This window comes from Plecotus auritus (genome assembly GCF_963455305.1).
Source record: "Plecotus auritus genome assembly, chromosome: 7".
NCBI lineage: Eukaryota > Metazoa > Chordata > Mammalia > Chiroptera > Vespertilionidae > Plecotus > Plecotus auritus.
Window position 1 is genome coordinate 66,948,217 of NC_137774.1, and position 70,850 is coordinate 67,019,066.

At 48.0% G+C, this 70,850-nt stretch overlaps 3 protein-coding genes across 4 annotated transcripts; 2 read left to right on the forward strand and 1 right to left on the reverse strand.

Moving 5' to 3' along the window:
• The first annotated feature begins 2,637 nt into the window (after positions 1-2,637).
• On the forward strand, positions 2,638-22,196 carry QPRT (quinolinate phosphoribosyltransferase). 2 transcript variants are annotated; one of them, XM_080679207.1, is made up of 4 exons: positions 2,638-2,858; positions 20,083-20,618; positions 21,372-21,503; positions 21,574-22,196. In XM_080679207.1, the coding sequence occupies exons 1-4, from the start codon at positions 2,846-2,848 to the stop codon at positions 21,790-21,792; spliced, it is 900 nt and encodes a 299-aa protein (XP_080535333.1). In that variant the 5' UTR covers positions 2,638-2,845; the 3' UTR covers positions 21,793-22,196. The 2 variants fall into 2 exon arrangements, with proteins under 2 accessions (XP_080535333.1, XP_080535334.1); XM_080679208.1 differs by having other exon boundaries at positions 2,733-2,858; positions 20,083-20,267; positions 21,574-22,185.
• An 11,355-nt stretch (positions 22,197-33,551) lies between these two features.
• On the reverse strand, positions 33,552-35,872 carry LOC308255395 (transmembrane protein C16orf54). The gene is made up of 2 exons (XM_080682768.1): positions 35,797-35,872; positions 33,552-35,411 (listed from the first exon to the last, which is right to left on the reverse strand). Exon 2 carries the CDS (start codon positions 35,409-35,411, stop codon positions 34,737-34,739), a length of 675 nt encoding a protein of 224 aa, XP_080538894.1. The 5' UTR covers positions 35,797-35,872; the 3' UTR covers positions 33,552-34,736.
• Positions 35,873-64,875: 29,003 nt separating this feature from the next.
• ZG16 (zymogen granule protein 16) lies at positions 64,876-66,557 on the forward strand (the record flags this gene model as incomplete). Its single annotated transcript, XM_080679684.1, has 3 exons — positions 64,876-64,930; positions 65,096-65,228; positions 66,148-66,557. 3 exons carry the CDS (start codon positions 64,876-64,878, stop codon positions 66,461-66,463), a joined length of 504 nt encoding a protein of 167 aa, XP_080535810.1. The 3' UTR covers positions 66,464-66,557.
• Between the last annotated feature and the right edge of the window lie 4,293 nt (positions 66,558-70,850).

Below are 70,850 nucleotides of genomic sequence, written 5' to 3' on the forward strand. Positions count from 1 at the left end.
GAGAGGAGAGGAGAGGGAGAGAGAGCTAGAAACATCAATGCCTCCTGCGTGCCTCCTACAGGGGATCAAGCCCACAACCCAGGCATGTGCCCTTGACCAGAAAAGAAACCACAAGCCAGCGCTCTATCCACTGAGCCGAACTGGCTAGGGCTCACTGGTTGGTTCTTGCATGTGCCCTGCCCTGAGATGGAACCCATAACCGTGACATAGCAGGACGACACTCTAGCCAACTGAGCTACCCTCTCAGGGCAAGAGTCATCTGATTTTATTCATTTATTTTTTGAAGTATTTTTGTTTGTTTGTTAATCCTCACCTAAAGACAGTTTCCCATTGATTTTTAGAGAGAGTGGAAGGGAGGGAGAGAAACAGAGAGAGAAACATCACCTACATAAGAGAGACATGTTGATTGGTTACCTCCGCGCATGCCCCAATGGGGCAGCTAGGGATCCAGGATGGAGCCTACAACTAAGGTACGTGCCCTTCACCGGAATCCAACCTGCAGTCTACAGGCTGACGCTGTATCCATTGAGCCAAACCGGCTAGGACTGAAGTATTTTTTTAAATACTAGTATATTGATTTCAGAGAGAAGAAGGGAGAGGGAGAAAGAGATAGAAAAACCAAAGATGAGAATCATCGATCATCTGCCTACTGTGCGCCCTCCACTGGAGATTGAGCCCGCAACCCAGGCCTGTAGCCTGACTGGGAATCCAACTCTGACCTCCTGGTTCATAGATTGATGCTTAACCTCTGAGCTACACCGGCTGGGCCAAGAGTCATTTAATTTTAGATAGCAATTTAAATAATGGTACCGATGAATAAATGTATTAACTATAGCATTTACTGTGTAGAAAGAGAAAAGAAGACAATCTTAGAGTGTTAGTCAGGGCAAGCTAACTGCTGTAACTACCAATCCCCAAACTCAGAAGTTTTGTGTTTGCTTATGTAACAGTTCAATACTGGCATCTGGAGGGTGACCTTCCATAAGGCCATTCAGCGGCCCAGGCTCCTTCCGTGTTGTGGCTCCATCATTCTTGGCGAGGAGAGAGAGGAGGGCCATGGGAAGCTTTCACTTTTTCTCACCCTCCATGGGACAGAGTTAGTCATGTGGTGGCCTCAGTGTAACAGAGGCTGAGAAATGTAGTTTAGTTGTGTGCCCAGGAGGAGGACCCACAAGGGACAGCATAGAGCCCAGCCGGGTGTGGCTCAGTGGTTGAGCTTTGACCCAGGAAGCAAGAGGTCATCCGTTAGATTCCCGGTCAGGGCACATGCCCGGGTTGCAGGCTCAGTCCCCAGTGTGGGGCATGCAGGAGGCAGCCATCAATGATACTCTCATCATTGATGTTTCTATCTCTCCCTTCCTCTCTGAAATCAATAAAAAAAATATTTTTTAAAAAGAAATGAGCTCTGACCGGTTTGGCTCAGCGAATAGAGCATCAGCCTGCGGACTGAAGGGTCCCAGGTTCGATTCCAGTCAAGGGCATGTACCTTGGTTGCAGGCACATCCCCAGTAGGGGGTGTGCAAGAGGCAGCTGATCGATGTTTCTCTCTCATCGATGTTTCTAACTCTCTATCCCTCTCCCTTCCTCTCTGTAAAAAATCAATAAAATAGCCAAAACCGGTTTGGCTCAATGGATAGAGCGTCAGCCTGCGGACTGAAAAGTCCCAGGTTCGATTCCGGTCAAGGGCACGTAACTTGGTTGCGGGCACATCCCCAGTGGGGGGTGTGCAAGAGGCAGCTGATCGATGTTTCTAACTCTCTGTCCCTCTTCCTTCCTCTCTGTAGAAAATCAATAAAATATATTTTTTAAAAAAATCAATAAAATATATTTTAAAAAAAAAGAAATGAAATCTCTTTTAAAAAAATTATAGAGACAGCACAGAGCCTTTAAGGGAGAAACCAGGAGAAAATGACATCGAGGGAGAAGATAGTTTGGAGAAGGGCTGACAAGAACAGTCCTGGGCACGAGAGAGGCAAGCAAGGTGCTGAGGTACAAAATGGAACCTGGGGGTGAGGCCTCCTTTGGTTTTGCGCCCCAAGACTCTCGCTTGTCTCCCGAGCCCCATCCTGGCAGGGTCTTGTCTGCAGAGGAAGCGACAGGAGAGGCTGGGAAGATGCCTGTGGCTTGGCATCGGTGCCCCCCGCCACCAAGCCCGCAGTTTCCCATGAAGAAATGGAAGCGGGCTGTGCTTGGACGGAACATGCCTGGAGTCGCAGTACAGGTTAGGGGCAGCTCCCCCCTTTTCCCTCTCAGAGGTGGAGCTCTGATCTGTCCACGACCTTAAAGGACCTCGGGAAGAGGGACGGGAAGGGAAATGGACATTTGTCGAGTTTTTACTCTGTGTCGCTGGCAGTTTCCTCACTTGATTCTCAGTTGAACCCACCAGGTAAGTATTACCCCATTTTACAGCAGAGTAAACTGAGGTGTAGAAAAAGGTAAAAAGGCACTTGGGATAAAAAAGGGTGAAATTAGGATCTGAACGCACTAAGCCCGGTTCTCCTAGGTACCATCAAAGAGGCTCGCCAGCCCTCACCCGGAGCACATGCTGACATCCGCGGCCTCGCACCCTGGGGCGCGCTGGGTGTGTGGAGAGAACAAGGCCTTTGGCTCCGAGGGGAGGACTTCTGAGTTATGCAAAGGAGAGCTCCCCTCAGAGTCTGGAAAGCAGACGAGATACTACACGCCAGGGGTCCTGAAGGCCGAGAGAGAGCGAGGACAAGAGGGAGCCCCAGGGAACTGGGAAGGGCTGATTGGGGCCCTCCTCCCCCTCCCCCGGCAGCTCCACCCCCAGCCTCAGAGCTCTCTGAACTTTGGATCTGAGCAGCTGAGCCAGCTCCAAGCTGTCATGGATCCCGAAGGTAAAGAAGCCCCCAGACCTCTCTCCCCTGCGTCCTGCGCCACCATCTCCCCCACCCTCTGCCCCTCTCCCCCTCCCAACTTATCTCAGTCCCTGATCGCTCCACCCCCACCAGAGACCGAGTCTCCTTTGGTCCATGGAGTGTCTTAACCTCCCCCGAATCCCTCCAACCTCTCTGGATCCCAAACGTTCCTTTCTGTTGGCCAGAGGCCTCCTCTCACCCTGCTTTCTCCGCTTCGTTGGGTCTCAAGGAGCTCTGGCGAAGAAAGGGGCTTCAGCCCCAGAAAAGGTGGGGGTGGCCTCAGGGGCCGTCTCCTGGGGGCTCTCGGACAGGTGGTGGGAGGCAGGGGAGGGGCTAGCTCTGGACTCTGCCCCTGGCTACAGCTGGAGAGGCCTGGAGCCAAGTCCTGTCCCATCCATCGGCCGCGGGTGGGGGAGGGGCTTGACTGCAGTGATCCCCTGCGGTGGGTGGGGGTGATGCCGCTAAATGCTGAATGAAGGGCGGGGGTTAGGGGGCCGGTTCTCGGGTCAGAAGGCTGCTGTTTGAAGCCAGGCCCCACGAGAAACAGGCTGTGACCTTGGGCCAGTCCCCTGACCTCTCAGCGCCTCCTTTCCTTGCATCTATAAGACAACAGTACACGTTTGTAAGGAGGACAGATGGCGGGTGCATGGAAGGGGCCCATCTGCGCGCTCTCTGAATCTCCACTGGGCTTCTTCCCCGCTCTGCCCTCCGCCCTGGTTGGCGGCTTCTGCTGGCCCTGCGTGCCCAGCCCCCTTGTGGTCGTGAAAGCAGCTCTTCTGGCCCCAAACAGCTCTTGGTGTAGAAAGGACCTCAGAGCAGAGCCTGGGTTCAAGTCCCATTCTACCAGCTGCCAGCTGTGTGACCTCGGGCACCGTGCTTAGCCTCGCTGTGCCCTGCTCATCATAAAGTGAAATCAGCGCCTTCCCGTGGGCTGTGGTGCGGATTGGGTGTGAGGCCTGCGCAGAGGCAGCCCTCGGTGGCCGTAGGCTGCTGATGCTGGTCCCTCATACCTGTCTCTGCAGCCCTGAGCCTCCTCAGCCTCCGCTGCATTTTTGGAAGCCCTGTATGTCCGCCTCCATCTGGACGTCTCCCTGCCATGCCAGCTCCATTGCTGCTCATGCCTCAACCCTCCTGCTTAGACTGGAAACCTCAGGGTCAGCTTTTACTGCTCACTGTCCTCGCACCCCAATACCCAGACAGTTGCCGTGTCCTGTGCACTTACCTCTGTGGTGTCACCTGCGCCTTTTCCCATTCTATTCCCCCCCTGGGCGTGGCCCGGTGGAGGCTTCCTGTCTCGCTGCCTTCACACATGTGACCACCCCTGACGTCTAACTCCAAAGGGCTGGCGCTGGGGTCACTGAGCCAAGGGAATTAAGCCAGGAGGGAGCAGACAAGTCAAGGGGGTGAGGCAAAGGCTGGAGAACAGGGCGGGGTGGAGTGGCGAGAACAGAGTTGGACAGAAGCAGATGGCAGGCTGGTGGGCAAAGGTGGAGGGGTCAGACTTGGCCGAGGTGCGAGCGGGCGGCCCAGCCCCAAGCCTGTGGATGCGGGTGCAGGTAGTGTGCCCTTTGCTCACAGCTCAGGAGGGTGCCCTCCTTACACTCCACCTGGCTCACTGCTTCTTGACCAGCATTGCAACAGCCTCCCACTTATCTCCTTCAGGAACCATAGGCACCATTACAACAGTTAAACTTCCAAGAGCGTTTTTAAAAAATATATTTTATTGATTTTTTACAGAGAGGAAGGGAGAGGGAGAACGAGTTAGAAACATAGATGAGAGAGAAACATCAATCAGCTGCCTCCCGCACACACCCTACTGGGTATGTGCCCGCAACCAAGGTACATGCCCTTGACCAGAATCGAACCTGGGACCTTTGAGTCCGCAGGCTGATGCTCTAGCCACTGAGCCAAACCAATTAGAGCACCAAGAGCATTTTTTTTTTTAAATATATATTTTATTGATTTTTTACAGAGAGGAAGGAAGAGGGATAGAGAGTTAGAAACATCGATGAGAGAGAAACATCAATCAGCTGCCTCCTGCACACTCCCCACTGGGAATTTGCCCGCAACCAAGGTACATGCCCTTGACCGGAATCGAACCTGGGACCCTTCAGTCCGCAGGCCGACGCTCTATCCACTGAGCCAAACCAGTCAGGGCAACCAAGAGCATTTTTGATGCTGTGACTTCTGATCAAAAGTTTTAGTGATTTCCCATGGCCTATTGAGCAAAACCCAAACTCCTTCCTGTTACTCCAGGCCTGCTCAGTCTGGCCCAGCCTACCACGCGGCCCTCTCTCTTGCTACCCTCTAATTGCTCTGAAATTCTGTAGATTATTGCACCATTTGTATACTGGGTAATCACATTTGGCCCTACGTGGAGGTGGTTTCTCTTCTCTAGAGAGAAAGGGGGAAAGAAAAGAGCATTGATCTAGAAGCTGCGGTGCAAACCAGCTTCTGTCTCCACCTGGTGTTTGCCAAATGGGTCACCAAAGCTGCCAGTGAGACAGCGGGGCGTGAGAGCACCCGGTCAGGCCTTGGCTCAGGCACTGAATGTGAATCACCGTATTCCCTCCTCTTTCAGCTCTGTGACTTCCTCGTGAAGTGACTCAGAGAGGTTAGCAAACTGCCTGACATTGCCCCACATGTGGTGGTGGAGCTCGGTTCAAACCCAGGCGTTTCTGACTCCCAGTCCAGGCTCTTGCTCCAACACCAGGGACAGAGCCCTGGAACCCTGATTGTGGCTTACGGAGCTCTGAATATTGATATAATAAACATATACCAAATTAAAATATGACGTACTGCTAGATTAAATGGCAGTATGGTGAGTGAAAGGTTCAAGTCGGTGGTGCGCGGGCAGGCTAAATAGCCATCTCAGATGGTGAATAAAGGAAAATTGAATTTATTTAACACGTTAAGCGCCCAGCCTGTTTTGTGTTCTGGACGGAGAGTATAGTGTTAGTCACCGGTGACTGACTGGGCAGTTAACGTGTTAAGGAAAAGGGATGGGGAATGAAGAGAGGGCTACACAGCACTGAGCCAAAGGGTGTTGGGCCCAGGATGGCAGCAAAAACACACTTAGGACAGTGAAACAAGGAAGGGCCTAGGACAGTGCCAGGGCCAGCCTGACAGGTTGAACTGAGCTGAGGTAGGGAGGTGGGAATTGAGAAAAGAAAGAAAGACAGGAAAGCGGGATCGGGAGGACTACAGGTCATCGAGAGACTGCAGCAAGTTTATTAACTGCATAATGCTTTTTATACACAAAACACTGAATAGGAGGTCTGTCAAGAGGAATATATTCTTTGTTCCTCTTAATCTCTAAGGGAGAGACAGAGCAGAAGGACAAATTCTCAGTACAGCAAATCTCAGTAAATAGTTACAGACTTCTTGGTAAGCTATGAAAGGTTGCTCTCATTCTACTGATAACCGCCATCCAAACAAGCCTGGGAAAACTGTGTGGGTAGGGGACAGCCTTGCTAGTCCCTTCAGGTGCAAGGACCTTGTCAGCTTACACGTGGTCTCCAACAGATCCCCCTTCTTTGTTTTTTAGGCGGAGTTCATGTAGTCTTATTTGTAGGGATCGGATGCTAGATCCGATGGTTCGGAAGCAAACTGGAAGCAAACAGACAATAGTTGATATCTGGATGGTGGACAAATGGTGGCACTTGTAGGTCCGACCCTCTCTGGTTTGGTCCTGGGTAACCTGCAGTGATGCGCAGCTGCTGACTGCTAGCATGGCAAGGCGTCGTCAGCATCTTCTATTTCTGGACTGTTTCTCCTCTTGTCTTCGTGGTTGGAGCAGACCTGTCAATTCCTCTCTGTTGCAGGAATCCACATAGTCTTGGAGTTGTTTTCTGAAAATATACAAACATATTCTCGACCAAAAGTTAATAAAGGAATCTTTTCTATAAATTTTACTTGGGATCCTTTTTATTTTTGCCCAAACAATTTTCCTTTGGCCTGTTTTGACACCATGTATGTTTTTCATTGGTGTCTTGCTGTTAGCATTACAAATGAAAATTAATTTTTTAAAGTAAAAATTTTCTAGATGTAATTTACTTACAGGATATTTTTCCTTACATGATATTCTTCCAGTATCCCCCCTTTTTTTTTGATTAATGGAGGGTTTTTGTTACTTTAAATTCCGTCTTAAAATTTTGCTATTGAATTTTAAGAAATATTTTGCCCTCCTTAGAGGTTAAAACCTTTATAACATTTAAAATATAGTTATTAATTTTTATTTGATAAGAATTTCTATGTAATTTCAAGTATATTAGATCTGTTAAATTTAAAAAGTTTTCCTTTAAGAAGAGAGAATAAATTTCTTTTATTACTCCGGGCCCTTGGAGCTTTCTAAGAATTATCTCTGTTAAAACCTTGAAATTTTAACATGGAAAAAACTATCAAATCTATATCTATATCTATATCTATATCTACATCTATATCTATATATGATTTAAAGATTATAATACCTTTTATAATTATTTTAAGATATTAATTAGATTTTAAACTAGTTTTTGTATAGAAAAATTTTGGTTGGGATTACAGAATTAATCCTCTTTTTTAATTAGACTAATAAGTAACTTATTTTAAATTTTTAATTATTATTAGAGAAAACATAATATTTTATTTTCTTAATAATTTTTTATACTTTAGATATTTAATTACTATAACTATATAATTTTTCCTAATTTAATTTGCACTTTGAACTTTTAAAGCTGGCAAATTAAACAGTAGTTCCTAGATTAATAATATTTTTATTTTCTTAATTAATTAATAGCTTTAATTCTGTCATCTAGGTTTTTTATGAGGAAATAAACTCAGATTATTAAACAAGTTTTTATCTTTTGATTAACAGGCCTAGCCTAGCCGCTTGACCTTTTAAAACGGCTATGATTTTTCTTTGCCTGGGGAAATTGAGTAGCAAGTCTGCAAGTATTCAAATGTAAAAATTGTCCTTAAAGAATGACTACTGGCAGGAACTGGTCTACCTGTCCTGCCGGGGGAAGGGCGTCTACCCTTCCTCTATTTACAAAAGGTATAGCCAGCCCTCACCTGGGCTATTTAGATTTTTATAATTAATATATTATCTATATTTTAACAATTTCTTTGAGATTCTAGAGTTAATTATAATTATTTTAAAGTATTTACTATGGATAAATTCTATAACAGAGACAAATTTACTTATTTTCTTGAAGGCCTTAAAAGTTAACTTTTTAACAAGGTTTATTAGCATTTTAAAAACTCTTTATTATGGAAATGCAAATCCTGCTGCTAGAACCTAGCCTGTGTCTTCTCCTTTTGGTTCCTTTATGCCATCTTTACTTTTTCATGGCGAGAAAGGAAACTTTAAATTAGCATACTGGGAGAGTGGGCTTCTATATTGGCTCTCCACGTGTCTCCCTTCCTCCACATCCTGCTTACTTCAGGAGAAGTTTAGTAACAGATCTGGCCGAATTTCTTTTCATGCTTAAAAGATAGACAGATCTTAAATTTTTTCTTTCTTTTTCTCTTTCCAAAGTAATAACTAATACCCAATTTGGCCAAGATTTGTATTTCCCTCTGAGTTCTTCTATAATTTTTAAATGAAACCTTAAGTAATCTTATTGCTGGAGAGCAGATAGCTCTGCCCTCTCCTGCCACCTTTGAATTTCTCTGTACCAGAGGCGGTTTTAGCAGTGGAGTTTCACTTATTACAGATTTTAAATTCCAAATACAAACTAAGATTTTAATTTGAATAAGAAACCACATTATTTTATGATCGCATAGATTTCAACATTTGCCTATAGAGGGCATTTTCCCTAGACTCTAGCTGTCCCATGCTTTACTCCCGACTATCAAAAAATTGCTCCTCCCTTACCTTAACGAGTGCACTCTTTATCCGGAGGAGTTCCTCACCGTCTGCTTCCCAAGTCCTCAGGTCCCTGTTCGGGCGCCAATTGCCAGGGCCAGCCTGACAGGTTGAACTGAGCTGAGGTAGGGAGGTGGGAATTGAGAAAAGAAAGAAAGACAGGAAAGCGGGATCGGGAGGACTACAGGTCATCGAGAGACTGCAGCAAGTTTATTAACTGCGTAATGCTTTTTATACACAAAACACTGAATAGGAGGTCTGTCAAGAGGAATGTATTCTTTGTTCCTCTTTTTTTTTTTTTTTTTTTTATATATATTTTATTGATTTTTTTACAGAGAGGAAGGGAGAGGGATAGAGAGTTAGAAACATCGATGAGAGAGAAACATCGATCAGCTGCCTCCTGCATGCCCCCCACTGGGGATGTGCCCGCAACCAAGGCACATGCCCTTGACCGGAATCGAACCTGGGACCCTTCAGTCTGCAGGCCGACGCTCTATCCACCGAGCCAAACCGGCCAGGGCTTCTTTGTTCCTCTTAATCTCTAAGGGAGAGACAGAGCAGAAGGACAAATTCTCAGTACAGCAAATCTCAGTAAATAGTTACAGACTTCTTGGTAAGCTATGAAAGGTTGCTCTCATTCTACTGATAACCGCCATCCAAACAAGCCTGGGAAAACTGTGTGGGTAGGGGACAGCCTTGCTAGTCCCTTCAGGTGCAAGGACCTTGTCAGCTTACACCCGGTCTCCAACAGGACAGTTTGCCAACCACTGGGATAGGGGCTTAATCACAAGGAACAACAACAGCCTGTAATTATTGAAATCGAGAGTCTAGGTCAGTGGTCGGCAAACTCATTAGTCAACAGAGCGGCAAACCACAGCTCGCGAGCCACAGTTTGCCGACCACTGGCCTAGGAGAAGTAACAGGAGCGCCCAGGCTGGGCTGCTTTGGCTCACTGGGAGGTCAGAGAAAAGGGGGCCTTGGAGACAGGTTCATGGGTTAGCCCGGGACGAGCTGCCACTGCCCATTGCTCCCCTGGTTGCAAGTCTCATGGGGTCCCTGAGAGGTTGGGGGATCCGTGCCTTTGGGGGAATGGCATGGGAGTGCTCCTTGGAGGGAGAGCAGGCACTGGGTCCTTTGTCCTGAGCATATTTATCACTTTCTTGCAGGTGGAAATCTTAGGGAAGGTCCAGGGGAGGGTCGTAATAGAATATTCATCAGCTTCCCAGCTGTGCTCTTTCAGGGTCACGGTCTCCACTGATTGGTTGGTGCCAGAGCAGGGGTCATTAGTCAATGCAGCTGGTGCCCAGGCAGCCTGGCATCACTTGTCTGGTTTTGCTGCTTTTCTGGGCCTGGAGCTGAAACACAACTGAGGCCTAGATGTTATCTTAGGGAGGAAAAGGTCAGGGGGTCTAACCTGCATGACCAATGATAAGCTAGGGGAGGGCAGGTTACCTGGGGCGAGGTCCTTGTTTTCCCAGTTTTGCCCCTTGCTGGGCACCCAGAGTTTTCTGCCCTGGTGAGTTTCTGTACCTGCCCATCGTCCTTGCTCTGCTCAGGTCTGTCTGTCAGTGAGGTGGGGTAAGTGAGGGGACTCGAGCCCGCCTGCCTTGGGCGGATGTTCCTGATAGCACACTTCCCAGCTGTGTGAACTTTGGGCTAGTTACTTGCCCTTGCTGTGCCTCAGTTTCCTGATCTGTAAAATGGGGATAATAATAGTATTCCCATAGGGTTGTTGTGAGGATTAAATGTGTTAATATATATGAAATGCTTGACATAGTGCCTGGGAAGGACAGTAAAAGTGTTGACTGTTATTACTATACATTATGTCATTCCGGAATTGATTATAGACCAGTGGTAGTAGGCCCCAGAGTTTAAGAAAAATTTATGAAGGCAAAAACTTTAAAATTGACAACTTCTATCTACATGAATTTCCCCCTGTGAATCGGGGAAACCATCATCACCTGGTTTTAGCTGGAAGACTTTGTCAGCCTCTTGTAACACCACCTTTGCTGCAAACACAGGCCACATCGTTCCCCATACAATTCGGAACATAGACTTGTTATATTCATTTTCGGCCCATTGGCACAGCCTCCCTTATGCCCACCACCAGTCACAAGGAAGGGAAGGTGAGGGATGGCAGTTCTGATTCTGGCGAGGAGCCACTGTCTAGTCAGGGCAACCTGGAAGCACAGACAAGACCAGCAAAATGCCAGTGAGGAAAAGCTCCACGTATCATGCCAGAACCCACGTTTATCTGCACCCTTTCCTGTGAAGTGTAGAGAAAGATGCAGGAAATACCCCTCAGAAACAGACACCAATGTTTTTAAAACTTCAGTTCTCTTTTTTAAATTATTATTTTTAAAATTGATTTTATTTTTAATTTTTTTTATTTTTAAATATATTTTATTGATTTTTCACAGAGAGGAAGGGAGAGGGATAGAGTCAGAAACATCGATGAGAGAGAAACATCGATCAGCTGCCTCCTGCACACTCCCCACTGGGGATGTGCCCGCAACCCAGGTACATGCCCATGACCGGAATCGAACCCGGGACCCTTCAGTCTGCAGGCCGACGCTCCATCCACTGAGCCAAACTGGTCAGGGCTTAAAATTGATTTTAGAGAGAGGAAGGGAGGGAGGGAGAGAAGAGGGGGCGGGGAGAGAAATATCGATAGGCTGCCAGTCCCCTAAGCCCCCACCCCCGCCCTCCCCGCAGGTGCCCAGACCAGGGACCACGCCGCCCCTTGATGCAGGGAGGACCCTCCAAGCACCTGAGCCACAGGGGCGGGGCCAGAGATGCCAGTTTTAATAAAACTCTGGAAAACCAATTAAAAAGGTATCACGTTGAGCCCTAGCTGGTTTGGCTCAGTGGATAGAGTGTCGGCCTGCAGACTGAAGGGTCCCAGGTTTGATTCCGGTCAAGGGCATGTACCTTGGTTGTGGGCACATCCCCAGTAGGGGGTGTGCAGGAGGCAGCTGATCGATGTTTCTCTCTCATCGATGTTTCTAACTCTCTATCCCTCTCCCTTGCTCTCTGTAAAAAAGCAATAAAATATATTAAAAAAAAAAACTTTAAAAATAAATAAATAAATAAATAAATAAATAAATAAATAAATAAATAAAAAGGTATCACGTTGAGAGAGCAAAAATGAAACAATACTCTGAAGGTCAGGCATCTTGAGAGAACTCTTAGCACCACCGCGAGGGCAGAGAGCAGGGCGGGCCTTGGGGGGTGGAGGAGCGGGGGTGGGGGCTGGGGGGCGAGCAGCGTCCCCGTCCCCTGCCAGCTGCTGCGGCTGTGGGCTTCTTTTACTCACAGCTGCGCATTCATAGAGCCTGCATTTGCAAAGGAATCCCTTTTGTTGGAAACGCATGGGAGTCAGGGCCTGAAGGAAACTCTTGCCAGGCGTGTTTATTTCTCACAAATGGAACGTGGAGCCGGGCATCTGCCTCTGCAGCAGGCGGTCAGAAGAACTGATCTTGGAGGAAGGGGCGGGCGGGAAACCCCAGGGCTTAGAGAAGGAAGGGCTGGTGCACCTGGTCGTTTCCAGCTCTGCCCTTTAGTAACTGCCTCCTTGTTTCTGAGCCTCATTCTCCATCTATGAATACGGTGATCTCCACCTTGAAAAACCGCGAGCAGGACTTGTGACAGCGCGTAGCAAGTGCTGGCACCTAGCAGGCACCATGGGTGGCAGCTCTCCTTCTCGTCCTGCGGGTCAGGATCTCCCATCTCTGCCGCGAGTTAGAATTATGTCACCACATTCCAGACCCGTTACATCAGATTTTCTGGGGTTGGGGTCCAGCATCTTGCAAAGCTCCCCAGACAGTTCCATTGTGGAGCCTGGGTTTTGAACCACTGCTCTGCCCCGCTTGACCCTGTCTCAAATGAGGGGTCTCTCTCTCTCTCCAACTTTTTTATTATAATGTCAAACATTCACATGAATAGACAGAAAAATCTGATGAACCCTCATGTACCCATCATCCAGCCTCAACAACCATCAGCTTGTGGCCAGTGCAGTCCCATCTACACACCCCTTCTACTTTCTGCCTTCCAGGTCACCTTAAAGCAAAACCAGCTCTCTGACTGACCAGCGTGGCTCACTGGTTGAGCATCGACCTATGAACCAGGAGGTCATGGCTCCATTCCTGCTCAGGGCACAGGCCCGGGTTGTTAACATTAAATTATCTTAATGTTATCAATAAAATATATATATATATATATATATATATATATATATATATATACACATATATATATATATAATCAGCTCTTAAACATTAACTTCTCAGCATGTATTTTCTAAAATATAATGAATGACTTTTCTTTTTTTAAAAAAATATTTTTATTAATTTCAGAGAGGGAGGGAGAGACAGAAACATCAATGATGAGAGAGAATTATTGATTGGCTGCTTCCTGCATGCCCTCTACTGGGGATCAAGCCCAGAAACCCGACATGTGCCCTGAGGGAACAGTGACCTTCCGGCCCACAGGTTGAAGCTTAACCATTGAGCAACACTGGCTGGGCTTTAAATGGATATATATGTGTGTTTTTATTGATTTTGGAGAGAGTGGAAGGGCGAGGAATAGAGAGAAACATCGATTGGATGCCTCCTGCATGCTCCCCCCCCCCCATGGGGATCAAGCCCCACAACCTGGGCATGTGCCCTGACCAAGAATTGATCTGGTGACCTCTTGGTACATGGGTCAATGCTCAACCACCAAGCCACACCAGCCAGGCATGACTTCTTTTTATTACAATCACAATGCAATTATCACAACTAAAATTTAAAAATTCTCTTAATGTTATCAAATATCCAGACAGTGTTCAGATTTTCAATTGTTTCATAAATGTCCTAATTTAGTTTCAATTTGTATGTTTGAATTCAGTTACAAATAAGATCAATACACTGTGATTGATTAGTATGTGTTTTAAGATTATTTAATCTCTTCTTTCCTTGCAATGCATTTGCTGAAGAAATTGGGTTATCCTCTGGTAGGGTTGTCTCTGGTCTGAATCTTGCTGGTGGCAACCCTGTGGGACACTTTCATATGTTCCTCTGTCCAGTGGTTGCACCTAGAAGTCTGATCTGTCTTGCGGAGAGCTCTGCCTGGGTGGCGGTGTGCTGTCCCTCGGGAGCTCTATGTTGGCTTTTGGTGCTCAGTTCCTGGCAGCACCGGTTCTCAGGGGTTGCAGAATGGTTCCTGCTTCCCGCAGAGCATGGGTTCTTATTTGGTTAAGCAGACAACTCAGTGATGTTTATAACTTGGCCAAGTTGTACAGCCATCGCCAGCATTTCCGCCATCCCCGAAGATCTCATGTCGCTGAGTGCATTCCCAGCTCCAGTGCATTCCAGTCCCATCCTCCACCCCACCCTCCTCCTCCCTGAACATCTCTGGGTGCCAGTTTTCAGCTGCCAGGACAGGAACGAGGCTTCTGAAGCCGTCCCTCTCTCCATTTGCCTCCTCCGGCCATTTCATCTACACGGAGGCATGCAGTGTGTGGTCTGTGTGCATATCAGTTTTTACCCTCATGTGCATCTGGGTCACAGGGGAGCGCTTCTAAACCTGCCTGGGAACCACCCCCAAAGATTCGGATGCAGGTGGTCTGCAATGGGCCTGCGAGGCCACGGGTCTGGGAAGCCCCCAGGTGACCCCAGTGGGCAGCGGTGGAGGCCCTGCTTCCTCAGCCTCTGTGAAGGGGTGTCCACACCCACTGCCTGCTCTCCTCACCTCCACACACGCTTGACCACGACCACATGGTTCCTGCCCAACCACACGGAACCAAAACTCTGCAAAGGCCTTCCCGCTGCTGAGCCCACCCCACTCAGCCTTCCTTCTTCTGTTCACACCCTACTTCTCCCCACCCCTCTCTTGTTAATCCTCACCTGAGGATATTTTTTCCATTGCTTTTCAGAGAGATTGGAAGGAGAGAGAGAGAGAGAGAGAGAGAGAGAGAGAGAGAGAGAGAGTTAAGACCCAGCAACTGGCTGCCTTCTGCATGCACCCTGACTGAGGGTGTGGGCTGACACTCTAACCACTGAGAACATGGCCAGGGCCACACCCTGCTTCTTGAAATCCAGGCACCCCTCCCAGGGCCTCCTCTTCTTCTCTGACCAGGTGCTCTTACCCTCCCCCGCACCCACCCTGCTCAGTCGCCAACCATGTACACTGGCGGCTCCAAAGTTCCCATTCCTCATCCCCGTAGCTCTTCTGAGCTCCAGAACCGCTCTCCTACCCACCATCGGGGACAGCCATACACATTTCCTGCTGGCATCTCAACCTTGGCATCTGCAAAACCAAAGTCATTCTCGCGTCTCTCCCCCGCCCCGCCCGCAACTCTGCTGCTTATAGGCCGGTCACCAGGGCGGCAATGCTTGTTTCTGTACTTGCAGAGGGATGCTGTGGGGTGGTGAGGCCCAGTGAGAGCAGAGGGCTGTGGGCCCTGGCGGCCACACACAGGCAGAGCTGGCTGCTGTCTTCCGCGGTCCCATCCTCCACCCCACCCTGCTCCTCCCTGAACAGCTCTGGGTGCCAGTTTTCAGCTGCCAGGACAGGAACGAGGCTTCTATCTTATTAGCTGCTCATCCTGCACATCCCACCTCAGGAACAGCGCCCACCTTCGCCCCTGCCTGCTAGTCCCGCGGTGACAGCCAGATTCATCTTGTCTGGCCCATTGCTTCAGCCTCCTTTGCCCCCAACCCACCTCCAGTTGATGGCTGAGGTGACCTTCTAGAAAAAGTCACAACCATGTCATTCCCTTGCTTACAATTCTGTTATGGCTCCTGCCATCTATCCAGACTCCAGTTAGTTTAGTCCTTTTTCTCTCTGGCCTCAACTCCCACCATTTCTCCTGCAAACCCTACTCAGCCGTCCTTCCCGTCTTTCTCTATTTTCTTGCTTCTGAGCCTTGAACACCTGCGCTTTCAGCCTGAACTATCTTGCCCTCCCTCCTCACCACCCGACACCTCTGCTTGGCAAACATTACTCATCCTTCAAGGCCACTAGAACTACCGTCCCATCCGCAGGGACACTTAGTCATTTCTGCCTCCCCACTCCTACCACCCTTGGTAAATGCTTCAGTCATTCCTTCAGCAAACACGTCTACCATGTGCCAGACAGTGTTCCCGAGCACTTTGCAAATATTAACTCACTTAATTGTTATAACCACTCTATGAGGGGGTTATTAGCGCCATCGCTCTTACGGATGAGGAGCCTAAGGCCCCAGAGAGGGTGGGCCACTTGCCCCCTATCACTTAGCTGAAGGAGGCAGAGCCCGCCCTGAAGCCCAGGCCGTGAGGCTCCAGAGCCTGGACTCTGATTCATTCCACCGTGTGGCCTCTCTGCTTGGATGAGTGTCATTGAACACTTAGTATTAAGCTAAGTGACAGAAAACTCCCAATGTCGGGCTGTGTTTGCCCAATCAAAGCAGCGCATTCATCTGGTTCGCTGTGCCAGGCATTTGCGACACAGCCAGAAACTCTGGAAAGACATACCTTTGCCCCCAGAGAGGAAACAAGGTTAGAGTGAGGTGATAGGGAAGGAACAAGGAGCGGAGTGAGCATGTGGCCTGATTCCGGGGTCTGAGAGCCCCCTGCAGAGGAGTGATAGGACCTGAAAGAGGAGTGAGAGGTGGAAGGGGAGTTGAAGGGGGAGGGTAACAGAAGGGGCTTCCAGGCAGAGGCACAACCTGGAATAGCATAGGCTAAGGCCTGAAAGCTAAGAGAAACAGCTGCCCACTCTGTCATCTCCAGTTAGTACCTGGCACTGACCAGTTGCTCAATAAAGATTTGTCAAAAGAATATATTAAAAATGCAAAGAAGTCAAGAAAGCTAAAGATGATACAATGAAAGTGGGGAGTTTTTAAAAATATGTATGTTTTTATTGATTTTAGAAAGAGAGGAAGGGAGAGCCAGAGAGAGATAAACATAGATTGGCTGCCTCCATGTGCCCTGACAAAGAATAGAACCCGTGACCTCTTGGTGCATGGGACAATGGTCAACCAACTGAGCCACACCGGCCAGGGTGGGTTTTTTTATTGTTAATCCTCACCTGAGGATATTTTTCCCATTGATTTTTATTTTTATTTATTTATTTTTTATTAATTTTAGAGAGAGAGATAGAAACATCAATGATGAGAGAGAATCATTGATCGGCTGCCTCCTGCACACCCCCCACTGGGGATCAAGCCCACAACCCGGGTATGGCCCTTGACTGGAATCGAACCTGGGACCCTTCAGTCCACAGACCAATGTTCTATCCACTAAGCCAAACCGGCTAGGGCTCCCATTGATTTTTAAAGAGAGTAGGAGGGAGGGAGGGGGGGAGGGAAGGAGAGAGAGAGAAAAACATTGATGTGAGAGACACATCGATTGGTAACCTCCCTGCATGTGCCCCAATCAGGGCCGGGGATCAAACCTGCAACCCAAGTACGTGCCCTTGACCAGTAATTGAACCGCTGACCCTTCAGTGCATGGACCAGCGCTCCAACCATTGAGCCACACCGGCCAGGGTGAAAGTGGGGTTTTAAACAGGCGAGTGATCCACTCAAATTTAGTTGTTTATTGTTTTACTTTAAAGTCAGGTTTAATGAGGTATAATTATGGACAGTAAAATTTTCCCTTTTCTCTGTGAAGTTCTATGCGGCTAATGAAGGCATCAGTCATGTAGCCACCATCGCAGACAAGATCTAGAATAGTTCAATCACATCCAAAACTCCTTGGTGCTGCCCCTTCCTGGCCAGCCCCTCCCCACCCGGAGGCAAACATCCGTCTCCTCTCTGTGGTTATGGGTTTGCCATTTCCAGAATGTCATATGGATGACTCAGGTAGAATGCAGCCCTTAGAATTGGCCTCTCTACTTAGAACTACACACTTGAGATGTGCCCCTGTTGCGTGTCTCCGTGGCTGGTTCCCTTCTCATTGCTGAATAGAGTTCCACCATATAGATGAATCAGTTTGTGCAGATGCACCATTTGTTTAGCTGATACTCGCCAGCTGAAGAATTCATATTCGCTTTAAAAAGCAAATATCACTGCACTGAGTCCAGTGGAATGCTGGCCCTGCCTCTCTGCTGTTTGTCCCAGGCCTTTGCCTGGTGGCACTGGTGCCAACACAGGAGATGGGGACTGTGTTGTTGTCCCTTGTACTGACTTTGTTCCCAGCACCCAGCCAGGGCACAGCTGGCTCTGAGTGAGGCATGGAAGCCACTTGGCACAGCCGTGGGAGAGAATGTGGGGAAGGAGGCCTAGGTTCAATTACAGGCCAGTGGCTGAGGGTAGGGGTGAGGGGTGAAGATCAGGTACGTGGCTTTGGGGAAGAAGAGCCCACTTCTGAGAGTAGAGCAAGCCAGAGTGTATGGCGTTACTTCAACTTGGAGCAAAAGTGCGGTAACAAAACCCAACCCAACCCATCCCAATCCAACACCCTCACAGGCTATCATCCAGTTGTCTTCCCTTCTCCTGAGCTTCTTTGAGGCTGCAGATCTTCTCTTGGCCAACAGAGGGGGATGATGCCCCATGCCTGAGCCTCCTCTGCTCTCATCCCATTCATTCAACAAGCGGGAGGGCACAGCAGGAAGGACCTTACAGACCAACCACCGTGTCCATAACTATTATTTTACAGGCAAAGGACTCAGCCACTCCTGAAGCTATGTCCCACAGAGAGGGAGCTCAAACCCAGTTTCCCCGTGTACAGCCTCCTTGTACAGCTTCCATCTCTAGAAAAATGACAGTTTATTGAAACATCAGGTGTGGGAGGGGTCTCCAAGCCAGAGGGCGAAGTCAGAGGGACAGCCGCCACGACCACAATGCCTGGCTGGTCTGACTCCGCTGCCACTTTGTGTGGACCTCAGCCTATTTGCCTTTCCTCTCTGTTCCTGTCTCCACCTAGAAAAAGCTGAACTTCCAGCTTTAAACATTGTGCTGGGAGAAGCCTGGATGAAAGACACACAGCTCATCTTTTACTGGGGGCTTCCAGGGGACTGGAAGGCAGCAGGTGACTGAGATGCTGTTCACTCCGCTCCTGGCTGGTCCATAGCTGCTGATCCAGCACTAAGGGTGCCAGAAAAGATACAGGACATGGTCAACATGTGCATTTCAGATAACGAACAGATATATTTAAAAAATTTTAACCTACATACTTCAGAGAGAAAGAGAGAGAGAGAGAGAGAGAAACATCGATGTACTGCGCCACCCATTTATGCATTCTTTGGCTGACTCTGACATGTGCCCTGACCAGGGACTGAACCGAAACCTTGGCTCACTGGGACAATGCTCTAACCAACTGAGCTACCCGGCCAGGGCACCAACAGATACTTTAAAGTAAATGTATGTTCTAAATATCACCTAGGATATATTTATACTAAAACATCTTTGATTGATGTTTGTCAGAAATTTAAATTTAACTAGGTGATGTGTATTTAATTTGCTCAATCCTGCCACCCTGACCAGTCCACAGGGTCCTCCCAGCCCCTCTCCCAGGACCCCCAGATCTTCACCCTGGTTGGCGAGTGCCCAATTTTGCTGGTTGTTAAATAGAATTGACCCTTGAACAACACAGTTTTGAACTGCACGGCCCCCTTACATGCATTTTTTTTTTTTCTGATAAAGTACTGTTTTTGAGCCATGGTTGGGATGCATGGATCTGTAGTGTTTTATACAGGTGACTTGAGCATCTGTGAATGTTGGTATCAGTGGGAGGGGGAGGGTCCCGGAAGCAATCCCCCATCCATACTGAGGGATAACTGAAGTTTTGGGGAGTCAAAGGCTATATGGGAGCCCTGGCAGGTGTGGCTCAGTTGATTGGGCATCATCCCGTGCACCATAAGGTTGCTGGTTCAATTCCTGGTCCGGGCACATGCCAGGGTTTCGGCCTTGATTCCTGGGTAGGGGGCGTGCAAGGACACAGTCCATCCATGTTCTGCTCTCACATTGATGTTTCTCTTCCTCTCTCTCTAAAAATCAATAAAAATATTATTTATTTATTTAAAAAGGTGTTTTTTTATTGATTTCAGAGAAGAAGGCAGAGGAAGAGAGAGGTAGAAACATCAATGATGAGAGAGAATCATTCATTGGCTGCCTCTTGCACGCCCACACTGGGGATCGAGCCTGCAACCCGGGCATGTGCCCTGGCGGGGAATCAAACCATGACCTCCTGGTTCATAGGTCAGAGCTCAATCACTGAGTCACGCAGGCTGAGCAATAAAAACATTTTTTAAAAAAGCTACATAGGAATGTTCAATTGCTCGGGGGTTGCTGTCCCTCACCCCTGCATTGCTCAAGAGTCCATGTGTTTTGATAATCACCCTTGGCCATAGGAGAGGCAGCCAAACTACAACGCTGTTCTCTTTCCCTCCCAGGCTTGGCGCTCCTGCTGCCCCCTGCCACGCTGGCCTCCCTGGCCGACAGCTGGCTCCGCGAGGACTGCCCGGGCTTTAACCACGCGGCCGTGGCCACAGGGGCAGCCCCCTCGCAGGCGGCGCTGTGGGCCAAGTCCCCGGGCATCCTGGCTGGGAGGCCTTTCTTCGATGCCGTCTTTGCCCAGGTCAACTGCCAGGTCTCCTGGCTCCTCCCTGAGGGATCCAAGCTGGTGCCTGTGGCCAAGGTGGCCGAGGTCCGCGGCCCCGCGCACGGCCTCCTGCTGGGGGAGCGGCCGGCCCTGAATGCGCTGGCCCGCTGCAGCGGGGTGGCCAGCGCGGCGGCTGCGGCCGTGGCGGCCGCCAGGAGCGCGGGCTGGGCCGGGCAGGTGGCAGGCACGCGGAAGACCACGCCCGGCTTCCGGCTGGCGGAGAAGTACGGGCTCCTCGTGGGCGGGGCCGCCTCTCACCGCTACGACCTGGGCGGGCTGGTGATGGTGAAGGACAACCACGTGGTGGCCGCCGGCGGAGTGGGGAAGGTGACGTCACAGCCCGCCCTGCCGGGCCCTCCCCTCGCAGCCCTTCCCCGCAGGCGGGAGGGGATGAGACCCTGCACCCCGCAGGCGCTCCCTCTGTAAAGGAGGGCTTGCATGTGCTTCTCTACAAGCGTCCGGCTTGGCAGGATGTTCAAGAGCAAAGGACCAGTGTGGGGAGCCAGTGTACATGGCTCTCCAACCTTGGGTCCCTGACCCCATCTCCCACTTGTGAAAGGTTCTTTTTTTCTTATTTTTATCCTCACCCGAGGATATTTTTCCATTGATTTTCAGGGAGAGTGGGAAAGAGAGGGAAAGACAGAGAGAAAGAAACATCGATGTGAGAAAAACACATCCAGGGCCCCGGAGCAACCAAGACAACGTGCCTTGAACCGGAATCGAACCGATTCCTGAACCAGAATGGAACCTGCGACCCTTTGGTCCTCAGGCCGAGGTTCTAGCCACTGAGCAAACCCACCAGGGCTATGGCAAGGTTCTTAAAGAGCCCTTCCAGTTTAATGCTCTGAGTCAAATGGAACTCATCCAAATGCCAAATATTGCTGATATTTGGGCTTTTTTTTTTTTGGACCCACAAGAGTGACCATTTCATGTGGTTTCGCCTAATACGAAAGAAACCATCCCGATGCCCTGTTTCCTCATTAACCCCAAGCTTGCTGTCCACCTGGGACCTTTGCCTGCCAGTCCCAGCCCCGTGTGCCCCTAACACCACCCCCTGTCACTCTCACCCTGGCCTGGCAGGCGGTGAGGCGGGCCCATCAGGTGGCCAACTTCACCCTGAAGGTGGAGGTGGAGTGCAGCAGCCTGCAGGAGGCTCTGGAGGCGGCAGAGGCAGGAGCAGACCTCGTGTTGCTGGACAACTTCAGGCCGGAGGTGAGTGGGGTCGGCTTCTGGGAAGGGCCACGTTAGGGGCTGTCACCTCCCCTCGGCTTGTGTCCCGCAGGAGCTGCACCCCACGGCTGAAGCACTGAAGGCCCGGTTCCCGCGTGTGGGCGTGGAGGCCAGCGGGGGCATCACGCTGGGCAATCTGCCTCAGTTCTGTGGGCCGCACATCGATGTCATCTCTTTGGGGATGCTGACCCAGGCGGCCCCAGCTCTGGATTTCTCCCTAAAGCTGTTTGCCGAGGGGGCCACTCCAGTGCCCCATGCCCGCCGGTCCTAACACCGAAGAGGATGACACTGGCAGTGGGATAACATGGTTTCTTGGGACTTTACCTCTGCTCACCTCAGTTTCCTAATCTGTAAAATGGGTCTAATAAATGACCAACCTTGTACATTTCTTTGGGCAGTAGTTAACACATGGTAAGCGCTCAGGAAATACTAGAAATTGCCAGAGTTGTCTTCTCTGCTATGCACTTTTTTCACACACTGCCTCGCCAGTCAAGTTGTGTCTCTAATCAGCAGTGTCTGATGGCCACTGTCAACCAGGCACCGGCCATCCCGTAGCTGTTGGGGCCTGTACATGCAGGTTATAGATAAAACTTGATCATCTCTGTTGAAATAAGTCCCAAAGAGCCCTTTCTACAGAATAAAGGAGAAGTGGTGAGTGGTAACCAAGCATTGGTCATAGTTTGAGCGACACTGTTCTTTCTGAGTGACAGTATGTGTTTTGCAATGAATGACGTCTTAGTTCGAGGACATGTGGCATCGGGCATGATGTTTGGCTGGAACATTCCACTTGGTTGATGCTCTAGTTGTAGGTTACTGTCTTTGCCTTTCATCTCTGGCTGCTTTTGCCGCCTCTTTGGTGGAGGTGAGAACCTGTCCATTCCTCGCTTCCTGGGTCCCCAGCAGACTTCACCGTGCATCTTCCCCAAGGTGAAGGCTCTGCGTGGTGCGATCCGCCTTTCCGGGCCTGGTTCCATGGGCCGTCAGCTGGGAGAGGTCGGTCGGTCGGTAGAGCAATGGAGCCGGGGCAAAGGTGTGCTGAGGGCGTGAGGGATGGGGCGGGGTGTGTACATGTTCAGAGGGCTCGTTTCCTTCCATGCACAGTCAGGACCAGGGGTCTAAGCAGGGAGTCTGAATCCTGCTCCCCAAACACACACCTGAGGTCTCGCTCACCTGTGCGGCCGCCCCTCCCCAAGCCCCAGCCCAGGCTCATCTCTCTCAAACCTTCTGGGTGGCTCTGTGAGGAACCGGGACACGAGGGCTCCCTAGGATGAAGGTGGCCCCTGAGGTGACTCCTCCCAGAGGGTTCCAGTCTGGACCCCCTCTCCTCTCCCAGAACCCACTCTCTTCGCCCTTTGCCAGGAGAGAAAACCGCTCTCATCCCAAAGGCTCCTTTCCTAGGGGACTCTGTAGGCCCACTCTGCCTGTGTGGAGGTACCCTTCCCTGAGCCCCTTCTCCCACCCCAGAAGCGGCCTGGGAAGGGGCAGATCAGGAAAACAATGAGCTCATCTGCGATGCAAAAGCCCCAGGCTCCTCAGACCTGCCGTGAGCAGGCTCAGCCCAGGGAAGACTCACCCAGCAGAGACTCCGGCCAGAGTGGACGCTGCCTTTGGTAACACCCTGAACGGAAGGAAGGGGCCCTTTTCCCAGGACACAGCTCAGAGGTGCCACCTGGAGCCCCTCCTGTCCTCTATCACACACTGCGCCTCTCAATCCTTCTGTCCTTCCCCAGGGAAAACGTGAAAGCTCAGCGAGGCCACCGCCCCCTCCAGGCAGCTGAGACCTCCGATCTCCAGCTCAGACCTGATTGAAGCAGGAGAATGGAACCCCCTAGAACCAGGGGCACTTCAGGGTGTCAGGACAGGGAAGTTGGGGCCCCTGGATGAGCTGGGAACTGGAGGGCAAAGCAGGTGGGACCCAGGAGGGAATTGGCCTGAGAGGAGCAGAGGGGAGAAGTGTGCCAGGAGTCGCACTCAAGTGCCCCCAGGACCCAGGCTGACGGAATAAGTGGTGGTGGTGGTGGTGGTGTGTGTGTGTGTGTGTGTGTGTGTCTCGGGGGCAGGGGGGAGGGTTGGAATGAGACAAAGGGGAGTGAAGAATGAAATCTACCAGGCGGAGTCTCCAGCTCTCCCTGCACCCAGGGTGACTGGATCCTGGGCAGGCGGGAAGCACAGCGGCCTGCTCGCAGCGGAGGGGGAGGCCTGGGCAAAGGCTCCGAGGCAGCGAAGACTTGGATTGTTTGGTGGAAGATTAGAAGCTGGGATCACAAGAGGTGAGATGGCTAGGAGTTGGGCAGGGCCCAGACCACAAAATGGGAGGTCAGAGGACTTGGACTCTGTCCCGAGAGCAATCAGCGGGGAGCTGGAAGGGGAGCTGAGCATATTGGCAGTTAGGTGCGACTCCTGCTGTTAGATCTATTTGAGGAACGGGAGTGGCTGAGGGACCCGGAGGCTGCAGCAGCCACTCCCAGGGCTTGACCTCCAAGGGCTTGACCTTGGGTGCGGCTGTGGGGGTGCGGAAGGAATGCAGGGGGAGGAAACAGCAGCTGCAAAGGCTCAGTGCGCTTAGAGCCTCTTGGATGGGCACAGCAGGAAGAGTTGGGGGTGGGGGGCGCGGATGGCAAAGAGGAATCTCACCCTCAGCTGGTATTGCCCTGTCTATCTGGCTGCACTTCCTCCTTGCCTGGCCAGCCTGATTTCAGGTCTGGGTTTGGATGATTTCCTCCGGCCGGCCCCACACCCAGCATAGACTGCGTCAGTAACACTGGCTGGTGAGCAAGAAGGGAGCACGCACTGACCGGGTGCCCTTGCTCAGCACATTGGGTCCCCATTGGGAAACCGAGGCTTTACGAAGTTAAGAGAGCTGTTCAGGGTCAGACATCAGTAAAGTGGTGGGGCAGGGTTTGAGCACCTACTATGTGCCAGGCAATATTCTAGACACAGAATATACAACAATGAGTAAACAGACAAAAATCTCTGTCCTCTGGAGTTTATATTCTAGTGTGGAGGAGGGTGGGAAGAATAGACAATGAAAAAAAATACCTGAAAATACTAAGTGTCAAATCTACTTATGGCCACCAGAGGGCACTGTAATTCTACCATCTTCCATTCTCTGCTTCCATCTTCTATTCTCCCTTTCCAGGTTCCAAAGATAATAACCAAGGAGGCTATGAATACTAAGTGTAGCATCTGCTCAAGAATGAAAGCTGAGCCCTAACCAGTTTGGCTCAGCGGATAGAGCGTTGGCCTGCAGACTGAAAGGTCCCAGGTTCGATCTGGTCAAGGGCATGTACCTTGGTTGTGGGAACATCCCCAGTTGGGGGTGTGCAGGAGGCAGTTGATCGATAGAGATGTTTCTAATTCTCTATCCCACTCCCTTCCTCTCTGTAAAAAATCAATAAAATATCTTTAAAAAAAAAAAGAATGAAAGCTGGGGGGGCGGGTGTGCGCGCAGTAGTTCCTTCTTTACCTGCTTTTCCAGGTTAATCCCCTTATCAGATCCCTATCCAATTGCCCAAGTTATCTCAGTGACTTTTCAAGGCCTTGTATTCCAGAGATCACCAAGACACATATTCACTCACCAACCCGTCGTCCTCTCTGCTTACCCACCTTGTCACCCCTCCTCCACCCACCCTCCTGGCCACCCTCTTACCCACCCACTCAACTTCTATCTTAATTCTCAGCTACCCAGCACCCCATCCACCCACCCTCCTTCCATGTATCCATCCCTTGCCACACCTCCACCCCCCACCAACTGGGGCATTCAGTCTCTAGAGGGTACGGGAAGGCAAGAGGTCAAACCAGACTGACCGTCAGTGAACTCAGCGGGCATGAGTTTTAGAATGCCAAGGCCAGTGAAAGCTGAAAGCATTAAAAAATGGCAAGACATTATCAGCCAACCAAACTGTATCTGAAAGCAATTAAACTGAATCTTTAAAAAATCCCCCTGTGGTATTATGTGGTGTAGACACATGTGTTAAGTCATCAATAGCCCTACAAGGGAACCTGGTAGGTAAAATTCCATAAATGTTTCACCACCTTCGTACTTGGTTCCAGTCACTTCCTAAGTAAGATCATTTTGGCAGTTACTCAGTAACAATTAAGACTTGCTTTCTGGGGCCCTAAGTAGCTCAGCGTGTAAGACCAAACTACAAAGTGCTGAAGAAAAGCTGACCGCCAGGTTGTGGGTAACGCCTCTAGCAGTCTCGTGGTGCTTAGGAGGTCTGCCCCAGATCTGTGGCTTTCTTCACTTCGGCTCTGGAGTGCTCTTAAGAGCACTAGATGGGGCACAACACACCCGGAACATGGTAGGGGCAGAGATCCTTTGCCCATCTCCAGTTCAGTGGGTCCCTGGGTAACCTTCCCTCTTTCTGAGCTCAGAGATTCAGAGGCCTTACCACCAGCAAAGGGCTGTCCACAGTCTCTGGCTTCCTGAGACTTGGCTGCCTTTTGACCAAAAGCAAGCATCTTTGTTGCTTTATTTGTTTGCTTTGTATGTCGAACACAAATTCAAGCCTAAACTCTACCTTGAGATTTTTAAAAAACTTTATTGTTGAAAGTATTACAAATATCCCCCGTCTCACTCCCGGCCCTTCCCCGGGTCTTCCCCGGAGATTGAAATATCTCATTACATTCAAACACATTAGATTTTCTAGTGGCTTCATTTCTTAGAGACACCTCTCTGCAGCCTTCCGACCTGCCTGCACCTGGAGTGGCTGTTCCGCAGGCCTGCTGCAGAGGGGTCTCCTGAGGCTCCCTTCACCGCCCACTGGGACTTCCTTCACATCTTTTTTTTTTTTTTTAATATATTTTTATTGATTTCAGAGAGGAAGGGAGAGAGAGATAGAAACATCAATGATGAGAGCAAATCATTGATGGGCTGCCTCCTGCACGTTCCCCACTGGGGATTGAGCCTGCAACCCAGAGATGTGCCCTTGACTGGAATTGAACCCGGACCCTTCAGTCTGCAGGCTGACACTCAATCCACTGAGCCACACCAGCTAGGGCCTTCACCTCTTTCTTGAGTCAATCCCTAGTTTCCTGGATGCGTGTCTTCTCTGTCTTGCTTTAGCCCTTGCTTTGGTTGGTATATTCTCTAGAACTTGATAAGTAAAGTACATCTTTGAGAGTTTGCTAGTGGAAAAATGTCTATTTTACTTTCACACTTTATAGTTGGATAGAGAATCAAGATGGAAAGTCATTTGTCCTCAGTGTTTTGAATGCACAGCTGCCCCCTCCGGCTGCCGTTGTCAGCACTGGGAACCCAGGTCCATGCTGGTTTACGACGGTCAGAAAACCTTTCGTCTGTGGAAGCAGGCGGCCTCTTCCCTGGCCCCGTGTTCTAAAAGTCTTGGTCTGGACCCGTTTCATCCACTGTGTTGGGCCCATCAATCTGAAAGGCCAACCCCTAAGTGTTTTTTCTCTTTTACCGTAGAATGTGTGTGAAAAGAACTGAACTATCACCTCGGTCAAGAAATAAAAGATTGCCAGCTTCCCAGAGCCCAGCCCCCAGCCCAGGCTGGTCTCTGCTCCGGAGGTCATGACCATTTTGATGGCTGTGGTCACCATCATCTTGACTTTCTCTGTAGTTTTTCTCCCATGTGTAACCCTCTAGGCCACCCAGTTGAGTTCTGCCAGCGTAGGACTTCATAAAAATGGACTGCATCCCAGTGACCACCTTCGCCATTTCTAAGTGTGCCGTTCAGTAGTGTTAAGTGTAACCCATCTCCAGAACTCCTCCATCTTCCCAAACGGAAACTCTATGCCCCGCCCCCAGCCCCTGGCAGCCACCACGCTCTGTCTCTATGAATTTGACTTTTCTAGATTCCTCATGTGAGTGGAATCATACAGTCTTTGTCTTTTTGACACTAACTTATTTCACTTAGCACAATGTCTTCAAGTTCTATCCATATTGTAGCATGTGATAGGATTTTCTTTCTCTTTAAGGCTGAATAACATTCTATTGTGTCTATGTATACACCACATTTTGCTTATCCACTCATCTGTGATGGCCACTTGTATTGCTTCCACCTCTTGGTCAGTGTGAATAGTGCTTCTATGCACATGGGTGTGCTTTGAGACCCTGCTCTCAATTCTTTTGGGTATATACCCAGGGGTGGGGTTGCTAAATCATATGGTATTTTTTTTTTAATATTTTCAGTAACCTCCATACTACTTTTCCATAGTGGTTGTGCCATTCTACATTCCCACCAACAGGGCACAGGTTCCAATTTCTCTGCATCTCACCGACACTTGTTTTCTTCTTTCATTTGTTAGCGGCCATCTTAATGGGTGTGAGGTAGTATCCTGTGGTTTTGATTTGCATTTCTCTGATGATCAGTGATGGTGAGCTATCTCTGGATACTTGTTTTTTTCTGGCTACTTTTAGAAGTTTTGTCTTATCATTGGCTTTGAGCACATTGATTATGATGTGCCTTGGTGTAGTTTCTTGTGTGTGAGATTTGTTGAGTTTCTTGGATTTACAATTTTAATCAAATTTGGAAATTGTTCCTCCATTGGTTCTTAAAATACTTTTCCTGTGCCCCATGTCTCTCCTTCAACTACAATTACTCACATATTCGGCTGCATGAGTTGTTCCACAACTCACTAATGTGCTTTTAATTTTTTTTAAATTCACTTTTCTCTGTTATATTTTAGGTAGTTTCTTTTTTTCTTTTTCTTTTTCTCTTATTCATGTTTAGGTAGTTTCTATTGCTATGTCACAACATTAATTTTTTTCTACAATGTCTAATCTGTTATTACTAGTGTATTTTCCACCTCTGGTATCGTAATTTTCATTTCTAGAAGTCTGACATATCTTTTGTATATCTCCATGTCTCTACCTAACTTTTTAAACATATGGGAGACAGAATGGCTATTTTAATGTTCTCATTCTAACATTTGTGTCAGTTCTGGGTTGGTTTCAGTTGATGAATTATTATCCTCAGTATGGGTTATGGTTGCTACCTCCTTGCATGTGCTGTAATCTTGGATTGCTTGCCTGACGTTGTGGATTTTACCTTGTGGAATGCCAGGTGCTTTTGTAATCTGTATGATTCGTTAGGCAGGTTCTGAGTCGTGTTCAGTCTCTGGGTTAATTAATTATTCGCCAGTACTAAGCCAAGGCCTCCCTGAGGACGCTGCCCAGTGTCCTTGACATGTCCAGTCTGGCTGGTGGGAAGGCCCTGGCCTCGTGTGAACCCTGGGCATGCTGCTCCCGCTGGTTCTCCAGGTGGCTCGTCCCTGGCCTTGGGTGGTCTCCTCACACGCCAGTGCTGACCCATTCTCTGCTGAATACTCAAGGGGACCTCTCTACAGATCTTGGGGTTCTCTCCAGGCAGCTCACTCTTCTCTGCGTTCTGCTCTGCCGCCTCTAGCTGCTGTGGTCCCCCTGGACTCAGCTCCAGGAGTCCTCTGGGTCCCGCTTCAGTCCCCGGCTCTGCCTGCAGTTTGGGAACTCTCAAAGCAGGAAGCTGGCCCTCCGAAAAGGACCAGCCGTGATCGCTTTCCGTTCTCTCGGGCTTTCCTTGCTTTCCTTGCGTGGCGTCCAGTGTTTTGAAAACTGTTACTTCCTGTATTTTGTTGGTTTGGTGGTGGCGGTGGTGGTGGTGGTTGGTGGTGGTTTCAAGCGGACGGTAAGCTTGGTGTGAAGCGGGAGTCTCCACGGTGGTGTTGCTAAGGCTCGCCCGGCCTTCTGGTGCGCAGCCAGTAGGGGCCACTGCGCAGACCTCTCTGCTCTGCTTGCAATGTTTTCTTCTATCAAACACAGTCTGGTTATTCCTCCCCGGTGTTTTCCCTGGGACTCCCATTAGATGAACATTGAATGGAATGATCCTTCATCTCTTTTCTTTCATATTCCCCAGGTCTTCGTCATTTTGCTCTACATCCTGAAAAACGTTTAAACCCTTTCCTCCCCTGCTTTCCTTTAACTTTCTAATTTGGGAATCGTATTTGTAATTTCCAGAACGTTTTCTTTCCCTCCAGCTGCAGTGTGTTCCTAGAAGCCTCTGCTTGTGTGTGGGTGCACGATCTGACTTCTCGTTCCTCCAGGGCCAGCTGGCTGTCTCTTCATCTTATTCCTTTTTGGTGTCACTGGTTCCCCGGCCGGCCTCTCCCTGGAACAGGCTCACGCTCTGTGGGCAGGTGTGTTAAGTCATTAAAACATGTCACTTAGAGCAGAGGTTCCTGTCCCCCGCCCACCCCCCCAGGCGACATTGGTGATGTCTGGAGACGTTTGTGGTTGTCACAACTAGGGGATGCTACTGGCCCCTCGTGGATAGAGGCCAGAGGTGAAGCTCACTGTCCTACAGTGCACAGGGAAGTCTCCCACAGGGAAGAGTTATTGTTGGCCCAAACAGCAATAGCATGAAGGTGGGGAAAGCCCTGACTTAAGGCCTTCTGGGAGCAGGCTGCCCCGCCTCGAACCACCAAAGGCCAAGACAATGAGCACTTGTTCAAGGCTGTGTAGAAGGGACCTCCAGCCTATGGTCCACGAGCCACATGTGGTCCATAGACTTGCTTCATTTGGCTTTTATGGGTCAATACATTATCAATATTTACAAATATTTTGGTTGATTTTACCCCAAGCTCCAGATTTTTAGCTTCTGGCGCAAAGTCAGAAGGATGGGCATGATTGGTGGCACCGAGTGGCAGCTGTACCCAGAGACAGACATGCGGTCTCTTCTCACCTCCGTCCCCTGGTTCACATCACTCACCTGCGGCTCTGGCTTGGCCTCTTCATACATGTGAATTCATGACCCCTGCACTTTTTGGGGGGGAGGGGAATGCCGATTTTGCCCTGGGGACAAACACTGACTCCCCAGGGATGGCCATGCACTGGTTAGAGACCACCTTTTGTTACTCATCTTGTTTTCTCTCCCACGGGTACTCTTACTTTAGAATAACAGGAGAATATCGATGGGAGGACCGCATGAGGGTAACAGAAGCCATGGTGTCATGAGGCTGCCAGGAAGAGTGTCGAAGGAGAGCAAAGCCGCCAGGGCTGACCCCTGAGGAAGGCAGCCAGCAGAGGCGGAAAGGGTGGCCAGAGAGGGAAGTCGGGTGTGTGCGGAGTCACAGCGGCAAGGGGAGAGCATGTGTCAGTGGAATCTGATGCCTAATGCTGCTGACAGGAGGCTGAACGGAGGCCCTGATTAAAGCATGCAGGCTCTGCGTTTGTGAAAGCGGTTTCTGTAGAACGCGGAGAGTGCCCAGAGCTGCGGCGGGCTGCACAGTGAGGGGAGAAGGGAAGCGTGGACTGCTGGGACAGACAGCTCTTTCCACAAGTTTGTCTGTGAAGGAGGTGAGAGGTCGTGTTAATGTGGTGAAGGATGGAGAATTAGTTGTTTGGTTGTTGTTTTTTTGTTCGTTAATCCTCACCCGAGGTTATTTTTTCCATTGATTTTTAGAGAGAGTGGAAAGGACGGAGGGAGGGGAGGGGAAGGAGAGGGTTAGAGAGAGAGAGAGAAAGAGAGGAGAGAGAGAGAGAGAGAGAGAGAGAGAGAGAGAGAGAGAGAGAGAGAGAGAGAGAGAGATGTGAGAGAGACACATCGATTGGTTGCCTCCCAAACACGCTGGGAATCGAACCTGCAACCCAGGTACATGCCTTTGACCAGGAATCGAACCCGTGACCTTTCAGTCTGAGGGTGAACACCCTAACCACTGAGAAAAACAGGCCAGGACTATTTTGTTTTCTTTAATCCTCATCCGAGGATATGTTTCCATTGGTTTCAGAGAGAGCGGGAGGGAGAGAGAGAGAGAGGGACAGAGAGAGAGAGGGGCATTGATGTGAGAAACACATCACTTGGTTGCCTCCCGCATGCGCCCTGACCCAGTATCAAACCCGCATCCCAGGTATGTGCACTAACTGGGAATCAAACCTGCAGCCTTTTGGGGTATGGAGGATGCTCCAACCAAGGGAAGTTAGCTTGCTGTTTTAAGTGGGGGAGATTCGGACTTGTTTATAGAGGAAATAGTCTGGTTTTGTTGTGATATTGTGAATGTTATAACCGGACAAGCACATTCCCACCAGGAAACAGCTAGAAATGCTGCATAAAATCAAACAAACATCCTTTAAATGTGCAGCTGGGTTTTAAGGAAGGAAGGGGAACCCCCAGGGGCCGCACACAAGGAGGAAGTGAAAAGCCAGAGCTGTGTGATGAAGGGGTTGGGCCTTACATTCACCTCGAGACTGGAGACTGGAGACAGGCCTTGCCTGGGGCATTGAGAAGAGCAGGTTAGAAAAACATCTTCCCACCAGCCCAGGGAGCAAACAGAACCTTGTCTGCCTCTCCCTGAGACCTGGGGGCAGTAGGAAGTCTCCCCTGAGATTTCATAACCAAAGGTTCCCCTCACTTGAATTTGGGGCTCATGTTTACACCATCGTCTCAGAAGCTCAAATAAAATTAATGAAGAATGTGGTCCAGCGTTGGTAATAGCCCTGAAGCATCCTGGGCAGGAGCAAACACAGAATCTCTATAGACACCCCTTCAAACTGATCGCATGGATTCCCACTAACAAGGCCCTGCTGAAGCCGAGTTCACAGCCCCAACTAGAAAGCCCAAGAGGAAACCACCTGTCATGAGTGAGAGGAGCCCTGAGAACCCCGGGCAACAGGACCTTACAGCAAGGATGCTTCAAATGCCTAAAGACACAAGGGAAGGACTGAACATGGGAAAGTCATACGGGGGTGTTAAAAAGGAGAGGGGGAGGTCTAAAATACAGAGAAAGGAGCAAGGTTTATAAAACTGGTGCATGTCTTAGTCCACCCACTCACTCATTCTCTTTTCCTGGGCTCCTGTTATGTTCTAGACCAGGTTCTGGGTCGGGGAATATAAAGGCAACTTTGGGGATAGCTCTGCCTCAGGAGGATCACGTTCCCCCATGCGTCACCCATCTTTCATTCTATACCATCCTGAGATGCTGTAGCTAGAAAAGTCCCAACAGAGCATCTTGCTCAACTTTCAACTCTCTCGTTGTACAGAGGAAGAACGTGAGGCCCAGCCCTAACTGGTTTGGCTCAGTGGATAGAGCATCGGCCTGCAGACTCAAAGGTCCTAGGTTCGATTCTGGTTGCGGGCACATACCCAGTAGGGGGTGTGCAGGAGGCAGCTGATCGATGTTTCTCTCTCATCGATGTTTCTAACTATCCCTCTCCCTTCCTCTCTAAAAAAATCAATAAAATATATATTTAAAAAGAAGAAGAAGAAGAAGAAGAACATGAGGCCCAGTAACATAAAATTCACTTCCCAAGTCTCCAAGTAAGTGGGTGACAGAGCCAGCTTGAGAGCTGGGGCCTTGTCTCCGGGGCCCCTTCCACACTGTGGAAGCTCTGAACGCTGCATCTCTGCTCTGTTTCACTGGTGGACTGATCGCTCCTTGGGGGCAGAGTCCCCACAGCCAGTCCTGTCAGCTGATCCTGACGAGGTGACATAATTACCCAGCCTGAGAGATAGAGACGGAACAGGAACCCTGCCTTGTATCCGTTATGTGCCCTTTCTTATCCCACCCCCTCCACCCCCACCGCTGCCACTGGAGAGACTGGGAGGTCCTTGAGTGCAGGTGCCAGGTCTGACTCTTCCACCCCTGGGCCTGGCTCAGGGGAAGTGCCAGGACCCCGCGCTGGATGAGTGTCCCTGGGGAGAGGTCCCTCCACCTAAGGGCTTCTCACTCCTCTACTGCTCCTTCAACTTCTGGCATCCAAGGATGAGAGGGCAGGTCCAGGCCCAAGAGCCCCCTGGCCCTTGGAGAGTGTTGGCCCCTGCCCAGCAGCAGTTCCCTGGTGTGGATGAACTCTCGAGGTCCCTGGCTGGCATTAAGTAGCACAGGGCCTCTGTCCCTGCTTCCTGTGCAGGATCCTCTGTCTGAGTACTTCTGAGGGAGGTCTCATGGTGGCAGCTGAACCGCCTAACACTGCTGACATCATCCCTTCTTTTTTTAAAAACAAAAATAAAAACGAAGAAAGGTCAGCTCTTGGGTCACTGCCTCCAGCAGGGAACAATGTCTACTTAGAACTTAATGTCTTTGTTTACAATGTATTTATTTGACCTTCTATTTATGGCAAGTGATACTGGTTTTCCATTTACAGAGATGATATAAGAAATATTCCTTTTAAAATAAATTTATTAAGCAAACAGTAAACCAATTCAAAGAAAATATAAAGTAAATAATAGTACAGTTGGTAAAGTGATATGGCAAGAATCCTAACAGTCATGACTGCAGTTTGGAGTGAAAACTCCTTGGCCTCTCCCGGCCCCTGGCTCTGCTCCCAAAGAGGTCAGCTGATATGGATGGCTATAGGGCCAAGGACGTTTGGGGGCTCCATTTCTCTGGGTGGAGCTGGAGCGTTATAAGTAAGCCTGCCTGGTGGGGGCCTGTCTCTCTGGAACACTCCAGCAAGCTTGGTGGGGAGTGGGGGTGGGAGGGGGGGCGGGGAGACGGCCAGAGGCTGCATTTTGGGAGCTGCCCTGCCCTGGGACGGTTTTCCATGTTGGTTCAACCTCAGATGTCCTTGGCCCAGGCCTCCCTTACAATGGAGGGGTAAGACTCGCAGGCTGGGGTGCCAGCCTTCAGAGACGGGCAGAGGAGCCCGCTGGTTTACTCTGACTCTAGGTCCCAGCTGAAGGCAAGAGAGGGCCTCTCCAGCTTGGCTCCCCTTGTTTACCGCTCTGAGCTGGGGTCAAAGTCTCGGTTCATGTTTCATAAGATGCTCCTTTGCCTGGTCTTGCCCTCTCTTTGTGTGCTTTCCTGGAGGGACGGTTTGTGGCTCTGGAAGCTGGATTCCTGACATCTCCTGCTAGCACAGCTGACAGTCTATTCTTCAGCGTCCACCGGACCCTGCCCTCTGACGCTGGCTTTTAGACACAAAGTGGGACGGTGAAGCCACTGTGGCGATGCTCTTTCATGCCTGTCTTGTACCTTGAATTCTTAATCAGGAAGGTGATCTTGGCGGCTTCTGGCCCAGAGTCCACCCCACCTCCACTCTGCACTGAGCGCCCCCTCCAGGCAGCTAAGCAGAAGCACCCTGAGCTTCCCCTGCAGCACAGGCTCTGTCCACACCCAGCCTGCTCAGATGCAGACCCAGCTGAACTGAAATCCAGATGTAAAAAGCCTGGCCTTCTTCCCTGGCCTCAGATGTCAGCTGGGTTCCCTGGCTGGAGCCTCTGAGGTTGGGCCTTGCTCAGAGGTCTCTGGGAGGCCAGTCCTCCAGGCTCTGGGGATTCAGAAACCCACGCTGGTGCGGCTTTCACGCCTCCAGAAAGCTGAGATCTGTTCCAGAGTGACCCGAGGCTGGAGGCCCCACTCAGGATCAGGGCTACCTGGCCGCTGTCTTCGGGCCTGGGGGCTTCCCAAATTCATGCTGGGCTCTGGCCTCTGTTCAGGCTCAGCCCAGCTCACCAGGCCTGGGGCATGGGGCCTCCCTTCCCAGGCTTGGGGCCCCCAGAAGGTACTTTGGGCTGGGGCCTTGGGTGGGATCTGGGGAACAAAAAAGTTGGGAGGGGAGTGTGGAATTGAAGGAGCAGGTGGGGCTGTTGCTCGGGCCTCCAAGGTGCCCCCGGGGATAGGAGGATCTGGGGCTTGGTCCATCAGCAGGGGTACCTCGGAGCCGTACCAGTCCTCGGAGCGCTCCCGGGGGGTGCCTGTGGGCTCAATCCACAGCTCTCCTCCGGGGCGCCAGACCAGGGTGGGTGGGTGGTGGCTGGGGTCTGGTCGCAGAGAGCGGCGGAACAGGCGCTCGGCCAGCACAGCCGTGGTGAGGAGGAAGAGGGCGGCCAGCGCGGCCAGGGCCAGCATGATGGGGATGCAAGGCCCACAGGGCAGTGGGGGCCACGAGGCCGACTCCGATGCAGGGGGCCCTTCCATGTGCCCAGAGGGCTGCTCTGGAGTTGAAGGCATCTGGAGAGACAGGGTCAGGAGAAGAAGCACAATCCAGAGGCGGAGAGAGGCAGCAAGTGCCAGCCAAAACGGGAGAGACAGGGGCAGGGGCTGGGAATCTGGCCCGAGAAACAGGCCCAGACAGGGAAAGGAGCAGAGGGACCCCAGAAAGGGCTAGAGGAGGCAAAATGGGGGGAAGAACACTGGGGCCCACAGCTGGGCCCTCCTGCTCAGAACCCCCATTTCCCCTTCCAGATCCCAGGTGCCTCAGACAACGCTCTAAGGGCCCCAAGGGTGTCTTCCCTCCATCTCCTCAGCCCCTCAGGTCTTGCTGGGCCTACAGAGAGGAAGTGGTGGGTGCTGGTCCCAGGGGCTCCCACCTACAGGGGCCTCCTGTGCTCCTCACCTCAGTCTTCTGTCCTTGGGCTCCCCTCTCCCTTCAGAGCAGCTCTTCCCTTGCCTGTGGGAGGGCACAGAGTAGGGCCTCGGATGCGGATGCGGGCGGAAGGGAGGGCACCACCTGTTGCTGGGCAACTGTGCCCCAACTCCCCTGTCCTGAGGCGCATTTCCAAGGCAACCTGGGAGGATGTGGTCACTGCGGTTGGTGGGGAGGCGGTTCCTGGCAAGAGGGGTGGGGCCAGAATGGGCAGTGGCTCTGTTGAACTCAGTGTCACCCCATAGGCTCCAGAATATTCACCCAGAGGCCACTTTTCCACCCCCTCCACCCCAGCACCACGCGCCTCGCTCTGCTTGCTCTCTGGAGGCTGCCCTGGCCCTGTCCTGCCCACGGAGCTCCTGCCCTCCAGCCCCCACGCCCTCCTGCTGGAGCGAGCCTTCTCCATTCTTTTCATGAACATGCCTTTTATATCTCCATGTTCTCAGACCATTTGCCCCAGTTTTGGTTAGAAAATATCTGTGAGGTGAGGCCTGGTAGCAACAATGTCAAGCCTCTGGGAAAAGTCCAGGGTCAAAAACAGGCTTGGGCCCTAACCGGTTTGGCTCAGTGGATAGAGCGTCGGCCTGCGGACTGGAGGGTCCCGGGTTCGATTCCGGTCAAGGGCATGTACCTTGGTTGCGGGTACATCCCCAGTAGGAGGTGTGCAGGAGGCAGCTGATCGATGTTTCTCTCTCATCGATGTTTCTAACTCTCTATCCCTCTCCCTTCCTCTCTGTAAAAATCAATAAAATAAAAATAAAATAAAAAAAAAAAAAAAAAAAAAAACAGGCTTGGGCATGTCTCCAAGACCCCGGACATTGGCCATCCTGGCTCCTTCCTCCCGTGGCTGAGAGTTGGAGGAGACTGGGTGGGGACGGATGGTGTCATTAGCTCCTGGTGTCCTTTCAGGTTGTGTAGTTTGACTCACTTACTGACAGATGACGAGTAAGCCCCAAATAAGGGAGGTGTTGTGCCCAAAGTCACACAGCCCACGTACATAGGAGGGATGGGGGAAGTATAGATATAAATTCCTCGTCTAGCAAGCTCCGGGAACATAACACAACTCTTACCAGGTATTAATATTTTGTCTTGCAAAATGACAGCCATTTAGTGTGAAAAGCTACAAAAATATGTTGAAATGCTAGTGTCTTACAAAAGGTGGTAACAGGGGCAGCCTGACTCAGCTCGCTCTGCCCTGGTGGTTTGGAGGAAAGGGACAGAGGAGCTCAAACAGGGGGAGAGAGTCAGTGGAAATGAACAGCTCGTGGTTCTGGGCCTTATGAGGTATGCAGGAACCTGATGAGACTGGAATTTGATGAGATTATAAGCCTTAAAGTCTGAGCTTTAAAATCCTATCTAATAAAAGAGTAATATGCAAATTGACCATCACTCCAACACACAAGACGGCTGCCCCCATGTGGTCAAAGATCCTGCCCCCATGTGGACACAAGATGGCCACCACAAGATGGCCAGCAGGGGAGGGCAGTTGGGAGGGACCAGGCCTGAAAGGGAAGGCAGTTGTGGGCGATCAGGCCTGCAGGGGAGGGCAGTTGGGAGGGACCAGGCCTGAAAGGGAAGGCAGTTGTGGGCGATCAGGCCTGCAGGGGAGGGCAGTTAGGGACAAACAGGCTGGCAGGGGAGCAGTTAGGCATCAATCAGGCTGGCAGGGGAGTGGTTAGGGGGTGATCAGGTTGGCAGGCAGAAGCGGTTAGGGGCAATCAGGAAGGCAGGCAGGAGAGCAGTTGGGAGCCAGCAGTCCTGGATTGTGAGAGGGTTGTGCGACTGCCCGTTTAGGCCCGATCCTACTGGGATCAGGCCTAAATGGGCAGTCGGGCATCCCTCGAAGGGTCCCAGATTGGAGAGGGTGCAGGCTGGGCTGAGGGACACCCCCCTTCCCCGTGCACGAATTTCATGCACCGGGCCTCTAGAGTGTGTGTGTGTGTGTGTGTGTGTGTGTGTGTGTGTGTGTGTATATATATATATATATATTATTGATTTCAGAGAGGAAGGGAGAGGGAGAGAGAGGTGACCTCCTAGTTCGTAGGTCAACACTCAACCACTGAGCCACACTGGCAGGGTGGTGTTTTATTCTTAACAGTCTTTTATCACTTTTTAAAAATATATTTTTATTGATTTCAGAGATGAAGGGAGATATGGAGAGAGAGATAGAAACATCAATGATGACAGAGAATCATTGACCAGCTGCCTCCTGTACACCCCACAATGGGGATTGAGCCTGCAACCTGGGCATGTGCCCTTGACTGGAATCGAACCTGGGACCCTTCAGTCTGCAGGCCGACACTCTATCCACTGAGCCAAACCAGCTAGGGCTCTTCTATCACTTTTTATTTATTTTTTATTTTTTTTAAAATATATTTTATTGATATTTCACAGAGAGGAAGGGAGAGGGATAGAGAGCCAGAAACATCGATGAGAGAGAAACAGCGATCAGCTGCCTCCTGCACACCTCCCACTGAGGATGTGCCCGCAACCAAGGTACATGCCCTTGACCGGAATCAAACCTGGGACCTTTCAGTCCGCAGGCCAACGCTCTATCCACTGAGCCAAACCGGTTTCGGCCCTTTTATCACTTTTTTAAAAAGCTTAAAAAATTTTAATTGCTTCTTCAAAAATTTAAATAGAATTACCACATGATCCCGAAATTATGCTCTATGTATTTTATGCATATACAAAAAAACAACAACTGAAAGCAGACTCAGATATTTGCACACCAATGTTTACAGCAGTGCTGTTCACAATAAGCCAAAAAGTAGAAACAAATGTTCATCAGCGGATGAATGGATAGACAAAATGCCACACACACACATACACACTGGAATATTATTCACCCCAAAAAGAAAGAAAATCCTGACACATTCTAAATATGCATGTATTTTTGAATCCTCACCTGAGCACATTTTTTATTTTTAGCAAGAGAGGAAGAGATCAACCCACAAACTATGTATGTGCCCTTAGTGGGAATGGAACCTGCCCCCTTCTGGTGCACAGACCATGCTTCAACCAGCCGAGCCACCTGGCGAGGGCACAGTCCACAACATGGATGACCCTCTAGGAGTGGGGTGGCCACATCTGGCCCGCGGGCTGCATAAGGCCCCTGAAATCATTTGGTCCGGCCCTGCCAAGGCATCTGCACGCAAGACTCGAAATTCAATAAATCTAGGAGCTTTTTCATAGCAACAAAATTTATAGTAAGTGCATTATAATAAGCGAATGATGTTATAAATTTCCAAATGGCCCTTGGCAGGAAAAAGGTTCCCCACCCCTGCTCTAGGACATTATGCTAAGTGAAATAAGCCAGTCACAAAGGAAAAATACTGAATGATTCTACTCACAGGTTCCTAGAGCCTGCAACAAAACATGTCAAACGCATAGAGACAGAAAGTAGAATGGTGGGTGCCAGGGGCGGGGGGGTGGGGTGGGGGGAGTGGGAGGAGAGTTACTTTACTTAATGGGGATAGAGTTTCAGTTTGAGAAGATTAAAAAGTTCTGGAAATGATGGTGGTGATGGTTGCACAACAATGTAAATATGCTTAATGCCACTGAACTGTATTTATAAATCATTAAAATGGTATGTTTTATGTTATGTATATTTTACCACAGTAAGAAATTTAATAATATAGAAAATGGAAATATAGGGAAGAACATTATTCCCCATAATCTCCGCACTCCCAAATAAACCTGCATCCTTTTTCATTGGCTCTGTAGGGTGAGGACCGACCCAGGTGTCCTCACTTCCAGGTTTCTCCCACTGCCCCTCCCCCACCCCGAATTTCTGAGAAAGGGAATCAGGAAGTTACTCAAGGAGTGTATGCAATAGAGAAGTCTCTGGGTCAGCAGGTCTTTGAGGGGTGCTCTGGGTTGTGGGGTGGGTGTTGCAGGGCCAGGTGTTCAGGGGTGGGCTTGACTGTGCTTGGAGCCAGTGAGGAAAACTTGATTTCCGCAGACGAGGCAGCTGGCTGTGTGCTGCTGCCTGTAGAGTTCAGTCCTGGGTGCTCTTCGCTCCTAAGTCTATGTGGTGGTGTTATGCTAAGTGCTGAGGGCCCAGAAAACCTCAGCGTGTTGTTATTGGTTTCCAGAGAAATAACCCCGAGGACTGGCTGTGAAAGACACAGGTTTATTAGGACTTACATGTGCACAGATGGCGGCTGACAGGTGAAGTTTACCAAACCGACCGGCTGCCACCAGTGAAGTTGAACTGCTAAGTCCCATCTGGCCTTTGGCCTTTGGCCTTTGGTCAGGCCGCACAGGGGGTGGCTGAGGGCCGGCGCTATTGTTTCGCCACCACCCAGACTTTCCAACACAGGTTTTATAGAGTACAGAAAACAGAGAAACAAGGCATGCAGGGGGAGGGGGCGGGCGCTGCGTGAGATCAAACGCTGTTTCTTGCCTGAGGAGCTGGCCAGGCTCCTAAGGTCTCACAGCCGCTTAATGCTGGCCTTCATCCTCCTCCCCGTGAGGTGGGAAGAGGGGGAGCTGGAGCACAGGAGGGGCCCATGTTCTCATTAACCATACAGGTGGTTTTAAAACATGTCTGCCACCCTGACCGGTTTGGCTCAGTGGATAGAGCGTCGGCCTGAGGACTGAAGGGTCCCGGGTTCGATTCCGGTCAAGGGCATGTACCTTGGTTGCGGGCACATCCCCAGTGGGGGTTGTGCAAGAGGCAGCTGATCGATGTTTCTCTCTCATCGATGTTTCTAACTCTCTATCCCTCTCCCTTCCTCTCTGTAAAAAATCAATAAAATATATTTAAAAAAACAACAACAAACATGTCTGCCAATCTCTCAGTGCTGCTGTCCTGAGACTGGGTCTAGCCTCCACCTCCTCCACCTCTTGGATAGAGGCTGGTCTTAGCGACTCACTGCAGTGGAGCACAGCAGAAGTGACTGCATGGCTCCCAAGGCTGGTTTTAAAAAGAGGATAGCGCTCCCGCCTGGCCGGGCACTCTGCTCCCGCCACTCAATGCACACCTTGGCATCCAATCGCATGTGTGAGAAAGCCCAAGACCCTGTAGGTGCCCTGGTTAAAGCCCCAGCTAGGGTCCAGCTGACAGCCACTACCCAACCCTTTAATGAGCAGCTCTTCCCGTGCCCCAGCCCCAGCCCCAGGCCCAGCCTTCCAGCCATGTCAGCTGATGCCAAGGAGAGCAGAGGTGAGCTACCCCTCTGAGTCCTGCCCAAACATGGATTTATGACAAAAATAAATATTGCTGTTTTAGGTCAAGTTTTGGAGTGGTTTGTAACACAGAAATAGATAACTTGGAACATTCTATGCCAGTGGTTCTTTATGCCTATCACCATCGCCCCTTTCTATTCCACCGTTTTAGGGTCTGAATTGGGGGCGGGGTGCAGAGGAATACAGTAGCAATAAGAGCGTTAAGTTGGTTAAGAAATACCTCAGGTGATTCAGATATGCCCTCCCCCTAGCTGAGATCCACCAGCCCTGCTCTGTCCAATATAGTAGCCATTAACCACATGTGGCTCTTCAAGTTAATTAGAATAAAATAAAATAAATAAAATGTTCCGTCTCATTAATTATACTTCAAGTTCTCAGTGGACACATGCAGCTAGTGGCCACTGTACTGCGCAGCACAGCTGCGGGCATGCAGCCGCCGCAGGAAGTTCTGTTGGAAGGCGCAGCATCAGAACCTCGCTGCCAGAGTGGGCTGAGGGCCTGCAAGGCCAGCATCGCTGGGAGCACATGGAATGCAGACCTGCTGAATCAGAAGCTGCATCTTATCAGGATACCCGGGTGATCTGGAGGCACATAAACATTAGAAAAGCTTGGCACTAGCCCGAAGTTCTCAGCCTTGGCTGTTCATTAGAAGCACCCGGGAGCTTCTTAAAAAGCTTGAGTCGTCTGAGGTGGAATGGGCGTCAGTCTTCTTTAAGGTTTTCCAGGTGATTCCAATGTACAGCTCAGGCTGAGAACCACTGCCTGAGCACTCTTTATCTCCTGGGGCGAGGCGGATTTGGGGGCAGGGTGTCCAACAGCTTCTGCCCTGGAGTGGGCATCTGCTGGATACCCACTATTTGAGGAATTTTCTTTCCTGAATGGTTGCAGTAAGAGCTGTCACATTTGTACAATGTCACTGCACATTGAGTTACTGGGTCGGACGCCTCAGGCATACTGGCTGGACTAATTACTATAGTTCTTTCCCTCGAAGTTTTAAGACTGACTGACTCTCTGGGAGATTGAATCTGTTAGACGGAAAAGTTGGGAACTGTCAGTGGTCCCTCTCCCATCACTTGAGCCAGAGGAGTGAAGAAGCCAGCCCGCAGAGAGGAGCACTGGAGAAAGATTTCTGATGGTGTTTGAGTCCCGGGTTCCAGTTCCTTCCCAATGCCCTGCCGTATTGCTGTCCTTGGGTTCCTGTGTCCTAATAATACATTTTCCTTTGTGCCTAATAATTTGGGTTAAGTTTCTGGGACTTGTAACCCAAACAGTGCTAATTTATATAATCCTGGGTCTGTTAACCATGTTTCAGAACAGAATTTCTGACTAGACTCCACAGGTGACTCAAAGTTAATGAGTAAAAATCAGCTTTATTAATATTGTATACATAACACATTTCTTTTTTATACTTTTATATATTTGTGTACTATTTCATAATAAAAATATTTTTTACAAAAGCCACCTCCCTCTGTAAGCTTATTTATGTCTATCTGAACTAATGGCATCCTGACCTCCCAGTTGGCGGACCTAGAAATGTGTGGGATAGTCTGGAATCTCTCCTTCTCACCCCTCTCCCCGGCCAACTGGTCCAGGTGACTATATATGTAAAATACCCCTTCCCACCCCCACAGCCACCACCTTATTCCGTTCTCACCCCCTCAGTCCCCACAGCCTTGTGAGGTGGTTTCCCTTCCTCTCATGTCTCCCCATCCTCATCTTTTCCAGGTTAGTCTTTTAAAAAGACAGTTCTGATCCTATCACTTTTCTGCTTAAAATTTTTTGAGGGCCTACTGTTGCCAACAAGATTAAGTTGAAATTCCTTGGCTAAACACACAAGGCCCTTCATAGTCTGGCTCCAAACCCACCTCTCCAGCTTCACACTCACACAAGCTCAAGCTCCGGGAGCCCACTGTCTGCCTACTTCTTGTGTGTACTTATTTATTCATCTGCCCATCCAATAAAATTCCCGTGATGTGACATCTTACTGTGTGCTGGGGATACAGAGTCTTTTTCCCTTTGAAATCAGAATACCCCTCTATCTGGCCAGCCTTCATTAGTCCATCAAGACTCTGCTAAAACATCATTCCTTTGGGAAGTCCTCTCTGTGGGGGGTGGAAAGGGTGAGCAGGGAAGGCTTGCCAAGAGTCAATGATGCTTATCTATTATTCGGGATCTCCTAAAGAGAGACTCCTGTTCAGGGCTTCCAAGGAAAATTACCAGGAGCCAACCAGGATGGACTGGCCTAGACTTCCAAAAAGAGCAGCCAAGCCTGGTCAACTAGCAGATGCATCACGCTAGACATGTGCTGGACACCTACTTTCGGGAAGAGAAGCCAGTGTTGAGTGAGTGTGCCGATGGGTGTGCTCCCACGTGTGTGCCTGTGCTTGTGCTCTTGCGTGCTTGGGTGTCAGAATCCCTGACGATGAGCTCAATGCAGTTGCAGTCAGCGACACAACTCTGATGCCCCTCCAGGGAGTCTGGCTGCTTTTGCATATGGAGCCCCTAGGACTAAAATGCAAACTGTGAACCCTAACTTGAGTTGGGAACATTTTGGCTACTAGTAAAATCACAAATCCAAGCAATGGTTATTGACTATCTACTATGTGACATGTACAGGGGGGATTCATCAGTGAGCAATCAGACATGGTCCCTGCACTGGTGGGGCTTACTTGGGGAGTAAGCAACCACACATGTCCCAGCTCCTGCTAGTCTCAGTATGTGTTAATTACATGCCCCTCCTTGGTGTATGAGAGACTAGGAAGACTTTCCAAATGACACGGCCTGATTCATTTGGGGGCGGGCAGATAGGAGAAGGGAGGAAGCAGGCTTTTCCAGCAGTGCACCCTCTCTGAGGAAACATGGGTTTGCCAAACTGGAAGCCACAGTTCTTTGCTATGTCCTATCCAATCAGTAGGTACAGATGACACCAGGCCTAGTGTATCTGACCCTCAAAGGAACAGAGGTTTGGAGGTTGGTGAGCTACCCCTTGGAGTTCAGCTCACTCTCAGCCGAAAGGACTTGCTAACTGATCAACAGGTGCTTGGGTCCCCTCTGCCCAATCTCGCCACCCTGTACCTCAACAGTTCTCTGCAGCCCCAAACTGAAGCTGAAGCTCACAGGGCCCATCAGGAGATAAATGAGGCCTGTTGGATCTCACAGAAGCAGTCAGTTGAGCTAAGTATGGGTAGTGGCCCCTGCCCACATGGCCACTTATTGTAGGTCTTGTTTCTCTGCCATAATGACATTTGGAAAGTCACTGAGGCCCATTCCAGACTGAGGCTTTCAGTACCCAGCATCCCACCCTACACTCTGGGATACATTGTTGCCCAGCAGATGTGCCCAGGAGAAAGAAGGGCTGAGGGGCTACCACACCTTTCCCCAGCTCCTGTGTGTAAATGAGCCTGACCATACTCGGGTTCTTAGCCTGATTCTGGGGAGATGGATGTTCTCAAGAAAACATGAAGCTTCGTGCCCTCCACCACTCACCTGGCCATCAGGAAGGTTTACTACCTCTGTGTGCTGTTAGCCACCTGAGATCCAACTGGAGGACCCACTGTGTCCTGGTTCTAGGAGACGCATCCATCCTCTAGCACTTGCATCCTGACACCAAGGGCTTCCAATGGATCCTGAATGCATCGCTCCACTGCTGCACTTCCTACATGTAGCAGGACTGGGTGAGCAAACTGTATTATTTCTATTGAGCTATATAATTCACATGCAATGAATTTCACCCTTTCAAAGTGTACAATTCAGCGGTTTAAAAAATATTCATAAGACTATGCAATCATCACCAATACCTATTTCCAGAACATTTTTATCACCCTGGGGTGATAAAAAAAGAAGCACTGTACCCATTAGTAGTTACTCCCCATTCCCTGGTAACCACTATTTGCTTTCTATCTCTATGGATTTTCCTATATTGGACATCTTTGCAAATCTCTATATATAAAAGGCTAATATGCAAAGTGTCCCCTCGGGAGTTCAACCGGGAGAACAAGAGTTCAATCGCTATGATGTGTGCTGACCACCAGGGGGCGGTGCGGAACATGGCGGGTGACCAGTGGTGGTGGCGGGACACTGAGGGAGTAAGGGAAGGAGGAGGCGGAGAGGCAAGGGAAACCACTCAGTGGTGGCATATGGGCTGTGAGGGAAGGAGGAGGCGGGAAGATGGGGAACCTGATTGGCCCTGATCGTCTGCCAGGCCTAGGGACCCTACCCGTACATGAATTTTATGCACCGGGCCTCTAGTGTAATAATATAATACATGGCCTTTTGTCTTTTCATCCATGCCATAGCCTGAATAAATACTTCATTACTTTTTTATAGCTGCACTAGAGGCCCGATGCACGAAATTTGTGCAAGGGACTCCATGGGCTGAGGCAGCAGCAGCCCCAGCTTTGTCTGGAAGGTCGTCTAGAATGTCATCCAGAAGGTCATTCAGCCATCTGATCTAATTAGCATATAACCATTTTATTATTATAGATAATATTCCAGTGTATCAATGTGCTACATTTTTACCCATTTATCATTTGATAGACTTGTGGGTCGTTTCCCCCCTTTTTTATGGGTTGTTTACCCTTTTTAGCTATTATAAGTAACTAGAGGCCTGGTGCACAGATTTATGCACCACTGGGGTCCCTTGGCCTGGCCTCCACCCTCTTGCAATCTGGAACCCCTCGGGGGATATCAGACTGTGGGTTTTGACCCGATCCCTGCAGGCCAGGCCACACTGGTGCATGAATCCATGTACCGGGCCTCTAGTATGCATATAAGATCTTTAGTTAATCTCTTCCTGACCTTTTTCCTCCCCTCTTCCCTCTGAGATTCATCAGTCTGCACCATGTTTCCATACCTGTGCGTTGAGTGTCTGTCCCTTGTTGGTCAGTGTGTGTCATAGCTACTGGTGGAACAGTCACTTAGGCTTTTATATATATAGATGCTGCTATGAACACTCATGTACAGGTTTTTGTGTGGACATGTTTTCAATTTCTCTTTGGTATAGACTTAGGAGTATAATTTCTCAGTCACATTGTAACTCCATGTTTAACTTTTTGGGCAACTGTCGATGGCCAAATTTACATCTGCTGAATTCATCCACTTCTCTTTACTTTTTTAAAAAATATATTTTTATTGATTTCAGAGAGGAAGGGAGAGGGAGAAAGAGATAGAAACATCAATGTTGAAAATCATTGATCGGCTGCTTCCTGCACACCCCCTACTGGGGATCGAGCCTGCAACCCGGGCATGTGCCCTTAACCGCTGCTTAGGCCTGCCAGATCTCACCTACCTGGCTGCCCAACACACCAAGATCAGAGATTCCAACCTTTAGAACTGTGAAAAATGATGAGAATGAATTAGAAAGGTCTGAAGTGCCACTCTTTGTGGAAATCTGGGGAGGTGAAAGGCTCATGGGCTTTGGAACCAGTCATTGCTGGGATTAAATCTGAGCTGCCAGGCTTAACAGCTATGAGACCCTTGTCAATCTATTTAATTTGTGCCATTATCATTTTTTTCACAAACCACCACCTTGAAGGACTATTGGGGAGATAATATTAGATAGTTTATATAAAGCACCTCATATAGTAGGATCAACACTTGGATCCCCTTCCACCTTGATTTAACATTGCTTCTTATCTTTGAAATATCATAAAGGATTTGCCCCTTCACATTAGGAGCCCACCTTAAACCTGATACCATACAAGACTGATCTACATTGACTGTCAAATTCCCCAGGCTCTGAGCCTTACCTTTATCCTAATCCACCTGCTGGTCCATCTTACTGATGCTTCTTTTTCCTGGAGTCGCTGGTCCATCTTACTGATGCTTCTTTTTCCTGGAGTCCATTATTGACTGCTCACCCTCCCTGACTTCACTCCACTTCCTTTATAACCTTGACTTCATAGTCCATGACTTTGCAGTGCTTCAACCCTTCTCTCTCCAGAACTTGTCAGCCTAGTCCTTCTGCCACCCCTTCCTCATTTCCCTGGAACAATATAATCAGCTTCCTTTTGTCCTATACCAGGTTAGAGAGAAAATCTATTGGAGAAAGTCACCACATTTAGAGTCTCCAACTCTACCTGGTTCCTCAGTCATTCTGTAACATGGATCTGGACAATTCTCTCTTACTTACCTACATGCAGTTGCTCTTCCAAACCTTTCACAGCTTCCCTAGAGAGCCCTGCCCAACTCCAACAGCTCACTCCAGTAACTGATAGCCTCTTCTTTCTCCATACATAGAGCAAGAGTGCCAGTTCTTTTCCTTGTTGATTCTCAGACATCAGGAGTGGGGTTAGGAGAGAAACCAAGATGGCGGCATAGGTAAACACCTAAACTGCTGCCTCGCACAACAATTTCAAAACTACAACTAAAAAACAAAACGGACATCATCCAGAACCACAGGAAAGCTGGCTGAGTGGAAATTGTACAACTAGAAGGAAAGAGAAAAGCACACGGAGACTCAGAGGAGCTGCAAAGGCTGAGGTATGAAGACATGCACGCAGAGAGGACGGACGGCTGAGTTGCCTGGCTGGCTTTCTCTAGCACGAGGGAGACGGAAGCTCCAGACTGCACTGAACTCCAGTTCCGGGCAAGAATCTGGGAATCCAGATTCATTGGGGGAGAAACTGGACTGTCTGGCAGTGGGCGGAACTCAAGGGTGTCTTTCTCTCAGAGGTGCTTGCAGCAATTACCAAGGGACACTGAGACCCAGGGGCCTCATAGGGCAGGGCTGATGGGAAGCCAAGGCTGTCTGCTCAGCCCTGAGACTCCGCCCCATTCAAGCTGAGCACAGAGGCTTTTGCAATTTTGCAAGTCTTGTCTCATAAGGCTGTCTCCAGCACAGAAGTTCTTCCATTGTAGACACAGCTGATCCTCACAGCCAATTGGCCTGGAGGTCAATTCCTCCCAGTGATACCAACAACAATCAAGACTTAACTACAGCCGAAACCGGTTTGGCTCACTGGATAGAGCGTTGGCCTGCGGACTGAAAGGTCCCGGGTTCGATTCTGGTCAAGGGCATGTACCTTGGTTGCGGGCATATCCTCAGTGGGAGGTGTGCAGGAGGCAGCTGATCGATGTTTCTCTCTCATCGATGTTTCTAACTCTCTATCCCTCTCCTTTCCTCTCTGTGAAATATCAATAAAATATATTTAAAAAAAAAAAAAAAAAAGACTTAACTACAACAAGGCTGTACACACAGTCCACAAAGGGGTGCACCAAGAGTGTCCACCTCAGGTAACTGGGGAGGCTGAGCCACTGGGCCCTATAGGACACCTAGCACACAAAGCTACTCTACCAACTCAGGGAATCAACGAAAATGCGGAGACAAAGAAACAGGTCACAAATGAAAGAAATGGAGGAAAGCAAATGACTGGATATAGAGTTCAAAACCACGGTTATAAGGTTTTTCAAGAATTTTCTAGAAAAGGCCGATAAATTTAGCGAGACCCTCAAGGATATGAAAAAGGACCAACTAGAAATTAAACATACACTGACTGAAATAAAAAAATATTATTCAGAGACCTAACAGCAGACTAGAGGAACACAAGAATCAAGTCAAAGATTTGAAATACAAAGAAGCAAAAAACACCCAACCAGAAAAGCAAAAAGAATCCAAAAATTTGAAGATAGTGTAAGGAGCCTCTGGGACAACTTCAAGCATACCAACATCCGAATTATGGGGGTGCCAGAAGAAGAGAGAGAGCAAGATACTGAAAACCTATTTGAAGAAATAATGACTGAAAACTTTCCCCACCTGGTAAAAGAACTAGACTTACAAGTCCAGGAAGCGCACAGAACCCCAAACAAAAGGAATCCAAAGAGGACCACACCAAGACACATCATAATTAAAATGCCAAGAGCAAAAGACAAAGAGAGAATATTAAAAGCAGCAAGAGAAAAACAGTTAGTTACCTACAAGGGAGCACCCATACGATTGTCAGCTGATTTCTCAACAGAAACTATGCAAGCCAGATGGGAGTGGCAAGAAATATTCAAAGTGATGAACAGCAAGAACCTACAACCAAGATTACTCTACCCAGCAAAGCCATCATTCAGAATTGAAGGTCAGATAAAGAGCTTCACAGATAAGAAAAAGCTAAAGGAGTTCATCAACACCAAACCAGTATTATATGAAATGCTGAAAGGTATTTCTTTAAGAAGAGGAAGAAGAAGAAAAAGGTAAAGATAAAAATTATGAACAACAAATACATATCTATCAACAAGTGAATCTAAAAATCAAGTGAATTAAAAATCTGATGAACAGGCCCTGACTGGTTTGGCTCAGTGGATAGAGCGTCGGCCTGTGGACTGAAGGGTCCCAGGTTCGATTCCGGTCAAGGGCATGTACCTTGGTTGCAGGAACATCCCCAGTAGGGGGTGTGCAGGAGGCAGCTGATCGATGCTTCTCTCTCATCGATGTTTCTAACTCTCTATCTCTCTCCCTTCCTCTCTGTAAAAATCAATAAAATATATTTAAAAAAAAAATCTGATGAACAGAATAAACTGGTGAATATAATAGAATCAGGGGCATAGAAAGGGAGTAGACTGACAATCCTTGGGGGAAAGGGGTGTGGGGGGTGCGGGAAGAGACTGGACAAAAATCGTACACCTATGGATGAGGACAGTTTGGGGGAGGTAAGGGCAGAGGGTGGAGGGGAGCTATGGGGAGACAAAAGAGGAACAATTGTAATAATATGAACAATAAAGATTTATTAAATTAAAAAAAAAGAGTGGGGTTGGCCCCATTTGCCCCTGATCCCCACCCCAGCCAGGGTAGATTAGTAATCAGAAAATAAACTCTTGGCTCCACTCATGGCCTGCCTGGGGATTCTTCTTGGCTTCCTCCAGTTCCTGCAGCCTTATCTGCTGGATACTTACCTTCTGTAGTGAAGGAAGATGTGTCCCACTTTGTCCTTCTGCTGATCTTCCTACTTTGTTCAAATGTCTCCACTCCTCCTATGCTACTATTCTAGCCATAATTGATTGTGCGTCTTCTATGTGCCCAGCAATTTGCTAAGCACAATTTTTATATCTCATTTACTAGTAAACCTCTAAAATAACCCTTTGAAGTGGATCTTATCCTTCTTTTACTAATGAGGTTCAGAGACTTAAATAACTTGCCCACGATAAATGGTTGAGCTGGACCTCAGCCAGCCTCTCTCTTCACTCTGTAGTCCTGGCATCTGTGACCAGCTTCCCTGGCCATGGACAGGATCCTCATTCCCTCCTCAGTAGCTGACTAGTCTGATCAGCTCACCCTGATCATTCACTGCACTCCGCAGGGCTGTTCCTTTTGGTTTGCCCCGCATGTGGCTCTGAACCCCTCTAGGGCAGGAAGCTTCATTTCCATTTCCAAGTGTCCTCTGTAAATGCTTTTGATTGCATTAAGTTCAGGCTACCTTTGCCTGTGTATCAGTGTTCTGTGGTTAGTTGAGCATTTTGCCCTTATTCTTTTTTTTTTTTTTTAATATATTTTATTGATTTTTTTACAGAGAGGAAGGGAGACGGATAGAGAGTTAGAAACATCGATGAGAGAGAAACATCGATCAGCTGCCTCCTGCACACTCCCTATTGGGTATGTGCCCGCGCCCCCTGACCGGAATCGAACCTGGGACCCTTCAGTCCGCAGGCCGACGCTCCATCCACTGAGCCATACAGGCCAGGGCGCCCTTATTCTTTTATAAATTGAGTGGACATGAAAATGTGACGATACCAGAGAAAAGATATGAGATCTCATAACCTTGGCACAATAGGAGCAAAGCTGAGAAGTACTGTGGATGCTAAAGTCAGTGACTCTGGCCTCAGTTGGACATACACTAGGCTTTAGTTTGTTAACAGAATTTACCCGGCCACCGGAAAATACACACAGGAGTACTCGGGGATACAGGAAAAACCCATGATGTACTAGTACCGTGACTCAGGGGAGCCTGTTTCCAAATCCTGAGCCCCCCACTATGGAGGAAGCTCTCTCTTAATACCCTTTGGTTTCTTTGTCCCCCAAATAAGGATCAGACTTGTGGACCTCTCTCGGGCTTTGCAAAAAGCCCCGTGTGTTGGGATGGGGGCTGTGAGACCACACCTAAAGGCCTGACCTGGCGCCAGCGCTGATAACCCCCTCTGGGGGTTGTGTATGGTTCATGGTTTATGGCCTCTGTAAAATATGAGTATTTAGGTAAACAGGTCTTGCAAGGCCAGATAATTAAGTGACTTGATTATGGGCTAACAAGAATGTTAGCATTAGGGATACTGATTAACTAGGTACAGAGTCAGATTGCTAGCCCCCTCTCAAAAATGTATTTTTATGTTCCCCATCAAGTTAGTCTCTTCAATTGAGAAGGAAAAAAACAAGATTGAAGCCTGTGTGTGGAATGCTAACAATACTAGAACATGATTTACTTGAGCTCACTTGATTCATATAGAAACACTTCCTTGGCACTCACCATGCACACGTCTGCTGGAGCTTTACTCTCATTACCATTAAATTCTCACAGCAATCCTGAGAGATAGGTACAGTTAGTTCTCTCTCTCTCTTTCTCTCTCTCTCTCTCTCCAGGCACATGGCTGGCTTCTGAGTGGTGGCAGCTGGGTCCCTACACAGCGGGTGCTCTTCAGTAGCACTCTACACTGCTCTCTTTTCATGCACTTGTGGAACACACCATGTGCAAGAGCAGATGACTGTTTGAATCTCATGTGATTGATATATATATATATATATATATATATACATATATATATATATATATATATGTATGTATGTATATATATATATATATATGTATGTATGTATATGTATATATGAGGCCAAATCTGCTCTTATTTTTAGATAAATTCTTCCTGACACAAAGCAAGAATGAGTGCATCCAGGTAGAATGACCTCAGCCACTCCCACTTTGACAGCAACTTGTCCAGCAGATATGAGAACTGGATCTGGCTGGTCCAACCAGCCCAGATGGATGGGGACTTTATCTCTTCTAATATTATATTGTCATATGTTTAGAGAGTGATTGTGAGAAAGGAAACAAAGGGAAGATAAGCTAAACAAAGAAAAAAAAGGAGTTGCAGTGAATCAAACAATTCAGTAAAGTAAGGACTTGAAGACTGAAAGCAAAAAATGAGGAGGCTTAAAAAAAGTTACCATGGCCCTAGCTGGTTTGGCTTAGTGGATAGAGTGTTGTCCTGTGGACTAAAGGGTCACAGGTTCGATTCTGGAGGGCATATGCCTGGGTTGCGGGCTTGATTCCCAGTGGGAGGCATACAGGAGGCAGCCGATCAATGATTCTCTCTCATCATTGATGTTTCTCTCTCTCCCCCTCTCCCTTCCTCTCTGAACTCAATAAAAATGTATTTTTTTAAAAAAGTTACCATGTAACTATGCCTTAACAAAAGGAAATTAAGCTCAGGTTCCCTTCAGTCATCCAGACCAACTTACATAAAATTCATTTTCAAGTCTTAATATGCATTTGACAACATCTCTAGAATCTGTTTTTTTTGTTATTTTTTAGAGATAGGGGAAGGTAGAGAGACACATCTATTGATTGCCTCCCAACCCAAAACCAACCCAAAACCTAGGTATGCTCACCAACCCAAAACCTAGGTATGTGCCCGGAGTGGGAATCAAACCCTCCACCTTATGGTGTATGGGACGATGCCCAACCAACTGAGCCATACCAGACCAGGCACATCTCTAGAATCTGAACTCAAGCTAAGCCATAAAATAAAGCTACCTGCGAGAAAGATCATGGCTACCCAGATCAACTTCATGTGAGAGACCACAAAGAAAGGCTGTTTTGTGTGTTGTTGTTGTTGTTTTCATATATTTTTACTAGAGGCCCAACGCATGGATTCATGCACGGGTGGGGTCCCTCAGCCTGGCCTGTGCTTTCTCACAATCTGGGATCCCTGGGGATGGGGCTGAAACCGGCAGTCTGACATCCCTCTGAGGGATGTAGCAGTGTCAAAGCAGCCAAGTGCAGCTCTGCTGCTGCACATCCCGGCTCTGCTGCGCCTGTCACCGCTGCTCGGTAGCACTGCCGAGGGGATGGGAGAGGCTCCTGCCACTGCAGCTGCGCTCACCAGCTGTGAGCCGGCTTCTGGCTGAGCAGTGCTCCTGCTGAGGGAGCGCACTGACCACCAGCCGGGCAGCTCCTGCCTTGAGCGTCTGCCCCCTGGTGGTCAGTGTGCATCATAGCGACCGGTCAACCAGTTGACCAGTCATTCCAGTAGTTCAGGCATAAAGGTAGCTTACAGAGAGGAAGGGATAGAGAGATTGGAACATCAATGATGAGAGAGAATCATTGATTGGCTGCCTCCTGCATGCCCCACACTGGGGATCAAGTCTGCAACCCAGACATGTGTCCTGACTGGTAATCCAACTGTGACCTCCTGGTTCATAGGTCGACACTCAACCACTGAGCCACACTGGCCAGGCAAGTAAGGCTATGTTTTGTGGAAGTCTGCAAGGGAAAGAGAAAAAACATTTACTCAGTGCCTACCACATGCCAGGTCTTTACCAGAAGGTTGACAAAAATGGATTGTTCTCATGATCTCCAATTTACAGATGAAGAAACTTAGTAGGTCATGAAGCAAGGGCTGGAATCAGTCTTTAAGCCCATGTCTCTTTATAATACAACTAGAGGCCCAGTGCATGAAATCTGTGCACTGGTAGGGTTCCTAGTGGCTGCCAGCTGCTAGCTGGGTACCCCCTCTCTTCCCCCGGTTGCCTGCTGCTGCCACCAGCCAGGGCCTCCCTCCCTTCCCCTGGCCAGCCCCGCCCCCTGGTTGAACTCCCGGACAACTCCTGGTTGAGGGGACAATTTGCATACTACACTTTTATTATATAGGATATTCTGTCTGTGAATTCTTAGTACATTGCTATAGGTTTCCGATTTTAAACAATGATTAACTCATTTTGTAGCATGATCTATCTATATAAAAGGCTAATATGCTAAGTGTCCAACCATCCAACCAGTCACTATGAGGCGCACTGATCACCAGGGGGCAGACACTCAATGCAGGAGCTGCCATGACATACACAGAAACAGCACCGCAGACCTGGCGCCCACAAAGCAACACTCAGCTTTTTCCAAGTGGGACACAGGCCCCGTCACCACCCTGGAGTGACAGCCCACCAAATCGCAGCCTACACTGCCAAGACCTCATGGTGCAAAATTCGGCCCACAGCCCAGCCCAACCTGAAAATGATGGCTGTGAGCGCCAGGTAATGACATCACATAGCAACTCCCGGCTTCCTCTCCCTAGTGACAACTTAGCCTCCTTGTAGTTTCTTCAGTCCAGGAACACGACTTGCTTTATAGCCAGATGCAAACATTTCACACTTTAATCAAATGTCTGTGAAGCGTTTTCCCATGCCTCATCTCATTTGATCCTCACAGAAGTCCTGGAGTAGGTAGATAGAAGACTTGGTAGAATCCTATTTTCTTTTCATTAACTGGAAAACGGAGATTTAGAAAGCTTAGAAACTTAACCCGACTGAGAAGAAGAAATGGTGGACCTTGAAAATGACTTCAGCTTTTCTCACTGCACAGAATATAGTCAAACATTGCTGCAGTTAAATATTTTACCCTTTGTTCTCCCTGTGTGATCTACAATAATAATCTGCTTTGTATTGATATTTACTGCTGTGTTGCTGACAATTACCTGAAAGAGAAGTTGGGTGCTTCACTGGGCTGGAAAAAGTTTAGCTAAGTCAGAAAGCAGGTCTAATTAAGCAAGTTTTACATACATATATAAAAGGCTAAGTTGATTTGTGCATGTGCGATACATATAAAGCTCTCGCTGGCACCAATCGCATGCATGTGTTTCGTTTTGTCATTGTTGATCGTGAATTTGGTTGACACTTCTATTATAGAGAAAGGGCAAATAGCAATATTAAAATATTTCTTCTAATTAATTTCCTTTCAATGTGCACAAATTCGTGCTCCAGGCCTCTAGAATGTATATGAAATCATTATGTTGTATATCTGAAATTAATATGTTATATGTCAATTATATTTTAATTTTAAAAATTAACAACATACACGAGCCACAGTTTGAAAAAGACTGTCCTTGAAGATTTTGGTTGCTCTTGAGACTTGTTTTTCTCATTTTACAAATGCAGAAATAAAGGCTCCAAAGAATGAAGTGACTTCTCTAAGTTCACACAGCTAAGAAGTGTTGGATAGACCTCAACCTGGAATTCTGTCTTTATGTCCAGTATTCTTCTAAATACAGTTTCTCCAGAGGAATTGTAAATAAGAAACCAAAAAACACCCAAATCCAAGCCTGCAAGAGAAGAGACACAGAGGTCTGGAGGAGCATTTGACAGAAGTCTCACTGCAGCCTAGGCATTTGACTGTCATTTATGGGGCACCTGCTCTGTGCCAGGTGAGATGCAGGAGTTGGGAATTCAGAGGTGGATAAGATAGTCCCTGCTTTAGAATGTGCTCCTGCTTTTAGAGGAGGCTTCCATGTAAACAGATAAATTACAGTGCAGGGTAATTAAAACCAGCCTAGTGATGTAAGAAGCACAGCTGGAGACCAGGGAAAGGAAGGAGGAATTCTGTTTGAAGTGGAGGTGCTGGGAAGAGAAGATTACCTGAGGAGTTTGTGAGAGAAAGCTAGGTGGTGGGTGCAGGGGAGTGGTGGTGATAGTGGTGGGATGGGCTGAATGTCTTGAGGGCAAAAGATAGTGGTAGGTGGGCAGAAGGAGAGCATTTTAGGCAGCTGGAGTAGTATGAGCAAACCACAGAAATAGGCACACCAGGGTAGGGAGTGGAGGGATCCTCTTTGCAACTTAGTGAAGTCACTTCTGCTCACTAGACTAATCATTGGAACAGTGAAGGATGAACAGAAAAGCCATGTTCACATTTGTTTATCTGATAAAATCCTTTATTCAAATGAAACTGCTGTGGAGGCCCAATGTGTAAGTGAGGAGGTAGAGAATTGTTTTTGCCTTAAACAGGAAACATATATGCCAATGTTTGGAAATATTTTTTCAAAAATCCTTGATGGGGATAAAGGAGCAGATTCTCACCCTGGGGTCTGAATTTGCACCAAGACTTTAAGGGGACAAAGCTGCTTTGTCAGAGAGGAAACAGCTCTCAGGCAGTCCAGGAGGGCAGGAGAGAGGGACCCGGTGAAACAGGGAAAGGTCCACATGGCTTCCCATCTCCACTCTTACCCATCCTCCAGGCCATTCTCCATTTATCAAAACCCAGAGTGAGTAATTCTTTTAAAAGACAAAACCCTTCAATGGCTCCCCTCACTCTCAGAAGGAAGCTAAACTCTGACCACAGCCTCCCAGGCTCTGCACAATCTGCCCACTGGCTGCTGCCCAGACCTCACCTCCTGCAGGCTTCCTCACACTAGCACTCTGCCCTCCCTGCTGTTTCTAACTTCATCCCACACACTTCCTGCTTAGAGCTTTGGTGCTTGTTGTTTGTTCTGCCTGACCTACTCTTCATCCAAACATTTGTATTTCTCTCCACTTCAATCAGGTCTCCACAAATGTTACCTGAACAGAGGGCCCCCCAGCAGAGGAAGAGCCTCCACTTCTCTCCTCATGCTCTATGCTTTGTTTCTTTTTTTCCCTTCTGGAAATTGAAGATACTTTATTCCACAAAATTTTTTACACAATGCTTAATGTCTATACAGAATTAAATTACTAAAATATAAGGAAATTAATTCTTTGTTTTCTTTTTAAAATTTATTTATTTTTTAAATCCTCACCCAAGGATATTTGACCTCATTGTCATTTAATTTGCATCTCTCTGATGACTAGAGATGTTGAGCATTTTTTCATGTCTCTTGGCCATTTGTATGTCCTCTTTGGAGAAATATCTATTCAGGTCTTCTGCCCATTTTTTAATTGGATTGTTTGTCTTCCTTTTGTTGAGTTGAATGAGTACTTCATATATTTTGGAAATTAACCCCTTATTAGATGTATCATTGGCAAATATGATCTCCCATACGGTGGGTTTCCTTTTCATTTTGATGCTGGTTTCTTTTGCTGTGCAGAAGCTTTTTATTTTGATGTACTCCCACTTGTTTATTTTTTCCTTTGTTCTCTTGCCCTAGGAAATGTATCTGAAAACTTTGCTCCATGACGTGTCTGATATTTTATTGCCTATGTTTTCTTCTAGGATTTTATGGTTTCATGACTTAGGTTTAAGTGTTATCCATTTTGAGTTTATTCTTGTATATGGTGTAAATTGGTGGTCTAGTTTCATTTTTTTTGCATATACCTGTCCAATTTTCCCAACACCATTACGGAAGAGACCATCTTTACTCCATTGTATGATCTTACCTAATTTGTCAAATATTGAGAATAATGGTTTGTGTCAATTTCTGGGTTCTCTGTTCTGTTCCATTGATGTATATGCCTGTTCTTGTGCCAGTAACAGTTTGTTTTGATTACAGTGGCTTTGTAGTATAACTTGATATCTGGTATTATGATCCCTCCAACTTTGTTCTTCTTTCTCAAATTGCTGCATTTATTTGGGGTCTTTTTTGGTTCCATATAAATTTTTGGAGTATTTGTTCTAGATCTGTGAAATATGCCACTGGTATTTTGATAGGTATTGCATTGAATCTATAGATGGCTTTGGGTAGTATGGACATTTTAATTATATTAATTCTACCAATCCATGAACATGGTATATTCTTCCACTTGTTTATATCTTCTTCTATCTCTTTTTTTCAATGTTCTATAGTTTTCCGAGTTCAGGTCTTTTACCTCCTTGGTTAAGTTTATTCCTAAGTATCTTTTTTTGTTACAATGGAAAATGGTAATTTTTTTTAGTTTCTTTTTCTGAGAGTTCATTATTGGTGTATAAAAATGAAATCAATTTCTGGGTGTTAATTTTATATCCTGCTACATTGCCTAATTCATTTATTAAATCTAGTAGTTTTTTGGTGAAATCTTTGTGGTTTTCTCTTAAAAAAATGTTTTTATTGATTTTAGAGAGAGAGGAAAGGAGAGGGATAAAGAGATAGAAACATCCGTGAAAAAGAAACACCATTGATGGCTGTCTCCTGCACACCCCCCTACTAGGGATCAAGACCGCAACCCAGGTATGTGCCCTGACTGGGAATCGAACCGGTAACCTCTTGGTTCATTGGTCGATGCTCAACCACTGAGCCACACTGGCTGGTCTTTAGGGTTTTCTATGTACAATATCATGCCATCTGTGAATAATGACAATTTTACATCCTTCTCTCCAATTTGGATGCCTTTTATTTCTTCTTGTCTGATCACTGTGGCCAGGACTTCTGATACTATCCTATATAATAAAAGGGTAATATGCAAAATGACCCTAACAGTGGAACCACCAGGAATGATCTGTCGCTATGACATGCACTGACCACCAGGGGGTAGGCGCTCAATGCAGGAGCTGCCCCCTGGTGGTCAGTGTGCTCCCCCAGGGGGAGCTCCGCTCAGCCACAAGCTGGACTGATGGCTGCAAGTGCAGCAGCAGTGGCAGGAGCCTCTCCTGCCTCCTTGGCAGTGCTAAGGCAGCACTAAGGATGTCTGACTGACAGCTTAGGCCCACTCCCCTTGAGCTCCTGGGCTGCCAGAGGGATGTCTGACTGCCAGCTTAGGCCCGATCCCCCGGGGAGCAGGCCTAAACCAGCAGGTGGACGTCCCCTGAGGGGTCTCAGACTGCGAGAGAGCACAGGCTGGGCTGAGGGACCCTTCTCCCTCCCCCCACCCCGAGTGCACAAATTTTCGTGCACCGGGCCTCTAGTGTTGACTAAGAGTGGTGAAAGCAGACATCCCTGTCTTGTTCCTGTTCTTAGGGGAAATTGTTTTAGTTTTTACCCATTGAGTATGATGTTGGCTGTAGGTTTGTCATATATGGCCTTTATTATGTTGAGGTATGATCCCTCTATTCCCACTTTGCTGAGAGTTATCAAAAATGGGTATTGGATTTTGTTGAATGCTTTTTCTGCATCTATTAATATGATCATGTGACTTTTGTCTTTCAATTTGTTTATGTGATGTATCACATTTATTGATTTGTGAATATTATACCAGCCTTGCATCCCTGTAATAAATCCCATTTGGTCATGCTGTATGATCTTTTTAATATATTGCTGGATCTGATTTGCTAATATTTTGTTGAGGATTTTTTTATATGCATTTTATTGATTTTTTTACAGAGAAGAAGGGAGAGGGATAGAGAGTTAGAAACATCGATGAGCGAGCGAGAAACATCGATCAGCTGCCTCTTGCACACCCCCTACTGGGGATGTGCCCACAACTAAGGTACATGCCCTTGGCCGGAATCGAACCTGGGACCTTTCAGTCTGCAGGCCAATGCTCTATCCACTGAGCCAAGCCGGTTAGGGCTTGTTGAGGATTTTAGCATCTATGTTCATCAGGGATATTGGCCTGTAATTCGCTTTGTAGTGTCTTTATCTGGCTTTTGAGTTAGGATAATGCTGACCTGTGGAAAGAGGGTGGAAGTGTTTCTTCCTCTTGGATTTTTTGGAATAGTTTGAGGAGGATACGTGTTAGTTCTTCTTTGAATATTTAATAAAACTCCCCTGTGAAGCTGTCTGAAACAGGGCTTTTGTTTGCTGGGAGTTTTTTGATTACTGCTTCAATTTCATGAGTTGTTATTGGCCTATTCAGGTTTTCTGTTTCTTCCTGATTCAGTTTTGGAAGATTGTATTTTTCTAGGAATTTGTCCAGCTTGTTGGCATAGAGTTATTTACAGTATTTTCTGGTAATCCTTTGTATTTCTGTGGTATCAGTTGTTATTTTACCTCTTTCGTTTCTGATTCTATTAATTTGGGTCCTCTCTCGTTGTTTCTTGATGAGTCTGGCTAAAAGTTCATCAATCTTGCCCTAACCGGTTTGGCTCAGTGGATAGAGCGTCGGTCTGTGGACTGAAAGGTCCCAGGTTCGATTCCAGTCAAGGGCATGTACCTTGGTTGTGGGCACATCCCCAGTAGGAGGTGTGCAGGAGGCAGCTGATCGATGTTTCTAGCTCTCTATCCCTCTCCCTTCCTCTCTGTAGAAAATCAATAAAATATATTTTTTAAAAAAATAAAGGTTCATCAATCTTGTTTATCTTTTCAAAGAACCAGCTCTTAGTTTTATTGATCTTTTGTGGGGTGTGTGTGTGTGTGTGTGTGTGTGTGTGTGTGTGTGTGTGTGTGTGTGTGTTTTAGTCTCTATTTTTGTTCTGATCTTTATTATTTCCTTCCTTCTACTTACTCTGAGCTTTTCTTATTGTTCTCTCTTTAATTCTTTAAATTGTAGGGTTAGTTCAATGGTTGGCAAACTCATTAGTCAACAGAGCCAAATATCAACAGTGCAACGATTGAAGTTTCTTTTGAGAGCCAAATTTTTTAAACTTAAACTTCTCCTAATGCCACTTCTTCAAAATAGACTCGCCCAGGCCGTGGTAGTTTGTGGAAGAGCCACACTCAAGGGGCCAAAGAGCCGCATGTGGCTCGCGAGCCGCTGTTTGCCAATCACTGGGTTAGTTTATTAGAAATTTTTATTGTTTCTTGAGGTAGGCCTGTAAAGCTATGAACTTCCCTCTCAGGAATGCTTTCGCTTTGTCCCATAGATTTTGGGTCGTTGTGTGTTCATTTTCATTTGTTTCCAGGAAGTTTTTTATTTCTTCCTTGATCTCTACTTTGCTTATTTCTTTATAGCATATATCATGCAGTAACGTTCATTTGTCAGACTGCCCAAACTGGAGTGAAAAGTGCCTAGCAAGTTGGATTTCTCTCTCTTCCTCTTTGCTATCTCTTCAGCATCTGCCTCCAACACATAAATGTGTGTTGAATGAGTTGCTTTGCCAAGGGGCAGAGGAGACTATGAGAGGAGTAGAGACAGCAGAAAGCTGCCAATAGCAGGAAGCTTTGAAAGAGTTTGGGCTTTCACTGCTTGTAGGACTGGGGATGGGGCGAGGTTTATGGTAACTTTATCTGGACTTTAAGAGGCAGGTAGGCTCACAGCTAGCATACGGGTAAAATATGAAACAGATCAGCCCTTAGTTGGCTCAGCTGGTTGGAGTATTGTCCCATCACTGGAAGGTTGCAGGTTCGATTCCCAGTCAGGGCACATACCTAGGTTGCAGGCTTGATCCCTAATTGGGGCATGTAAGGGAGGCAACTGATTAATGTCTCTCTCACACAGATGTTCACCCTCTCCTCTAAAATCAATTTTAAAAATGTGAAACAGATCAAGTGGGAGCTGATGAGGTGGAAGCAGAGTGGGGCCTGGTGTCCCACTGCCTTCACCTTCTTCCTTCTGGCTTTTTAGGCACTGCATCAGAGCAAATCCTACACGTACCAGCATTAGCTACACAGTGGCCTTCCTTGTCTGTGGGACCTAAGGAGGATGAACCCGGAGATTCCTCCCACCATAGGAAAGGCATCTCACACTCTGGAGAGGGGACTGAGACTTGCTGTGGGGAACCCAGGGACCAGTCTACAGGCCTGGAAGAGACTCTTGGTCTTTGCATAGGCAGGATTGATACATCAGAGTGAACCTATGGCAAGTGTGGGAGCTTGTATTCTGAGGGTCCCTGATGTGTCATGCATGGAAATATGAGGGCATTCTCACATGGTGTCCACCTCCAGACCTCTCTGAGCTGCTATCATTGACTTCCTGTTTCTGGTCACATACTGTGTGATATGCTCCTCAGAAGAAAAAGCTGAGGTGGGCTATAGTGAGAGGACAGAGGGAAAGAGAGAAAGAGCTTGGAAGAGGTAGAGAGACAGAGAAGAGGCAGAAAGGGAAAAAAAATATATGGCAGAAGGAAAAAGGAAAGAGGGGACGTAAAGAAAAGCTTAAAAAAAAAAAAAGGAAAAGAAAAGCCTCAGAGCAGATGTATTGGAAGATCAAGACATAAAGGAAGAGTGACAAGAGAAACATTTCAAATTCAATTACAGCTGCCAGAATGTAAGAGAAAGAGGCACAAACAATTAACTTACTATTAGCTGTGGGCCAATGAGCAAAAGACAGCTGCATTCCTGAGTGTGTTAGGGCTTTGATTCAAGTCCCGGCATCTGTAGCCACCACATCCTGAATCTGCCGGAACTTTCAGGACTGTTGTCTGTACCTAATCAAGAGTACAATAAATATTTCTTCCTTATGGACTGTGCACTATCCTAGAACTGCCCCCTTCACCTTTTCCCACCCCTATCCCCCTTATTCTGTAGTCTGCGTAAATTCTTTCAAAACATTTTACATCTTCCTTCCCCAAAATATAATGTATAACAGAGCTCTGTAACTCCAGGACAGCAGACACGCTTATCTTCTCCACCTGGCCCTGCTGCTGGTGGTTTAGACTTCACGCTCCAGGACCTGTTCTTTTCTGGCTAGCACATGGCTCAATAAACCCTTTCCTTTTAAAAGGCTTTCAGCCACAGAAGTTACGTTTTTTGTTTAACAAGAGAAAATTGACAATGAGAGGCAAACACAGAGAGGACAGAGACATACAGAACATTACGGCTAGAATGAGGTAAAAGTCTTGGAAAAGGACTTGGAGAAGGTTGGAAAGGAGGGCTCAGACAAGGCATCCTTGCCTGTCCTCCAGGCACCGGGAATCTCCCAGCCAGGAGCCACACCCTATTTCCGGCTCCTCAGGATGGGGCTCCCTTTGTTTCTAGGAGGAGTACTCAGTCCCAGGTGGTGAGTCTGTAAGGGGTGGGGAGCCGTAAGGGGAGAGGAACCTGTAAGGGGTGGTCATTAATGACAGGCTCCACGCTTCTCTCTGCTTGGAAGGACCTGCTGACTCAGAGGGTTAGAGGACCAGTCCTAGAGGGTCACAAAGTAGAACTCAGGAGTCAGTCCTAGGGATTTTGGGTGGAGAGGAATTGATCCTGGAGGGAAAGGGCCTGCAAAGACAAGAAATCTCTGATATCAACCCTGGGGAAATTTCAGATCTGCTGGGAAGAACAGTTGTCCTGTGTAGGCTACAGCTTGAGGCCTGAGGACCCTGCGCCCCTCTGGAGGACCTGTTTACCCTTATTTCCTCAGCTTCCCACTTGCCTGCTGGACTGACTATGTGTGTCCCCGGAGATCTGCACGTGTTCAGGTGTCCACTTGTAGTCCCAAGTCACCCTTTTCAAAGATTTGTGAAGGGGTTAGAAGTTTGAGGATGGATAGATGAAAACAAAAAGCAAGTAGAGCAAAATATAACCATGGTACAATGTACATGGTGTATGGGTAGTCACTGTACAATTGCTCCAATTTTTCTATATGTTTGAACTTTTTTACATAAAATACTAGGGGAGAAGGAAAAAATTTTGTCAGGCAAATAGTAGGTCCTCCTAAGTATAAGATGTGGGCAGTGCAATTCCTTTCTAATGGCTGGAGAGGGCAATGTTATTAAAAAAGAGAACAGATTGCAGGGGAGAGCACTTGCAAACATCCAATAGAGTAGGGAGAACCCTAGGCCACACTCAGAGGTGATTTGGTGACTTTGCCCACCCAAAGCTATTTGCCCTTTGCTTAGTTATATTTCTCAAGTTTATTCTGCTCCTCCTGAGATCTGGGCCTTGGCCTAGAGTGGACCCCACCCTGCCACCTGTAACCCTTAAAGGGGAGGGGCTGGATAAAATGTTCCAGACCCTGCCTGACAACTGACCCTAAGAGATTGATTATGTTTGCCCAGGAGGTGAGGTTCACACGATAAAGAGCAGGGGGAGGGCTTAGAACTGGTATAAAAGATCTGCAAGATCCTGGGGGGTTACTTTGCATCTGAAACTGCCAGGTAAGGGGTGACAGAGGCCTGAGCTAAGGGGAGGCAAGGATGCCTGGATTTGAGTTAGGGCAGTGGTTGGCAAACTGCGGCTTGTGAGCCACATGCGGCTCTTTGGCCCCTTGAGTGTGGCTCTTCCACAAAATACCACAGCCTGGGCGAGTCTATTTTGAAGAAATGGCATTAGAAGAAGTTTAAGTTTAAAAATTTAGCTCTCAAAAGAAATTTCAGTCGTTGTACTGTTGATATTTGGCTCTGTTGACTAATGAGTTTGCCGACCACTGATTAGGGGGAATTCAAGCTGAGCAGGAGAAGAGCTGGCTTGGATTGAATGGCAGAGGGGAGAGCGGGGTGTCAGTTAACTGGGGCATCTGGGTCGGAGTTAGTCATAGGTGCATCGATATCAGCTGAAGGACTGGGGACACTTAGGATGCTCAGGGGCGTGGACATGGCCATATTTGTGATAGGGGAGAAAGAATTATGACAAATAGATTACGCACCAGGAATCTTGAGCTAGTCCCAACTCCTACAACTTTTCAGTCTATCCCCCTCCACCAGAACTGCTTGGAAACTGGTGTTAGCACAGTCTCTTCTCTGACTGCCTTCACTCCTCAGGTGACACAGAGACACACCTCTAAAATGTTCTTTTCCTTCTGAGACCAGGGTAAAACTAGGAATTTAAACTATGCCCCAGATGCCCCATAAATCAGGCCAATCTACCCCGGCTGGACTTCAGTTAGGTTTTCTCAGACTCCTGGTTTGGTACACTCAACCATTTCTATGATTTGGAGATTGCCTCTTCTTCTTTAGAAAACTCCTTTCCTGCTTTGTGCCAGGAGGGAACAGCACTCATACAGCTTAATCCAGATAGAGGGTTAGGATTGATCTTCTGCCTTGGGACAGACGAGGAGGGTCGGCTACAGGCAGACCAGAGAGAGGTAGAGGGGATAAGGACACAGAAGATAGTATCTGAGAGGAACAGGACTAGAGACTATGCCATCCTTTCAAAGCCAAGACTGGGTCAGCTAGGTCTGAGTCTCAACTGGAGGTCAGGGATGCCTGAGTAAATAAAGTCCCGAGGAATAGGGTAAATCTTCACTTTCTCCTTTCTTCCCATTCTAGCCCCAGAATGTTGACCATTGCTGTTCTTGCCCTTCTTTGTGCATCGGCCTCTGCCAATGCCAGTAAGTGAGAATCTGGGAGCCCAGTACGGAGGTCATTGCTGGCGGCCAAGGCTTTCAGAGGCAGGCTTGGGGTGCTGGGAACTGAGTTGTGGGAGGAATATGCGTGGTAGGGAGAAACTGAGCTCTCAGGGAATTTCTCCCTCAATCTCTTACTTTTCCTTCCAGTTCAGGCTAGGTCCTCCTCCTACAGTGGAGAGTATGGAGGCGGTGGCGGACAACGATTCTCTCATTCTGGCAACCAGCTAGACGGCCCCATCACTGCTATCCGTGTCCGAGTCAACAGATACTACATCGTAGGGTAAGATTCACTGAGTTTCTGTGGTTTGAGGACCTTCTGGGATCTTACTAAATTGAGAAGTTCTCAGTCACTTTGGGTCACACCTGTTTCAATCAACAAGTCCCAGGGATAATGGTATGTGAAAGCTGTTAGAGGCTTGGATTTGAAACCTGCACTGCTGAAACCTCTACAACCCAAACATGAGTGATCCTGGATAAATCACATACCATAAACTCTCAGGGGCCTGGAAGTTGTCTAGTTTGGCCCCCCAATCGAGGTTTATTTTTTTTTTTTTTACTTTTAAAAAAATTATTGATTAATTTAAGGGAGAGGAAGAGAGAAAGAGAGAAACATTGATTTGTTGCTTAATATTTTTATTCATTCACTAGTTATTTCTTGTATGTGGACTGACCTGGGATCAAACCCAAAACCTTAGCATATTGGGACAATGCATATCAGGATTGAGCTACCTGGCCAGGGCCCTACCCTAGGTTTAAATCCCCTCTGGCATCCTCCAACTTTGCATGATGCCTCTCCCAAAATGTGTATCCTTCTGATCCTGGATCCCCATGCTGGTATAGCAGAGACAAGTCTTTTCCCTCATGAGAGCCTTTCAGATTTTTGAGAAATTGCTTTGCTTCTTTTGGGTGGGAGTGAGGGTACAGTGAGAGTCTACACTTCAAGCTCAAGCTCTGGCACTTACTGAGTGACTCTGGGAAAGTTGTTTTCCCTCTGTGAGTCTGTTTGTGGTCAAAATGAGGAGTTGAAGTTCCCTGTATGATCTCCAAGGGCTCACCCAACCCTCACACACTGTGGAACTGGCAAGAGGCTTATCATCCCTGTCACCAGTTTGAAGGTCTCAGGGTATAGGCCAAGAGGTCCTGCATTCTCAGTACCCAATTCAGTGTCTCCCCTTTCTTCCTCCTCACCCTGTCCCCAGTCTCCAGGTACGCTATGGCAAGGTGTGGAGCGACTATGTGGGTGGCAGCCAGGGAGACCTGGAGGAGATCTTTCTGCACCCTGGGGAATCAGTGATCCAGGTGTCTGGCAAGTACAAGTACTATTTGAGGAAGCTGGTCTTCGTGACTGACAAGGGCCGATACCTGCCTTTTGGAAAAGACACAGGCACAAGTTTCAATGCTGTCCCCTTGCACCCCAACACTGTGCTCCGATTCATCAGTGGCCGCTCTGGCTCCCTCATTAATGCCATCAGCCTGCACTGGGATGTCTATCCCAGTGACTGCAGCAGCTGCTGAGACCCAGCAAGAGCAATGCAGTGTGGGGGGTGAGAACCCCCTTGCCACTAACCCCATCCACATGGCTCCATTTAAAAAATAAAAGGGCATGGCTAAACTTGTGTGTATGTGGGTGTCTGCAGCTGGGATCCACCTCCGGACTCTGGGTATGGATGTGTGAATCTCTTTCTTGGCTATCTGTAGGATGTTAATCTAGGGAAGAGTGGGAGGATGAGGGAAAGGTGTTAAAGTCTTGGGGTTTTCTTCATTATTTATCAAAAGGAGATAAGATTCTGATTTGCACTAATTCATTTTTCAAGGATAGCTCCTGAGAGTGTTTACCCAAATTGGAGTTCCGAGGCTGAGGGTAAGGCCTCGATGTGACTTACTGCCAAAACCCAAAATGTTCCACTCTTACTCTCCAGCCCTTCTCTCCCCTTGTCCTCCCATCCCCTTGAGATAGCACCTCTTCACCAAGGCTGTCACCTCACTCTCTAGATCTTAACCCACTCCCTGTATGTGGGTGGCCTGGACCTTTATCCTTTGTTTTTTTACAGAACCCACCTGACTCTTAAAGTTTAGCCTAATGTGTCAAGGACTCTGCCTATTACCCAGACTAGTTCCTCCCCACCTTTACCCATAAGCCCTGGTGTCCTTACTTAGCTCCTTCAGAACTGAGGTTCCTTCCTTAGGAAGTCACCACTTCCTCACAGCTTCTATGCTATCAATACCATCCTCAAAATAAAGGGCTTTTCAAAGTGGGGGAGATTTCCACTGTGGGTTTCTATGAACATAAGGGATTGGTTAGAGTTTAGGGTAAGCCTTAGAGTGACTGGATAGATTCAGCAATATAAAGCTGCTTTGAAAATAATTCTTAGGACTCTAGTTCCCAGTCTAAAACATTTCTTCCCAATTAGACAAAGATAAAACATGTACAGTTATGTACATGTAACTTTATAAAGAAATATTAACATTATAGAAACAAACCCATGCCTAGCCTATTTTTATAACAATTCCTTTCTCTTAATCAATTTCATTGGATGGAATATTATGTCACTGTAATTTTCTTTATCTATCTCTATAAAAGCCGAAGTGACCATCACAACTGAACAGACGACCGAACAGGCTGAGTGGGGCGACCAGGTCAGCAGGGGGCTTAGTGAGGGGCGACCAAATGACCGAGCAGCAGGCTGCGTGGGGCAACCAGGCCAGCAGGGGGGGCAGTTGGGGGCAAACCAGGCTGGTGGGGGCGGGTGGCAGTTGGGAGTGATCAGGCCGGCAGGGGGGCAATTGGGGGTGACCAGGCAGGCAGGCAAGCAGTTAGGTGCTAGCGGTCCAGGATTGTGAGAGGGATGTCCGACTGCCGGTTTAGGCCTGATTCCCGGGATCGGGCCTAAACTGGCAGTTGGACATCCCCCGAGGGGTCCTGGATTGGAGAGCATGCAGGCTGGGCTGAGGCCCTCCCCCCCTGCATGAATTTCGTGCACCAGGCCTCTAGTTGAGATATAAATCACATAATATAAAATTCACCCTTGTGCCATTTCAGTGGTTTTTAATATATTCACAGATTGAACAACCATCATCACCCTCTAATTCCATAATACTTTCATCACCTCAAAAAGAAACCCCGGGGGGGGGGGTGAAGATGGAAGAGGGTATAGGGGGGATAAGTGGTGATGGGAAAAAAATAAAATATAAATTGAGTTTCCTCCTGTTAAAAAAAAAAAAGAAACCCCATATCCTTTAAGCAGGTACTCATTCTTTTCTCCTAGCCCCTGATAACAACTCATCTACTTTCTGTCTCTATGGATTTGCCTATCCCAGACATTTCATACAGATGGAATCTTACAATAATGTGGCCTTCTGTGTCAAGTGTCTTCCTTTAACATGTTTTGAAGGTTCATTCATGTTGTAGCATATATCAGCACCTCAATCCTTTTTATGACAGACTTTTGACAGATCAGATATCTGGTCAACTTTAGGACAGCCTTTATTTTTATTTATTTATTTTTTATTTATTTCAGAGAGGAAGGGAAAGGGAGAGAAACATCAATGATAGAGAGAATCATTGATCAGCTGCCTCCTGCACGTCCCCTACTGGGGATCAAGCCCGCAACCCGGGCATGTGTCCTTGACTGGAATCACCCAGGACCCTTCAGTCCACAGGCCGACGCTCTATCCACTGAACCAAACCAGCTAGGGCTAGGACAGCCTTTAAACCAGTGGTTTTCACACTGTGCCCAGTGAAGGCACTGGCACCTAAAAGGCAGACATAGCAGAAGAGGATTAAGTGATGGGATTTCTGGCTTTTGTCTAGTCTACATATCAGAATTTTACAGAACATTTTATTTAAAGAAAACTTTCCTTAATAAAGTTTTTTAATTGCTGAATTGAGCTAATCACACATTTATCAAACATTCCCTGCTAAGTTCTAGGAACATAAAGACTACTAATGTTTTGTTACTTTTCTTCTGGTCAAATGGATTTATTGGTGCTGTAACAAAGGTGTTTTTTTGTTTAATCCTCACCCTAGGATATTTTTTCCATTGATCTTTAGAGAGAGTGGAAAGGCGGGGAGGAGAGTGAGAGACATCGATATGAGAGAAATATATCGTTCCCATACACGCTCCGACCTGGGCTGGGAACCTGAGACCTTTCAGTTCACAGGCTGACACTCTAACCATTAAGCAAAACCAGCCAGGGCAAAGGTGTTTTCATAGGATGCCAAAGGAGCCAAAAGAGGGGTAAATTTCTCTGGGAGTGTCAGAGAAGACTTTGTGAAGGAAGGTGTGTGTGTGTGTGTGTGTGTGTGTGTGTGTGTGTGTGTGTGTGTGTAGGGAGGCAGTACAGGGTGCTGAGACCTGCTTATGCAGAAATCTGAAGATATGGAAACTACAAGTGGTTCAGTACAGCTAAAATGCAAAGTACAATTAGACAATTATGGGCTACAAGAAGACACTGAACCAAACTTTTGCTCAGGGGATTGATAAGATTTATAAGAAAATAAATTTTCTGGTGTAAGTGGGGGAAATGGACTAAAGGTAAAAGCAGGATAAGAAAATATTTGAGACTAGCTCTACATCAGAAATGATTAAATGTCTGTACAAAGGCAGTATATAAGGAATAAAGGAAAAGGAAGAATTTGAGAGGATTTGAGGGGGAGAATAGACTCAGAAGAACTTGATAACTGTAAGCATGAGAGTGAGTGAAGGAGGAGAGTCTAGGAGAACTTCCATATCTGTAGCTTGGGCAACTAGGAAGAGAGGGATATTCTCTGAAATGGGGGAATACAATACAAAGGAAAAATTAATTAGCTTTTTGGATCTGCTGCGTTTTGATAAATCAGTGGTACAACCTGGTTGAGATCCAACAGTAGGCAGAGGGATATTTGAGAATAAAGCTTTGATACAGAGCTTAGTAGATTCAGGAGTCATCAGCACATAGATAATGCAGTTCAAATCATGGGTGTAGAAGAAGTCACCCAGGGACACTGCAGACATATAAAATGAGAAGGCCAAAGTCAGAGGAGAGCAGAATATCAACTTTTGACGGTTGGTCCAAAGAAGAAGAATCAGTTAAAGAAATAAAAAATGGAGTGATCTGAGAGGTAAAGGGAATGAGGAATGATGCACTAGAAGGCAAGAGAGAAATTTCAAGCTTTATTGAAGTATAATTGACAAATAAAATTGTAATATATTTAAAGCATACTATATAATTTGATATATGTATATATTATGAAAGGATTCCCAAATCAAATTAACACATCCATCACCTCACATAATTACTCTTTAAAAATTTTTTTGGTTAGCTTAGGATCTACTCTCTCAGCAAATTTCAACTATACAATTGTACAATACAATATTATCCTATATAATAAAAGCCTAATATGCAAATCAACCAACCGGGGGAATGACTGGTCGCTATGATGCACACTGACCACCAGGGGGCAGATGCTCAACGCAGGAGCTACCCCCAGCCTGCAGGCCCCAGGCCGGCCAAGGCAGGTGCCAGCGGTTCCCCCTCCTCCCCGCCCCCTGCCGCCCCCCGCGATTGCCTGGCCAGTTGCTCTGCAGATCAGCCCTGATCACTGGCCAGGCCTAGGGACCCTACCGTGCATGATTTCATGCTCCAGGCCTCTAGTCAACTATAATCACCATGGTATATCTTAGATCAGGGGTGGGCAAACTTTTTGACTCAAGAGCCACAATGGGTTTTTAAACTGGACCAGAGGGCCGGAACAAAAGCATGGATGGAGTGTTTGTGTGAACTAATATAAATTCAAAGTAAAGGAGCGGAGGGGAGAGCAAGAGAACCCTCTGCTCTTTCGGCTCCGTGGGCCGGATAGAACAGCCAAACGGGCTGGATCCGGCCCGCAGGCCATAGTTTGCCCACGGCTGTCTTACATCCT

Coding starts and splice junctions, on each gene's coding strand:
- LOC308255395 (XM_080682768.1), bottom strand. CDS start 35,411: ATGCCTTCAACTCCAGAGCAGCCCTCTGGGCACATGGAAGGGCCCCCT.
- QPRT (XM_080679207.1), top strand. Junction 20,619..21,371: donor CCGCCGGCGGAGTGGGGAAG/GTGACGTCACAG, acceptor CTGGCCTGGCAG/GCGGTGAGGCGGGCCCATCA. Junction 21,504..21,573: donor TGGACAACTTCAGGCCGGAG/GTGAGTGGGGTC, acceptor TGTGTCCCGCAG/GAGCTGCACCCCACGGCTGA.